The sequence below is a fragment of the Ambystoma mexicanum genome, chromosome 1q, assembly GCF_040938575.1.
Source record: "Ambystoma mexicanum isolate Mex_15411 chromosome 1q, UKY_AmexF1_1, whole genome shotgun sequence".
In the NCBI taxonomy this organism is placed as follows: domain Eukaryota; kingdom Metazoa; phylum Chordata; class Amphibia; order Caudata; family Ambystomatidae; genus Ambystoma; species Ambystoma mexicanum.
In genome coordinates this window covers 979666540-979738628 of record NC_090922.1, presented here as the reverse complement: position 1 = coordinate 979738628, position 72089 = coordinate 979666540, and positions in this window count along the sequence as shown.

The window sequence follows — 72089 nt, the reverse complement described above, 5'->3', positions numbered from 1 at the left end:
ACGCAAGCAAAAATTCACTTTTACACAAATAAGCACCAAGAACTTGTCAAGCAGTTCAAAAGATGCCGTTCTTACATGATGACCTTTCTAAAGCTAAGCATTCCTTTATGACTTTGGATGAAAGACGAAAGAAATTGGCTGCTTTGTCTCCTAGGAATGTTGACCACCTGGGGAATTATGACTCTCAAAATATAGTCACCTGTTGCAATGAGTCTCAAGTTAATGGCTCATCTCCACAATATGCTCAGAAGGGGAGACAACCTGAGCGTGCACTTGATCTGCTAAAGTGTGCTACTTCCGGTGCGATACCAAAACACAGTGAATTCATGTCAGAAAACTGCAAAAACTTCCCTAAATTTACGAAGGACAAAAAAACAAAAAGTGCTATATCAAAAATCTCACCTTTACATCAAGTGCTTTTGGAACGCATAGAATATTCAGATAATTTCATTTTAAATCGCCATAATGTTTTATGGTTATGCTATCTTGTTCCAAGTCTTCGAGCCATTGAATCTGGAGATCTGAAAATTGTGGAATTTCTCAGCGAAACCAAAAACGATGCGGTTATACTCCATCTGCAATCGAAACTTATAGTGGACATTTTATTAGAAGCAGGTCCTGTATTAATGTCTTTGGGGTTTGACATTTCTGTGGTATCTAATCGTTGAGCGTTAAATCCAATGGAATCTGGCACAGATAGAGCCTCTGATGGCGGAACGAAATGGACCGTGGCAGAAGTACCTCAACTAACTACTGCTGCTCGGCCGCAAATCACTTTACAGCCAACTGGTACACCACACCTTGAATCCTTGGCCAAAATTTCAAGGAACGATTCGATAAGGATAACAATCCGAGGATCGGATAGTGCCATGGCCAATCTTAAAAACACTGAAGCAATCACCAACCTGGCCTCTAAAGAAAATGACTGGTCTTGGATTGCTGGTCCGCTGAACAATGTATCACACAAGTAATGCCAGGCCAAAGGAAAATCTCCAACCTGTTCAGTGGGATCTTGGAACACAAGGAGCTTTACGCATTTGTTTTCAACTTTGTGGGTACATGACTTAGATCTTATTTGTCTAGAAGAAACGTGGCTCAAAGAAACTCCATTTCTTGAAGGACTTGAAATAACAATTAATCCATCTATTAAGCAGCATAAAGGCAGGCCTATGGCTGGGCTGCTGGTAGCAGATAAGAGAGAGTCTGGTTTCAATATCGTAAATTCTTTCAATCCTTCTCCCTTTATTCAGGTGGTGGTGATCGGCTCCTCAAGGCAAGATATGTCGCAGGTGCCTAAAGTGGGTATCATCAATTTATATTGGAACCACCTGGCTGTTGGACCAGATTTGTTTGTCGATCAAGTTACCTCTATAATTGATGATCTAACACAAAAGGATTGCCTGACTGACATAATCATCTGTGGTGATCTTAATATTGATTGTATTACCAACCTAAATTTACCTGGCAGTAAAAAGAAAATTAATAAACACCAAATGCGAATAATAAATCAATGGTGTACAGAAATGGATCTTCGTGGGATGATGATGTTAAATGGGCAAACAGCAGGTGACATCCCTGCTAAACCTACTTGGAGAAGATGTGATCAGAGCTCAACTCTTGACTACATATTTGTGTCAGGAAACATTCTTCTGAGGACTACCCAATTGGAGATTATGAAGATGATGCATAGCGATCATGATATGGTAACCCTACGTTTTAACAATTGTATTGATCATGACAAAGAGCAATGGTCACATGCTGTAAGAACTGGGGCATGTAGAATATGTTTATTTTTTGATACTCAGGATCTAACCAACATCACCTGTAAATTCCAAATGAAGACTGAGACACTAGAATATTCCCATCTGTTAACACAATATGAGGAGCGGAACGCTAGATTAAAACATGCTAACTTTACACCGACACACAAATTTGACCTAGAAATTCTTCAAAGGAAAAGAAACTTACGACGTGCATTACGAAAAACGATCTCTTAAGCAAGGTTATAAAAACTGGTTAAAGTCTCACAAAGCCATTATGGTACAAAATGACGCCGAGTTCATGCTGTCCAAAATGAAAAGTAAAAATTCTGCTGATTATTGGCGACTGATAAATAGCAATCTAGCTCCACAATATTCGCTCCAAGCAAACCTGGTCTCGGAAGCTGAGTGGGTGTCCTTTTACACTGATCTCTTCTGCAAAGATGTAACAATTAAAGAATTGAAACCTCCTATCTTGTCCCAGTGGGAGATTGTGTTTCACAGAGAAGACATTCTTCAAGTAATTAAGAATGTACATGATTCCAGAGCGCCAGGCCCGGATGGTCTGACCAATTTCTCTAAAAAACGTCATCCTGAGGAATGGACAGACTTTTGCTCAATTCTGTTTCACAGAATTGTTAAGAATCGTAGTGCACCAAACTCATGAAAGTCCACTGTGATTGTTCCAATCTTTAAAAAAGGAGATAGACGAAACCCAAAAAATTACAGACCAATTGCTCTGTTGGATGTATTAGGGAAAATCTATGCCACCCTCTTGCAACAGAAACTCCTAAAGTGGTCTATCGATGCAAATAGAACCGAGACAAGCAGGATTTGTCAAGGGGGTGGGGTGTGGGGTGAATCTCCTGTAAATACATTTATTGAAGATGGAAGCACATCGATCCAACTCCAAAGTCTAATTGGCCCTCATAGATCTGTCTCATGCTTTTGATAACATTAACAGAGAGCTCCTATGGGAAAAACTGAATGTGTGCAATTGTCCACCTAGCCTTTTGGCTGCAATGTAAACACCTCAATTAAGATCAGATTAGATCTTAAAGGCTCACTATCAACCCCTATTAATACACGTAGAGGTGTTAAACAAGGGTGCCCACTGGCAGAAAGTATTTTTAATCTGTTTATATAAGACATTAAGGAGATCTTCAACAACCTAGTTACTTTTCCACCTAAAATTCACGGCACACAGATTGACTATCTTGTGTACTTGGACAACCTTATTCTCATGGACTTGATGCCAATAGGGCTCCAACGCAAGCTTGCCGCTTTGGAAAAGTACTTAACAGCAAATGGTCTACTGATAAACAAACAAAAATGTGAAATCCTGGTCCTTGGAAAACTGTTGGGTAACTGTCGTCACAAGAAAAAATTGACCTGGTACCTTGACAAAGGTCCGATCAGGACAGTAAAGAATCCTATCTATTTAGGAAGGAACATCAGCGCAAGTTGTAATGATGCCCCTTGGGCCGAGATGACTAAAAATAAATTCCGCAGCTGGCTTGTCAGGCCTCTCTGATTAACATACAATTTGGTAAATTCTCTTTAAAACCAACAGTTACCTTTTTCCAACAAAAAGTGGTGCCGGCCTTGATATATGGTGGTGAAAACGCTTTCGGCTGCGGCAATGATTTGTGGAACTCCCTTGAAAACATCTTTTGGTCTAGAGTTCTACATCTGCTTAGGGGAACCCCAACAGCTTGTGTAAGATTTGAACTGGTCTATATTTCAATCCAAGCTCGTGTTGCCTGGAATCTCTTGAATCTCTTCAGAAAAACAATGCAAACGGATCCGTTACCTCAACTTTGCTTACTGCACAAACCTGATACAGAAAAATCTCGAACGATTCTATTTCAATGGAACAGGTTATGCCTTGAAGTATTAGACATGTATGACATCCCTATGCAGACCTTGATTGATAAACCAGAGTGTGCTAAGAAGAAAATGTGGAGAGCAGATTGGATAAATACATGCAATCTAACAACTAATTCAAAAACAATGAAGGATGTTCCTGGAGAAGCTAGAGCATATGGCCATCTACAAAAATATCTAAATTGTTTTCCAGACCAACATATGAGATCCTTGTACATGCATTTTAGGCTTAATGTGTTGGCAACTAAGGAACGCCTACGTTTTTGGCAGCAGTATGCTGACACAGACTTGAGGTGTCGCTTTTGCCAAACTGACAAAGAGACCTTGAAAAACCTGACTATGTCGTGCTCTGGCTTCGAACAACAAAGATTAAGGGGGTAATTCATAAAATTTAGCGCACAAGTGGCGCACGCGGCTGGCGCACAGTGTGTGCATCCCTGCGCCAGCCGCGTGCGCTAAAATCTATTTCCGCGCACAGCGTATTCATGGATTCCAGCTACCAAAACCAGCCGTGGCGCACAGTGGCGCAGCGACCCTGCAGCAGCGCCAGTTACGCCCCCAAGAACGCCTCTCGCACAGGGAAAAGCCATCAAAATCCCCAATCCAGCGCAAAGGGCTGCGCTAACCCTGTACCAGCACGGCAAGCGGGCTACGTGTATCACTGGGGTGCGCGGGAAGTACCTCACGTCATTTCAGCTGGGTATGTGTATTTCAGGGGTGCGCTGGAAGTTCCACACGTGAATTACCTGGCTACGTGTATTTCGGAGTGCGCGGGAAGTTTCACACGCAATATCAGCAGGGTACGTGTATATCAGGGGTGCGCGGGAAGTTCCACACGCGAATGTCCTGGGTACGTGTATTTCGGGGTGCGTGGGAAGTTTCACACGCGATATCAGCAGGGTACATGTATATCGGGGTGCGCTGGAAGTTCCACACGCGAATGTCCTGGCTACGTGTATCTTGGGGTGCGCGGGAAGTTTCACACGCGATATGAGCAGGGTACGTGTATTCCAGGAGTGCGCTGGAAGTTCCACACGCGAATGTCCTGGGTACGTGTATCTTGGGGTGCGTGGGAAGTTTCACATGCGATATCAGCAGGGTACGTGTATATCAGGGGTGTGCGGGAAGTTCCATACGCGAATGTCCTGGGTACGTGTATTTCAGGGTGCGCGGGAAGTTTCACACGCGATATCAGCAGGGTACGTGTATATCAGGGGTGCGTGGGAAGTTCCACATGCGAATGTCCTGGGTACGTGTATTTCGGGGTGCGCGGGAAGTTTCACACGTGAATGTCCTGGCTATGTGTATTTTGGGGTGCGCGGGAAGTTTCACACGTGAATGTCCTGGGTACGTGTACATCAGGGGTGCGTGGGAAAATCCACATGCGAATGTCCTGGGTACGTGTATTTCGGCGTGCGCGTGAAGTTTCACACGTGAATGTCCTGGGTACGTGTACATCAGGGGTGCATGGGAAGTTCCACACGTGAATGTCCTGGGTATGTGTATTAAGGGGTGTGCTGGAAGTTTCACACGCAAATGTCCTGGGTACGTGTACATCAGGGGTGCGCGGGAAGTTCCACACGCGAATGTCCTGGGTACGTGTATTTCGGGGTGCGCGGGAAGTTTCACATGCTAATGTCCTGTGTACGTGTACATCAGGGGTGCGCGGGAAGTTCCACACGCGAATGTCCTGGCTACGTGTATTTCGGGGTGCGCGGGAAGTTTCACACGCGAATGTCCTGTGTACGTGTACATCAGAGGTGCGCGGGAAGTTCCACACGCGAATGTCCTGGCTACGTGTATCTTGGGGTGCGCGGGAAGTTTCACACGCGATATGAGCAGGGTACGTGTATTCCAGGGGTGCGCTGGAAGTTCCACACGCGAATGTCCTGGGTACGTGTATCTTGGGGTGCGCGGGAAGTTTCACACGCAATATCAGCAGGGTACATGTATATCAGGGGTGCGCGGGAAGTTCCAAATGCGAATGTCCTGGGTACGTGTATTTCAGGGTGCGCGGGAAGTTTCACACGCGATATCAGCAGGGTACGTGTATATCAGGGGTGCGCGGGAAGTTCCACACGCGAATGTCCTGGGTACGTGTATTTCGGGGTGCGCGGGAAGTTTCACACGTGAATGTCCTGGCTACGTGTATTTCGGGGTGCGCGGGAAGTTTCACACGTGAATGTCCTGGGTACGTGTACATCAGGGGTGCGCGGGAAGTTCCACACGCGAATGTCCTGGGTACGTGTATTTCGGCGTGCACAGGAAGTTTCACACGCGAATGTCCTGGGATACGTGTACATCAGGGGTGCGTGGGAAGTTCCACACGTGAATGTCCTGGGTATGTGTATTTCGGGGTGCGCTGGAAGTTTCACACGCGAATGTACTGGGTACGTGTACATCAGGGGTGCGCGGGAAGTTCCACACGCGAATGTCCTGGGTACGTGTATTTCGGGGTGCACGGGAAGTTTCACACGCGAATGTCCTGGCTACGTGTATTTCGTGGTGCGCGGGAAGTTTCACACGCGAATGTCCTGTGTACATGTACATCAGGGGTGCGCGGGAAGTTCCACACGCGAATGTCCTGGGTACGTGTATTTCGGGTTGCGCAGGAAGTTTCACATGCGACATCAGCAGGGTACGTGTATATCAGGGGTGCGCGGGAAGTTCCACACGCGAATGTCCTGGGTACGGGTATTTCAGGGTGCGCAGGGGTGCGCAGGAAGTTTCACACGCGATATCAGCAGGGTACGTGTATATCAGGGGTGCGCGGGAAGTTCCACACGCGAATGTCCTGGGTACGTGTATTTCGGGGTGCGCAGGAAGTTTCACACGCGAATGTCCTGGCTACGTGTATTTCGGGGTGCACGGGAAGTTTCACACGCGAATGTCCTGGGTACGTGTACATCAGGGGTGCGCGGGAAGTTCCACACGTGAATGTCCTGGGTACGTGTATTTCGGGGTGCGCAGGAAGTTTCACACGCGATATCAGCAGGGTACGTGTATATCAGGGGTGCGCGGGAAGTTCCACACGCGAATGTCCTGGGTACGTGTATTTCGGGGTGCGTGGGAAGTTTCACACGCGAATGTCCTGGCTACGTGTATTTCAGGGTGCGCGGGAAGTTTCACACGCGAATGTCCTGGGTAAGTGTATTTCGGGGTACGCGGGAAGTTTCACACGCGACATCAGCAGAGAACGTTTATATCAGGGGTGCGCGGGAAGTTCCACACGTGAATGTCCTGGGTACGTGTATTTCGGGGTGCGTGGGAAGTTTCACACGTGATATCAGCAGGGTACGTGTATATCAGGGGTGCGCGGGAAGTTCCACACGAGAATGTCCTGGGTACGTGTACATCAGGGGTGCGCGGGACGTTCCACACGCGAATGTCCTGGGTACGTGTACATCAGGGGTGTGCGGGAAGTTCCACACGCGAATGTCCTGGGTACGTGTATTTCGGGGTGCGTGGGAAGTTTCACACGCGAATGTCCTGGCTACGTGTATTTCAGGGTGCGCGGGAAGTTTCACACGCAACATCAGCAGGGTACTTGTATTTCAGGGGTTCCGTGGAGTACTACACGTGAATTGGCCGTGTGGGTCCTCCCAGGTGTTTGCTCCACAACCTCCACGGCCCCTGCAGGCAGCCCACACCACGGGGGACTAGCCTGCACCCCCACTCGTCCCCCTGCACCCCCACCCCCCAGCAATGTGGGGCACCCTCCACCAGGCCCCAACTCATGTTCCCCTGCACCCCCACCCCCCAGCACTGTGGGGCACCCTCCACCAGGCCCCAACTCATGTTCCCCTGCACCCCCACCCCCCAGCACTGTGGGGCACCTGCCAGCAGGCCCCCACTCATGTCCAACTCATGTTCCCCTGCACCCCCACCCCCCAGAACAGTGGGGCACCCTCCACCAGGCCCCAACTCATGTTCCCCAGCCAACATGTCATCACAATCTAGATCCCTGGTCCCTATGGTCAGCCTCCAAATGCAAAACACCCACCCGAGTATTGCATCCACCCACTTAGAAATGGCAATAACATGATAGAACACCAATTGCAAGTTTGGAAACGAACACATGTCCCTCACATACACCCAATGGGTGTCAGTGAATCTCAAAACCCATATCATGATATCCATGAAACCAATGAGATGATACTACACATTGAAGTTTGATCAAAAAATATGTATTAAAGGAAACATGAATTGAATCAAAAATAAACAAACAGAAATGGGAATGTAAAAAAATAAAAAGAAGCATATCCGTGAAAAAATGCAAAACCAAAAATCATAATTCAAAAGGAATGGTGTCCAAAGTCCCAGTCCACAAAAGAAAATCCAATGGGAATTTATAATTGAAAGCCATTGCTCCATGGGTAAATTGTAAAATTAAAAGAAAATCCAACAGTGAACTATGTACAGATGAACAAGCCAGGGTCCATGATCCCAACAAAAGAAATGAAACCTATCTAACAACACTACCTAATAAAAAAACTATATACAAAAATGTGGCCCATTGTCCAAAAGGTCCAAAAAAAATGCAAAAACAAAGGAAACCTAACACTAACTACATAACTATTTACAAGGGCAGCGGGCTAGTCCAACGGCTCACTGGATGTTGTCATGGGCCAGGGCATCATCGAACTCCTGTTCAATGGCTTGGAGGTGGGCATGTTCCCTGGCCCCGAGGTCTCGCAGGGATAAAGCAGTGTCCAGCTCCAACTCCCTGCGAAGACCCTCAAGGCACTCAGCCCGCCTCAGCACCCTCCGCATGGAGTTCTCCGCCCTGACCATTGTGAGCCGTTCCTCCTCTGCCCGCTGCCGCTCCGCACCTATTTGCTGGCCCAACCACTCCCACACAGAAGCCACTCCCATTCCAGGGTTTTCCGGCCCTCCGGCCGATGCCTGCACCCCTGATGTTGATGGCCCCGAGCCATGATGCCTCCCACGTCAGCCTGCTGCTGCCTCCGACGCAACTGCCTGTGCCAGCAGGACGGCATCCAGGCTGATGGAATCCACCGACGCCGTCGTGCACGTGCCCTGCCCGATGATGCCGTCACATCCTCCATCTGCTGGGGTCCAGTTGCTGGTGTGTCCACCGCTGCTGGACCTCCGACTTCCGACTGTGGCAGGGATGGGATCCCCACCGAGCTGGCTGCATTGGTCGGGGCAGGTCCACAGGGGGCCCTGGTGGCATCTGGGCCGGAAGACGGCATGGAGAACGACTGGTGCATAGTCTCCACAGAGGAGGAGAGGGTCGCCAGATTGGCCGACACATGTAGGAAACCCCCGACCATGGCCGATCCCAACTAGGCCACGTCGGCACGGTGCTCTCCGTGATGACATGCATGCCCCTCCCGGGAAGCATGCACCTCATCACGAATTGCACCTGTGCGCAACGCGACACCAATCAGGACCTTCTCCATACGGCCAGGGGTCACCTCATCCGCAGGTGGAGGGGAGTCAGATGACATGGACATCCCCCCTACCTACGGACGGGCCTGGGATGGGGCATCCCTGCTGGTGCATGGTGGTGCAGTCACAGTGTCAGGGACAGTGACATGCACAGGCCCCTCCACGGCAACCTGTGCTGCCTCCTGCCCCTGCCCCTGGACTGCAACACTTGCACCAGCAGGGATGCCCCCACCAGGCCCCATGTGCGCCTCAGTAGCGGCCTCCTCCTCCTCTGTGGAAACCACCAACCTGGATGGCTCCACCCCGTCTTCCGCCGTTGCAAGCCCCTGTGGGGGCTCACCCACCCCTTTCGCTGCAGCCGTGGGGGCATCCCCGCCGCTTTGCTCCACAGCGCCGTCTCTGCCCTCTTCTTCACGTGGCGCTGTGTAGAGGGAGACATAGAACACAAGCATCAGGGTACTGTACAATGGTCCCCTAGACAGGAAGCAATAGCAGATGAGTGGCACTGTCAAAGATCACTTCCATCATGTCCCTCCACAACACATGGGTCAGTGCAGGTAAAACACATGCAGTAACAGGCATGGCGCATGCTATGGACATTAGCATATATGTCCAAGGGATTCTTGAAACATACAATGTTGTTTTGGAACTCACATGCATCATGGGCCATGCCTATCACATGCACACACTTCACCCTAGTTTCATCCATCTGGCCTCATACACCAGAGACACAGTGGATACAAGGATGACTAGGCTGCATCAGTGAACCTGAACATTGCGACAGACATGTGTCATGCATCCCTGGCATTCAAAAGTCACAGACAAGCAGGTCCGACACACAGACATGGACAGCATACATGTACATGGCATCAGCACCCATCCCTCACCCCCAACCATGTCCAGGAACAGAGACTGGCATGCTTTCATGTGGCCATTCCGCATAGGGCAACCCATGTTGCATTTGAACACATGCACCAACCGTGTGGTTCACACATTACTGGTCTCACATGCATGACGTCCCTGCACACACACATGCATACATGGCCTATGTCACACATATAGGCAAGTATCAGACAACCAGCACACTGTGACATGCCCTGTCTCACACAGCAATGCTTGGCCACTTACCGCTCAACTCCAGACGGGTCTGCCTCTCAAGGAACTGGGCGTGGAGCGCTGGGCCTACGCGTTCCAGGACCCTCATCTGGATGGTACTCATGCGGCCCCGGCCCCCCTCCATGAGGCGCCGGGCCTTCAAGAGGGTCCTGGACCTGTAGTCATCCCAGCGCTTCTTGACATGTTGGTAGTCGCGGACTGCCACCCCCTCCGCGTTGATGGCAGTCATGATGTCTGTCCAGATCTGAGTCCGTCCTTCCTTGTTGGCACGCTTACTTCCGAAGAGGGCATCATACTGCCCCAGGACTTGCTCCACCAGGACACCAACTTCGGTGGCAGTGAAGCTGGTGCCCCTCTGCTTCTCTGGCCGGGGGTTGCCAGTGGTGCCAGATGTTGCAGTGCCCGACATGGCAACCCCAGAGGCAGGAGTGGGTGGGCAACTGGGTCCTGGGGCTGGACTGTGGAGCGATGGTATCCCAGTCGGGAGTCTTCTGTTCCAGCAGGGGTGGACACAGCAAATGGACCCCTGCAGATGGCTGATGTGCAGGCACCAAATGGCAGGGCACAGTGGCAGCAGGCAGGCAGGCAGGCAGGCAGGCAGCAGCAGATGGCTCGTGGGAGGCTGCTCGGGGCTCTGGGGGGCAGTAATTTGGCCTTTTGGGCAAGAGCGTGGTCTTTCGTGTGCTTACACGTGGCCAGCTTGATACGGAGTGATTTGGCACGTGAAAATCTTGCACGTCTGTGTGTAATTCTAGGAAAGGCCCTTCGCGCGTAAGCGCGTCAGCACGCATACGCGATTTCATTGGACCAAAGGCCCTTAGCGTGTAAGCGCGTCTGTGACATTTCACGCACGGGCGTTTCCCTGGCAGGGCTTGTAGATCCCATGTGCCTTTACATTGCTCTGTACGTGCTTTTCGTGGGGTGCGGTGCGTGTGTTTTCCAGCCGTTGGGGTTCACACGCTATTACTTCACAGCGGGTGTTGGCTATGCATTCTTCTACACGCAAGGCAGACGGTGAGTGGTAGCCCGCTCCCCCAGGCCGATCGCGTGTGAAACTTCCCGCGAACCCCTGAAATACACGTAGCCCGCTCCCCCAGGCCCGATCGCGTAAAAACTTCACGCGAACCCCTGTAGTACACGTAGCCCGCTCCCCCAGGCCCGATCGCGTGAAAAACTTCACGCGAACCCCTGTAATACACGTAGCCCGCTCCCCCAGGCCCGATCACGTGAAAAACTTCACGCGAACCCCTGAGATACACGTAGCCCGCTCCCCCAGGCCCGATCGCGTGAAAAACTTCACGCGAACCCCTGAAATACATGTAGCCCGCTCCCCCAGGCCCGATCGCGTGAAAAACTTCATGCGAACCCCAGGCACAATAGCAGTATGGGACATTCATCATTGCTGTATTTTGGCGCTTTTGTGATCTGCAGGGACGCTACCGCCTGCCTTTGTGTGGCGGACGTGTTTAGGCATGTGCGTGTCTTTGGCCGTGTGCGGCTTTGCCCTATTCGATTCCATGAATACGTGTGGTTCGCATGCATGTGGGCGTTCCGTCTGCTTCCCAGCAGTACATCCCAGTTACGCCCTTAGTTTCGCACGTTGTTCCCCATTCCGCGCGTTACGCCCCGTGTTCCGCCCCCTTTTTGTTGTGTGAGCCGAGGTTGTGCGCTTTCACTGTGCGCGTCGCACACGCTGTTCGGGATGTTTCAGTGACGTGTGCGCCATACACGGGTTTGGCGCACATCCCGAGGAAAACACGCGCAGGGACTTCCATGAATCGCACATGTGCACGTGCCCCTGTTTTTTTGCGCTTGCGCCTGCTTGCGCCTGCTTGCGCCTGCTTGCGCATAGATTTTCTGGGCGCACGTTTGTTCCATGAATCGGCCCCTAAATATCTTTGGATCTTCAGCCAGGAAACATCAGGCACTGACTATTGATTATTGGTGGAGAGCCCTGTTTGATGGTTCAAACAGATCTGTTTTATATGCTTTAACTGCTTTTCTTAGCGTTCTAAAGGAGGGTCTAGATAAGGAAATAACAAATCTAAAGTCCAGTAAGAGCTAAAAGTTTGGCCCTGAATCTCTCTCTGTGTAACAGAAGTGAAATGTTTCTTTTTTTTTCTCCTTTTTGATGTTATGTTATGTCATAATTGCTCAGATGTCGATGAGACGGATTTCTCAATGCGCTTTTTAAAGGTTTATATAAACCAATAAAAACAAAAAAATAAAAAATAATGGAAGTTCCAACACTGATTTCCAAATGCAAACTACTGTACGTTTTAGGATGGTCTGAGGTAGGAAAATTGGCAATATGATTATTGATGATTTTCATCTGGGCCATTAAAGGTTTTAACCTTCTGTAGCATAAGTCTTAAAGATTTGAGTGTTCTTCTTTTCATGCACCATAAAGCCTAAATATTTGTGTGAAGTAACATGCTCCATTGTTTTTCCGTCCACTCTCCAGGAAAGTTTTGCATGCTTTAAATTGTTTTCAAAAAACAAAACCTTTCATTTGTTTGTGTTTATTTTCAAGTTGTTTTCTACTGCATAAGACTACAAAGCATCCAGTTTCCTCTGGAGTCTGATTTGTGTTGCGTCAAGCAGCACAATGTTGTCTGCATAAGACATAAAAGCAAATTGTGACTTCCCACATGTTATAGTGAAGGAGGATAATCATCCAACACCTCACCTAGATGGGACAAGTAAAATTTGAAAAGCATGGGAAATAGGACACATCCCTGACAGAGAGACCTAGCTTAGTGTCTATTTCCCTTGAGAAAAGCCAGAGTTTACTTAATCTAATCATAATTTTTGAGTCTGTGTTTAACAGTGTTATCATTCTGAGGAGGCCTGAGGCCATGAGCTACCTCTGCAATTTTTGGGCCTGATCCCATTATCAAATGCGGCACTAAGATCTGAACATGCCAAGTACACCGGCATGTTCTCCTCCTGTGAAGCTTGTGTGTGGAGTAATGACAACACAAGCCTATTAACTGATCTACCAAAGTCTTGCCTGAACCCTGATTGGTCCTTTCTTATTCTATTTGCTCACACTGGCCAGTCAACCAAATCTCTAAGAACTAGGGATGGCAATATTTTACTTGAGACATTGAGTAGTGCAATCAGATTTTACTTGAGACATTGAGTAGTGCAATCAGATCGTAATTGTGTGGGTCCATTCAGTTGCCCTTCTTATAAATCAGGATTACGTATGAACTGTGCGATGTCTGCAGTATTCTGTTCTTATCCTCATTATATGTATGGCAGTATGGAAATAAGGCTGCCAGCAGAAACTTACTGGCACCCTTTCTGGACCGCCAAACTACAACAATGCTGGTAGGGGCCATGGATCCCCTGGCAGGCCTGACCTGCAGGGTTTTCAGGCCCCTACCGACATGGTCGTCACTGAAGCACAGGCACTGTTATCAACAATGCCGGTGATTCAGTGAGCCCATTCACATGGAGTCCTGTGGAACTCCAGGGGAATGGGGATTTACTCTCCCCGCCACCTGCCTTAATATCCCATTGGCACCGGGAAGTCAGGTGGTGGAAACAATGTTACTGGTTTGCCAGTAACCCACCCCCTACCGTCAGGTTTTCCAGCAACCCTGTAATAGCCCCTGTGTCCCTAAAATGGTGAATAGTAAATTGGGCATTCCTTCAGGACCTGCAGCTCTTGATTTTGAGCTTATTGTATATCTGTATCAAAGGTTACATTCCATGATGGTAAATCAGCCCAGTTGTTAATAAGCATTTGAGTCGAGAAATCTTTAAATACACTTTTTTATGTACCTATTGTACCAAGCGTCTTTGGGCCTACGGTTATGGATTCTGAAATACTTCCTGCGCCCTCTTTCTTCCCCTCACTCTGGCCATCTCTTGCTTCTTCCATCATCCCACACTATCTATCTGCTATCCAGTCCTGGTACACTTCTAACGGTCTCTGCCTCAATGCCAGCAATTCTGAGATCCTTCCAATTGGGACCCCTGCTCCCTCTTTCTTCCCCTTACTCTGGCCATTCTTTATGGGCTATCCCCCTTCTCCTTTAACCTTGAAGTTATCTCTGACTCCTCTATCTCTCCTTCCTCCCTCACATCCAGGACATTGCCAAGAAGTCCAACTTTCAGCTCTTCCTTCTCAAACGAATTCTCTTTTTCTCACTTTCCCCCAGAAACTTAATGTTACCAGAGGTCCAGTTCTCTCTAGGCTTGACTACTACAACAGCCTACTCCTGAATCTATCAAAATTTAGACATAGGCGTCCCTCTGCGAGAACGAACATGGACCATTGACCTGTTCTTTGGGAAGGTACCCACTCGGGAGTCTGCAGCCACACTTTAGCTAACTGTACCATCCACAGAGGGGAAATATCCATTTGCATATCAGTCTTTGTCCCGCCCACATGGGCAGTCCAGCACCAAAATGCTATGGCAATTCCCTTCTGAGCAAGAGTACCAACAACAACCCCATACATGTTTTGGGCAACATCACTGAGGAGGAGCTGTGCCTCTCTGAGCACAGCGAGCAAAGAGTCCTCATCTGGATGACCCTTGGAATCTTAGGGACTCTGAGGGTGAATCTACCCTCTTCCTACCCTTGACACCTCCAGCTAATCCAGAATAGGGTAGTGAGACTTATCCTTGGCCTCAATCCCAGGGACCATATCTCTCCTGCCCGAAAACCTCTTCACTGGCTCCTGAATGCTGCAAGGATTACATTCAAACCCCTCTGCATCATCCACAAGGCTGTCTGGGGCCGTGAACCACACTATCTGCAACTTGCTATCACTAAATATTTTCCCTCTAGAACACTATGTACCTCTGCTACCAACTCTCTGTGTGTGAAGCATTTCGCTAAACAGAGGGCTGGCAGCTGATCTCTTTCTTCAGCAGGCTCACTCTGTGGAACAGCCTCCCCCTTTCTCATCGTATTGAGCCGGACCTTCTCAAATTCCGGAAGCTCCTCAAGACTTTCCTTTCACTTCCTACTTCCCTTCTTCCCTCCTCTGCTAACCTCACAGTCTCTAGGATTGGTGACAGGGCCCTTATATATCCTCAGGGCCCTTGCCTCCCACACCCAATTGCCTCAGCTTCTGCCTACACACATCACTTGCTTAGGCATCCACTTACTATATTTGGCACTTACATCTGCTGCTCACCCACGAGCACAGACATTCCTGCACATCAATCCACTCCCTCCTCCCCCTCTTCTCACTCTGCAGTTGCACATTTTGAATACTCACAAGGCCTAGTAGATTGGTCTTTATCCTCCAGTGTATTTATATTGTTTCATTCCCATGTTACATCCTTGTTGCCATGTGGGGGCTTTGAAGCACAATTTACACAAATGCACAATAAATAAATAAATATGTCTATGTGCCCAGTATCTTTTTTCTTGATCAGTGTCCAGAAGTCGCTTTATTTTTTTTTTTTTTTGCAAGGGTTTCCAGTATAGCCTCACTGTCTCGAGCATATGATTTGTGTGCAGTTTAGACCACTTTGCAGTCTGCTTTTTTTTATTGCCCTGGTCCATTCTATAGTACCAAGGGGAAACTCGTGTTCTAGCTATCTTGTATCATTTTGCATGTCTCTTTTTTTTGTACTACAGACCTATCAAAATAATGACCTATCAAAACGCTGCCTGAAGATGTAGCCTGCCCCCTGCCTGTGCTACCACATAAAGCGTTTTATGTAACTGCTATTTTTTCAAAACGGCTTTAGACAGTATCAGAGCAGTAACCAAGTTGGATTACGTTTTCATAACTCAGTCCTACTGTTGAGTGGCACACGACGGAGTGACGTGTCACTCCATTGCGCTCCATATAAATAAACGGGCTGTTCCCAGTGGCCTCAGAGTGACCGGGGAGCCCGCACCAACAACACTGTGTCCGTGTGTGTCTATGAGGGGTGGGGGGCTCACGGGCCGCATGGGTCGAGGCAACAGTGGCGACCAGTCAGGATTGTAACCCGGGCACAGCAGTGACATTCGGCTGTGATTTCTGTGATGTGCTTTTGATGGGCTTACGTGACTATCACTGTTCGAAACATGCCGCAGAGAGGGATACAAACATCTTACAATCTGGGCCTAGGAAGGTTGTGGCTTCCTTGTGAAGACACAGTGAGCTATCCAGGCCCAATTTTTGGAACTTTTTGTGGCAGACAGCCATATATTGCACATGATGTGCTTTTTGAAGTGAATTTTGGACATTTTCATTCAATTTCGTCGAGTGTTGAGTGTGGAGCCAGGGCAGGCCTGCTGTTGTGTGTGTACCGTGGCCCCACCCTGCTCAATATTTGGGGCCTTTGACCTGAACTGTGTCTGCAATATCTACCCCCTATTGGTTTGAAGCATTGTGCCTGTTAGGGACATCTATGGATGCCTTCTGAAGAGTGTTCAACTGGGAACAATCTGTGGCCCGAAAAAGGGGGAGGTATCGCAAAGAGCAACTCGCGATACAAACAGGGGCACAAACCATAGCAGACAGATAGCTGCCAAAACACTTTTGTCCAAACTCTTAATAACTTTAAATGGGACAGTTCAAAAAGCTTTATATAAGGTTTCAAAATAATCTGTGGCCCACCAGCATCCAAGGGAAGGGAAACAAAGGTGATCCACGCTGCAAGGTGAGGTGGTGCAAGTTGCAGCACCATTCAATACATCTGGGGTGCCTGTGCGCTCGCCACCATGAATGCCGACCAAGCTGCGGACAAGAAACAAGCCCCTCCACCGTCAGTCCAACAGGCTCCACCAGCACTACCACCAAGACCAATCTTGAAACCACTTGGGGCCCTGCAGCCAATGCCTGAGTTTGATTTTTTCAGGTGCACCTTCCAGTCTAGGGCCTAGGTGGAAAATGTGGATGGACAATTTGGAGATGTATTTCAAGGCCACCATGGAAACCAACAATGACAGCAAGGTGGCTACCCTTTTGTACTTCACTGGGCCAGCGGTACATGAGGTGTTTCTTTCTTTCTCAGGATGGCTCATATGCTGCGGCAAAGGACACTCTCAACAATAATTTTCTTCCCATGGGAAATGCTGACTATAAACGTTTTCTCATGGGCACAGCCTCCCAGAAAGACGATGAGATGCTGAACACATTCTGCGGGAGGCTGCGCAGACTCGCAGTGCCCTGTGCCTGGAATGACCCCGAAACGATGATCAGGAACCAGATAATTCAGGGGTGTGTCTCTGGTAAGCTGCACCGACAGATCTTGAGGGAACCCGGCAACACCCTCCCTCGCATCCTAGAACTGGGAAGGTGTCATGAGGTGTCTGAGCTACGGGCATCCCGCATGGAGGCTGGAGTGCGCCCCAACAAGATGGAGGACATGTGTGCTTTGGGCAGATGTAGAGGAATCAGAAGCCCGGCAGGCAGTCAACGTGACAGAGGACAGGCGCCAGTCAACTCATGCATGAAGTGCGGGTTTGACCTTCCACATCTTGTGGAATGCCCAGCCATCGCAAAGTCATGTGGCCGCTGCAGTGTCGCTGATCATTATGCCTGCATGTGCAAGGCCCAACACCGACGGTCATTCCAAGAGGTCCAGCCGGGCTGGATTCTTCCTCCAGCAGCGCTCATCGAATATGGCCGAGGTGGGCAAAGGGGACGACGGCAGTGGCCTGGAAGGTGAGAAAGAGGAGAAAGAAGAAGAAAATGTGTTCTTTGTGTCGAGTGTGGGTGTCTTGAGCTTGAAGTCCAGGCGGCAGCCCTGATAAAACATACTGGCGAACGAGGACTTTGTTCCGATGCTTGTAGACACTGGTGCCTCTGTAATCGTAATGGCCAGTGAACATTATGATGCCATGCAATCCCCGCCGGGCCTTTCACGCCCAAGGCTTGGATTTTCACCTTCGGGGGAGCACAACCAATCCCGCTTGATGGGGCATTCGTCGCAGATGTGAGGCATGGTGGGGCAAAGATTTGTGCAAGGTTTTATGTCATGCCTGTGAGCAGCAACACCCTACTGAGCTGCACGGTGGCAGAGGCCCTGGGCATCATGACCTTCGCATATTAGGTGTACATGGAGGATATCTAGATGCTGCTGGACAAACACTCATCTCTATTCGAAGGCATCGGACAAATGACAGGAGACCATGTCTGGCTACACATCGATGATTCCATCCAACCTGTGACATTGAAACATCGGCGGCTGCCGTTCCACCTAAGAGATCTGGTGGATCAGGAGTTAGACAACCTGGTCAGACTGGACATGATTGAGAAGGTGGAGGGCCCCACACCCTGGGTCTCCCAGATAGTAATCACCCGGAAGCCGAAGCAGCCTGACTCAGTTAGGATGTGCGTGGACATGCGCCTGCCCAACAAGGGGATAAAGCGGGAAAGACACCTGACGGCCACCATCAATGACATTATAACCGAGTTACAGGGTGCACAGTTCTTCTCCAAGTTAGACCTGCAAGCTTGGTACCATCAGGTGGTGCTCCATCCGGATTCTAGATACATCACATTGTTTACCACCCATCGGGGGCTGTACAGGTACAAGAGGCTCAGCTTTGGGGTGTCGTCGGCTGCCAAGGTTTTTCAAAACATCATCAGAGGGACCCTCGCAGACCTAGAAGGGGTGCTTAACTTCATTGATGACATTCTGGTGTTTGGCAGGTCCGAGATGGTGCACCTATCCCAACTAGTGAAGACCTTTGAGCGCCAACGGTCCCTGGGTCTCACCCTGAATTGTGACAAGTGAGAATTTCTCAAAACTGCTATTGAGTTTTTCGGCTTTGTTTTCAAGGAGGGTGGGGTGTCGCCTGACCCGCACAAAGTGAGGGACATCCAGGAGGCCAGACCACCAGAGAACGTGGCTGAAGTAAGGGGCTTCCTAGGCATGGTCATGTACTGTGGCCGTTTCATCAGAAACCTGGCCTTGCAGTCTGAGCCGCTGCTGACACTCACAAGAAAAGATGTTACCTGGCAGTGGGGGCCGTTGGAACAAGCAGCCTTTGATGACATCAAGGGTGCTCTCACTGCTGAGGACACCATGGCCTTCTTTGACCCGGCCCTACAGACAGAGATTGTGGTCCATGGTCTCTGGCTGGTTCTCACCCAGGTGGGGGCCAACCAGGAAGTCCGGTCGATAGCGTAAGCCAGCAAGGCACTGTCGGACACTGAACAGCGGTACTCTCAAATCGAGCGAGAGGCACTGGCGGTCTTGTGGGGCTGAAGGCACTTCGACTGAATGTGCTGGGAAGGCCGTTAATGGTGGTCACGGACCACAAGCCTCAACTGCCCATTCTAGCAGGCTCATCCTCTAAACCACCTGTGAGGATAGAACTCTGGATGCTGGTGCTCTTGGAGTACAGCGTGTCACTGGTATACCAACCGGGCAGCAACAACGCTGCAGACTACCCATCCAGGCATCCGAGGGGGGGCGACCCACAGGCCAGGTGTGCGGAGGAAGTGGACAAACTTATCTGACTGGTAGTAGAAGCAACAATGTCCAACTCAGTGCCGGTGGAAGAACTGGAGCAGGCCTTGCAGGCTGATGAGTGTTTTGGCATTCTGAAGGTGGCCATGGAGCACGGTGCATGGCGGACTGTGATGGGGGCCTGACCCGAAGAACACAAGAGGCCAAAGTGACCCTGGAGCAGCTGTGGAGGGTGCGCGAGGAGCTGGCGTTCTCAGAATTTTTCCTGCTTCTGCGAGTGGACCAGATAGTGGTTCCACAAGCCACGGTGCAGCAAATCATCGAGCTGGCACACCAGGGGCACCATGGGGCACCAAAGACAAAGGCCCGCCTCCGACAGAAAGTTTGGTCCCCGGAACTGGAAAGGAGAGTGGAGGAGTTTGTGGCTTCATGTGTGTGGTGCCAGGCGGCGTCACCTGCGCTAGAGGAGCCGACCATCGAAACCATGCACAGTGGGCAAGACTGTGGGAGGTAGTGCATGTGGACTTCGGGTCCACAACCTGGGGCACACACTTCCAGGGGGTAGTTGATGAATGGTCCCGATATCCGGAAGTGGAATTTGTGGAGTCTGTTGCATTTGAAAAGGTGGTGGTAGCAACGGAGAAGATCTTTACCACCCACGGACTACCCAAAATGTTGTGCTCGGACAACGGAGCACCCTTTCAGGGCGAGAGCTTTAAGGACTTGACAAAAGGATGTGGCATACACCACAGAAAGGTCACTCCACTGTGGTCCCGAGTAAATGGAGAGCGGAGCGAATGATGCGGACGCTGAATAAGGTGTTTTCCGCATTGCTCAGGGCAAAGACGAGTGTCTGCAGAGGGCATTTTATGTGTTCCTGCGAGGAGACTTGTTAATGACTCCAATCAAGCATTCCCACGAAGTCAGTGTCTTGTCTGGGATTGCTCAAGGGAAGCCCTTATTTATATATTTTTATGACAAGTTATAATCTGCATGATGAACCCTTGTATAACGCCCCCCTCTTAGAATCCTCCTGACCCGACTGAGCCAACAAGTAGGTTTGTTTTGCAATTTAAAAAGGTTTATTTGAAAAATTGAACAATAGATATATATCTCACTTTTATAATAAATGAATATTTGATATCACACTTAGACATATGACATTGATCAACAATGGATGATGTTATACTAGCACACTGGTTTAATTACATAGGAGTAGTATAGAGGATAAGGTAGCTGAGAATGTTTTATGGTTGTAAGGAGATGCAAAGATGAATAAAAGGCAGTACAGAAATAAACTTGATATGATATCAGCAAAAGATAATATGATCACTTTTTCTCTGACAATTCACTCCCCCCCTATGCAATGCAAGGAGATGGAAGTAACACACACAGTCTTCAGAAATACAATCACAGTACAATATGAATTCAGTTCCCCCCTAGCAAGTTTATAGCACCAGGAATGATTTTGAAACACAGGCGAAAGACTTTCAGGTGATTTGCAAGGGAGTGAAATATGCTAAAATTGATTTTAATTCCCTCTAGAGGTTCAGGGTGAGTGAGAGATACTTTAAATCAGTTCAGGTTCACACTAACATTGATTAATGAGGGATTATCAAGTTGAAAATGGATTTCAGTAATGGAAGCAAAGGACAGATCTTTCTACACGTGGTTGAAATGAAGCAAAATGTGAAATCGCAGCACTTTTTTTCGAGTGCTTCGATCACGATTACGGAGATTGTTGGAAAGCTGGGAATCTTAGCTTTACAATAAAAGTTATATTTCGTTCCTAGGATGCACGGTTCCAAAGATACAGACGATTGTGTAAAGGTAGGTTTTCAGAAATGAAATTACAGTTTCGGAATGACAGATACGCTTTGAAAGGTTTGAGTCAACAGGAGGAACACACAATTTCTTATGATGCAGTTCTAAACAGGTTCAAATGTTTTGAATCAGATTATTTTAAGCTAAGAGATGGGTTCTGCACAGTTCTAGCTGGGTACTCACACTATAAATTTGAAAGGAATGGCCTTGTCATGGATCAGGTCAACAAGTTTAGCTGCGGTTGTCTCTGCTGGGTGGGTCAATCAGGCACCGGTTCTGTTCACACAGCGGTCTGGTCTGGGTCTCTGGTTCTGCTGGTCTGGATCAAGTGGATTCTGGATACTGCACTGCTTTCTGGGTACTGGTTCTGTTCTGGATACACAGGACTCTTAGCAAGCAGCAAACCGCACAGCCCGGCGGTTGAATAGTTTGCAAAAGATTTTGAGGCCTGCTGAAGAGTTCAGCTCTTTGGAGTTTTTGTTCTGGAGTTAGTCTGGATCTCTGGAGTTCTGGGTCCTGGAGTTCTCCATCAGCGTGCTGCGCAGGAATTCAGTTGAAGTTTGGAAAATGAATGTCCCTGGCTGGCTTCCAGTGGCTCTTTTTATGTCTTTAGAAAATGGGTGTGTGTTGGCATAACCAATCCTGCCCCTCACAACTTATCATTGGCCAAGTTTTCCTCTCCCCCTTGATTGGGGAACTGAGTTGTGTGTCAGAGTGAGTCATCAGGTGTCATCTTTATGGCATACAGAAAGAACACTCCCCTTTACTTTTGCTTAGAAAATGAATTTTACCCCAAAACACATATTTCCCAGATACCCAAGTGGTTGACATTACATACACACATCATATATCACATAAGGTAGTCTCTGTTCCAACTCTGATGTTTCTAAGAGCTTGGATTAAGAAATGACAACATTTTGCGCTTTATGGTTGGTTTTCCAATATTGGATTTTTACCAACAATTACACAGATGTACAACATCTCTCTACACATATTCCAGTAATGTACTGTGTCTCTAGCATAAACACAGTGTCTGTAGTATTAATAATTAGCAGGGTTTTGCCTCAGAACATCACAGAGCGACCAGCTGAGTCTTGAACCGTGAGTAAAATTGTCATTTTAAGAATCTCAAAGTTGTACATTTCTGTCATCTGGTTACAATTAGTTATCAATATTTTTATAAAACATATATTCGCCTTCAATTCAATTCACTAAAGTGTTTGGGTCCCCCCCAGAAGCTTAGGGAGTCAGAGATCACATTTATCTCCTTTCAGGCAGAGCTCTGTTTACAGTCCACACCCAAATCAGCATACTCCATTCAATTGAAAGGGTCTATTGTGTTGGGTCGAGCAGGCTACAGGGAAGTCCCCTTCCTCTCAATCAACAGGGCCATGTGATATCCTGCCTCCTGGTGTGGGTCTCTGGGGTGTTAGGCTTCCCAGGAAAAGCACGCCTTTGAACGTTTAATTAAATAAGACTCCCTCTGATCAATGCACAGTTCTGCAAGACAGCTCTCCTGTCAGAGTTTAGACCGCTAGCACCGGTTAGTATCCAATGCCAGTACTGCACCTATTTTTTTTAGGATAGTGTATGATCCTTGCTTAACATTGTTTTGATGGGAATCCTTACAGTAGAGTGGTGATGTGGAACACCCCACAAGAAGGTTGAATCTTTAGAGTGGTCTTGTGAGCCATGATTTTAGCAAATTTTTGACATCAAGAAAATTAATTCCCAACAGCTCTGGGTTGCTTTTGGTAATCAGCATTGCCATTCCCAATGGTTTCAGGCTACTGTGTGTGTAGCCCAATGGTGGTTTTAGGCAGTGCCCTCCTGTGCTCACAACGTAGGCATAAATGAGTGCCAGCCTATTCTTCATGTTTCCCTGTGCACTTTCTGGGGAGTTCTGGCCATCATGATGTTTTCAATGCCAGTAATGCACAGTTTTGTGGTAGGGCTTGGAAGAATGGCTAAAAACATCCCACAAGCCCCCCTCTTGCGATGGCCTTTCTGATCTTTCACTGATGGAACTAGCAAGATCTGGGATGTTCGCCTCAACTTCTTCCGATTCTGCAAATGACAAAGTTCAGCATCTTTTCCTCCATCAGGGTGGATCGATCGGTTCTCCTCGCCGGTCCTGATGGGAGTATTGGGTGGTACCCCGGGCCCCTCGGATCCTTGCTCCCGGTCCCCAGATCGTCTTCCGTGGTCAGTCTCCAGGTTTTCTTTCTCCTAGGATGACAAAGCAAAGCGGCAATACCTATTCGTAGACATTTCTCCCCCACTATTCATATAGTGGGGTGGCATATACATTTTATAAATCAAGAAACATTTGCGTTCTTATTTTAAAAACAAGATATAACAGGGAACATTTGCATTATGTTGCTATATTTTTAATATGTGGAATATTTTAGAGTTGGAACTGACTTACTCTGGAGCGGCCCCCTCTGGTATTGCAGAGGACTCCTCCAATTGCTGCAGGGTGTGCCTGAGATGGCAACACTTTAACTGATTTATATGGACCCACTTGTCTTCCCATTCCGCCAAATTACCTTTGGGGATGCGGATCTTGTATGCAACTGGGGAGATCTTGTCTATTATTTCAAAGGGTCCCTTCCATGGAGGCAAAAATTTCTCTGTTTGGCCTGGTTCCTTTGGAAATTGTATAAATAGACCCAGTCTCCCACATTATATTCTTTCCGGGTGGTCTTCAGGTCGTAATGGGTTTTCATGCTATCAGCTGATCTTTCTAGATTCCACTGAGCATAGGCAAAAGCATGTTGGAGGTGTTTCCTCAAATTCTCCACATACCCATGAGTGTGGAGGCATTTATCAATGTCTGCTCTTGGGTTCTCTAGAGCAAATGCTGGGGAAGCACCATCTTGCGTCCAGTCATCAGCTCAAACGGTGACATTTTAGTTGCAGATGAAGGGGTAGATATGATGGCCATTAGGACCAGAGGTAATCGGATATCCCAACTTGGCCTAGAATATGCTACAAACTTTTTTAATATGCTCACAATGGTTCGGTTGTAGCGTTCTACTGCCCCAGAAGAAGCTGGCTGGTAAGCAATATGTAGCTTCCTTTTGACTCCCAGTATCTCCCACATCTTTGTCATTACCTCGCTGGTGAAATGGCTACCTCTGTCTGACTCAATCGTTTGAGGTAGACCAAAACGGGAAAAGATGATGTTAATCATCAGGGCAGCTGCTGTTTCTGCCTTGCAGTTTGGGGCCAGTAGACATTCCACCCACTATGGTAAACAAGCATGTGACCGTCAACATGTACTTGTTTCCCCTAGACGAGCGAATCACAGGGCCTACGCAGTCGATTTGCAAATCTGACCATGGCAGTGTCATCCCCCTCTTTTGGAGAGGTGCACGGTGTGTGAGAGATGATGGCTGAAATTGTGCACACACAAGACACCCCTTCAAGTATTGGTCGAGGTCCTGCCCCATGTGTGGCCAGTATACGACCTCTCTTAAGATTTCAAGTGTTGTATGAAACCCCTATGACCGGCAGTGGCCGCATCATGGGCATGACTTAACATCAGGCTTTGGAATGAAGTAGGAACCACCCACTGATCATGGCCAGCTTGCGATTTCCTTACCAACAAACCGTCTTGGATTCGGAACATCTTTGGGCATTTCATCAACACTCTAAGGTCCTCTTTCCCAATGTAATCCGTATCCGTCAGGGGTAAGTTCTGAGGGTCCTAAATGTGTTGGTAAAACTTACCAATTATTGGATCCCCCTTTTGAGCCGTAATCAAATCAGCATCCAGGGTCTCCTTACTCCATTGTGCAGTTGAAATATCATTGTGAGCATTGGTCTGGGACCTAGTGATAACTGTGACCTGGATTTCCCCCAACAGGGACTCAATCTCTATTAGATCCCCTTGGATGGCCCTGGTTTTGGACAGCTGATCAGATGAGTCATTTCCAGTTTTGTCTGGTCCCTCTACTTTGGAATGACCCTTGATCTTTTTCCAGTAGATGGTCATCCCATTCAATGTGACCAGATCATCAATATTTTGGATTAACTTCCCATGTTTCAGGGGTTTGTTATTAGCACATAACATGCCTCTGGTTTTCCAATTAACCAGGTGCTCCACGAACCCATTCCATACATAATCTGAATCTGTGATTATGAACAGTTTGTGGAGTTGATGTTAGACAGCAGTGAGGATGGCTTGATACACAGCCATCAATTCTGCCACCTGACTACTTCGGGGACCAATTTTGTACCCAGCGGAGGGTTCTGGGGACTCCTTCACCCATGCATTCCATATGCCGGCTACCAGTTCTTTTTCCCCGTTGTTGTCAACATGGTAAGAGCATCCATCCACATAGACAGTGGGTATTCCTTCACACTTGTCCTGTGTGGGGAATTATGGTATGCCTCCATGTTGTCCTTGATTTTTAGACTTTCGTCCTTGAGACAGTTTTCTCTGGCACAATCATGCAAGTCAGCCAGACCTTGCGCGAGGGGACTCTTCTTGTTTTGGCCATATCTGACCTCCACAGGAAAGCCTTGCATTGACAGAATCCAGGAAGTAATTCGGGAATTACTCACATTTCCGGCCCGGATTCTGTCGCTTTGGAGGTATTGCAGAGGCTGGTGTAGAGGCTCCACTATGATGTGTTCCCCCTGGATGAACGGGTGGTAATTCTTCAATGCCCACACTGTTTCCAGGAGTGCCTTCTCACAATCGTTGAAGTTTTGCTCGCATAGGAGATTACTTTATTGACCTTGTCATGCTTTTGGTATAATACTGCTGTCAGGCACATATTAGAGAACCCGCTCTCCAGGAAAAACTCCTTGTTTCTGACAGGGTAAGCTAGGCAGGGCGCTTGTGAGAGGCTTCTTTTGAGCTGTCTTACGCCTCGGATTGTTCTGGACCCCATTTCCACTTGACCCCCCCCCTTCAAGAGATGAATCAGGGGTCTGGTGATCTCTGCGTAGCCTTCAATGAACTTTCTGCTGTAATTAGTCAGTCCAAGGAGGCTCCTTAGTTCCCGCAAAGTTGTGGGATTCTTTAGTTTCTGGAGAGCTTCCACCTTCTTTTCCTGGGGACAGAGACCCTGAGGAGTAATCTCATGCCACAAGAAATTTACATGCGTTCTACACCACTGTGCTTTTTGGAAGGAAAGTTTTGCTCCGGCGGCCCTCAACTGGGTCTGGACATAACGGATCCCTGCTATGTGTTCCTCAACAGTTGAGCTTTTAATGAGGACATCATCTACATAAACCAGGTTACCACTCACACCCAGGTCGGGCATGGCCTTGTGCAGGAAAATGTTGAATTCATTGCCGGAGTTGAGGTATCCGAACGGAGTCTGTGCCCATGTGTACTGCTGGCCCCCAAAGGTAAAAGCCAGTTTGTATTGGTCCTCCCTACTGACAGGCACGTCCAGTATCCATTGGTCAGGTCTATTGCAGTGAATACCTGGCAACCCTGGATCTGGGCCAGCCCTTGGTCAATGTAGGGAAGAGGCCATCGGGAAGTATGGACACGTTTGTTTAGCACCCTAAGGTTGGCGCAGAGTCTCCACTGGCCGTTTGGCTTCAATATTCCCAGCACCAGATTATTGAAGGTGCTGTGTACTGGACGGATTATCCCCCGGGACTCAAGGTTCTTAATTATTTCAGTAAGGGACTCCATGGATGCGAGAGGCAAGCGATATTGCTTCACAAACACTGGAGTCATGCCAGGGTCCGTGGGAATTGTGGTTGTGTGGATGTCGGTGCGACCAGAGTCATATGAGTCTACTGCAAAGAGATCTTGGAAATCCAAGAAAACTTGTTTTAACTTTTGCTTCTGTTTCAGAGTCACGCAGGCATCAGCTAGGTTGACTCTCTCTTCCACCATCTGCCTGAAGCCTGGAAAGACTTCTGGTTTTGCTATCTCAGCGGCCTCCTCCAGCTGGGTGGAGAAGTCCCTGGTCAGAGTGCTGATTTGGACTGGTGGCTTCAGGTGGGAAAGGTAGCCGTCATGGACCTGGAAAATCACCTCATCCCTTCTGAAGTCACAAGTCACATCTTCCTTGCCATAAGGGCAGGAAGTGTACACCAGGAAGTTCCCCCCATGCCGGGTAAAGATCCTGTCTGGTGTTGCATTATCATCACTGTCACTGTCACAACAGTCCTTGGGGATAGGTCCTAACAGTTAATTTCCTAAATCAATGGAAACATGTTGGTCATCAACCGCCATTCCAATAATGGTGCCTGTGGCTAGAGTAATACTCTGTAAGTCGCTGTTATCCACCTCTATTGGAATGGTGTCATGTTCTATGTTGACTAATGGTGTTGGGTTTACCCCCAACCCTTGCTGTTGGAGGGAAGCATTTAGATGAATATAAGCATCAGAGTTTTTCAATTTTTGTCCTCTTTTAACTTTCAATTCCAGGGAGAATTTTCGGTTCCTTTCTGGGATGGTGACTTCCTCTTTAATCTGAATTTCAACTGAATAAGGTTGCAATTGAGCTGACCTAAATACTTTTTCTGGATCATCAAAGCCCATGGGATTATCCGCTAATCGGGACCAAGCTTTGAAGTTTATTAGGTCCAAACTAATGGCAAAGCGATTGAGAATATCACTGCCTAAGTAAAAGGTGGCAGTGACGTCTCGCACGACAAAACAATTATGGACTATGCTCTTGTTGCCAATGGAGATTTTGAGCATACACCTGCTTGGTAGGAGATGTTTGGAATTAGGTGCTTCCAGGTCCATTTCCCATTTGTCTACCAGTTTGAATGTGGGAATGGCTGGATCTTTTGCGAGTTGGCAGAACATGGCTTCGCTGATGAAGCTCTTACCCTTGTTCACACACACTCGGGCGAGAACAGAGTCCTTCCCATCATTTAACTGAACAGGGATGAACAGCTGCTCTCCAATTTGCTGAACATCAGCCAAGGCATGAGCTGATTTCTCATCTTTTTGGACTATAGGAGTGGGAGTTTCTGATTGTGGATTAGTAAAGAATTTCAGAATATTTCCTTCCAGTGTGGAGTACCACCTTAAACTGGAGGGAAGGTTGATTTTCAGAAATAGAGAGGACCCCACATCACCAGTCGGTTGTCCTACTGCTATTACTGCCATGTCTGGAATTTGGTTGTTCTGGAAGTGAAATTCTACTTGGTCAGATTTTTGTTCAACCATGTGGCAGGTGCTGTTTAAGCTAATATAGTTGACACTCTGCTTGGTCGGCTAGTCTGAGTCCAGATGACCTTGTTTACGCAATCTATTAGGGGTGACAACCAACTCAGGAGGTCATTCCCTAGTAAACAAGGGGTGCCCTCTGAAGTCACTACTATGACCGGGTGTTTCACCTTGTGTCGCCCAATTTTGATGTCCAAATCTGCAGTCCCCTCGACGGGAATTTCCTTCCTGTCAAAGTTCTGGAGTTGTCCAGGAAGGGAGTTGAGAGGAATACGCAAATTCTCCCCCCTTCCTGCATTTAGTTCATCAAAGGACCTTTTGGACAGAAGAGTAGCTTGGGATCCATCGTCCACCAGTGCCAAAATTGTACCCTGCCCCTGTACTTGTACCAGGGCATAGTATCTTCCCTCCTTCTCTGTAAGGGGGCACAGATAATGCATATTTTTGGACACCTGGTGGGCTAATTTTCTGGTTTTGGACATTGGGAGAGAAGAGTTTTGGGCAGAATTCTGTGGAGACTCGCGGGAATCTGCAAGAAAAAGTTGGCAACTGGAAAGAGGATATTTGAGTTCCCCTGGTTCCGGTCCTGGGCCGCATTCCCCTTTTTTGGAGGCAGTCACCAGAATGGGTTTGAACCCGGGGATTTTGATACTGTTGGTTCTGGGATAGGATGATGGGCAGCGACAGCTCAATCCCCACATCTACCCAGTCTATTGATGCGGTTTTGGGTTCCCCTGGTTCCGGTTCTGGGCCGCCCCCCCCTTTTTGGAGGCAGTCACCAGGATGGGTTTGAACCAGGGGTTTTCGGTCTTGTTGGTTCTGGGATAGAATGATGGGCGGCGACAGCTCAATCCCCACATCTACCCAGTCTAGGTTGGAAACTCTTGGGACCCATTTTTCCTTGGGAGTATTTCCCCCATCTCTGAAGGAGAAGATCCTTTTCCCAGGATCCTCTGAGGACCCCTCTCCGTCAAATTGGAAGACATGTACCTCCTCCACACAATGGGTCTGTTTGGGTCCTTTGTTTCTCGTACCTCCTCTCTGCTCCTTGGGTGGCAGACTTTGAGGGGTAGGAGATTTTGTTTCCGGTTCCTGGGTTGCCAGGGGCTGTTTACAAGTGGGGAAGGAAGCTTCCTCCAAGGCTTTACACCCCCTTCCCCTTGTGCCTCCTCCCTAGGAACCGGTGGGTTGTTGGGGTGCTGCCCCGTCATTTTTCTGGAGCACCAGGCCCAGAGTTTGGGGCATTCTGCGGTGGCATGCTCATCTGAGGTTTCTGTTGAGCCCTCAGTATGTGACCCAGATCCCGTGCCATATTTTGGACCTGGCGCTCAAGTTGGGAAACCCGCTCAGGCTGATCCGGGGTTCTGTTTTCTCCCCTGGGCTGATCCCGGGAAGGGTAGCTCTCCCTTCTCTGGTAGTACCCTGGGTTGGGAAGATCTGGTACCCCTCCAGCCTTGGCCTCCCCTCTCCTGGATTCGGTTATCTGGGCTCAGGGAATTGGGGAAAGAAGGATGGATGATTTTGGGGCTGGTAGTTGGGTGGATACCTGGGGAAGAAGTTCTTCCCAGGATTTGGGGAATTTCTGCCCTCCTGTGGGAAGTGCAGAGGGAAGTTCCCTGGGTTGGGCGCTTGGTTGGATCCCTCCCTTGGGTCAGAGGAGTCCACACATAACCCAGGATTGGACTGTTCCCCTTATAGCAGGGACTTACGTAGTCAGGGGAGCGAGGGACCCCATTTGTGGGACTACCTCCTCGACTCCCTGTCTGTGACTGGCCCGAGGGCCTCTGGGCTTAGAATTATTTGGTGCAGGCAGGTTTTTAGGCCCCCACCATCTCCAAATCTAAAACGGGGGCAACCTTTACCTCTGCCACCTTGGCAGCAGCAGGGGTACTGTTGGTTTTGGGGTTTTTGGGCTGATTCTTATTTTCCACCGGTTTCTGCACCTCATAGATGCGGGTGGCTTGCTCAATGACCCAGTCTAAAGATCTTTTCTCGTGAAAATATCTCACGAGCTGGGTCATTATGTATTTGGGTAAGGCATGGAAAAACGTATTAACAAATTCCTTACTGTCGGTGCGCACCCTTGTGGTAGTCTGCGCAAAGGCATGCTTTACTCCTGCACAAATTCTTGTGGGGCCTGATCCTCCCCACATTGCAAATTGTAGGCTGCCTTGCGAGCCTCTTGGGGATTTCTGTGAACAGAAAAATGTTTCAAGATGGCCGCCCTGTAGGTGGACCATCTTGAATGATTTTGGTCCTCCAGCCCCGCAAAGAAACTGGAGTATTCTGGGGAGAATGTCCATTTTACATACTGAATGCAGCTACTGCTGTCTTTCAAATGGAAAGTCTCCATCATTTGCTCATAAAGCTCCAAGTGTTCCCAAACAGAATACTTGGCGTTCTTGTGATAAGGGGTGATGACACTCCTTATTGCCTTGATCTGCTTTAAGGGGTCCTTAAGCAAGGCCCTTTTTGCCTTATTGGCCTTTTTGGTTCGGTAACCCTGGTCCACTCATCCTCTGACTCAGAAGCACTGCTCCCAGAGGTGCCCATCTGATCTTCCAGGTTTTCCCGGATTCTGCGAGCCTGGGAATGGCTGGCAGAATGTGGGGACCTAGTCTCCTGTGTCCTTGGCCGCTCAGAGGAGTCTTCAGATCCCTCCTTGCTGCCAGGACTTGATGGGTACCCCCCCACTGACCTAACTGGGCAGAGGTTTTCAGGATGCCCTTAGTGGGCCTACTCTCCTGGGGTTCCCCACTAAATTGCACTGTGCCCATACCCGGATGCCCGCCCCTCCATTCCTGGGTGGTACTGGCCTATGAGCCCCATACTTTTGGCTCGATAGTAATCTGCCATCCCTGTGGCCGTGTGCTCATGTGCACCAGGGCACATGGGGGTGGCAGAGTCCAGGGGCTGGGAGAGGTGGAGGCCTCTGCTACTAGGGCTCCTGAGGTTATGCTCAGGGGTTTCCCTTTCCCAGCGAACTTCATCTCTATCAGCCCCTGCTCCCTGTTGCAATGCAAGAGCCTGGGCTTTCAGTTCCTCAACCAAGGCCTTACTAGACTCTATCAGTCTCTCGTGCATGGCTACCTGTTGCTGGAGCCTATCATTGTGTTTACAGAGAGCCTCATTTTCCCTCTGTGCTTCCTGATTGGTCCTGGAGCACTGGGTCAGTCTTTGCTGCAGGGTGGTTACCTCCTGGGCACCGTCCCTACTGGCCTACTCTTTTCTTGTCAGAGCATCTTCCACCCTCCTGGTGTGCTCTAACAAGTTCTGATGCTCTTTTTGGAGGTCACCCAGTCCCTGGAGGGCCAAGTGATTTTCTTGAATTTTTCTTTTTAAGTGCCAGACTTCCTGGCCTAAGGTGTCCCTTTCCTGAGCAAGAGCCTGCATCTGTGCCGCCAGGTCGTCCCTCTGCCGTTGAAGGGCACCAGCTTTCAGGCGCTCTTCATCAAACTCTGCCTGGGTATCCAGATCTTTCAAAATCAATTTATTGCTTTCCTCTTTCTCTCTGTCTAGTTGGATTTGCAGGGTGGCTACCTGCTCTGTGCATGCCCTGTTGAAATTGATCTGTTGCTCCAGCTTTTTCTGGCACTGCAGTAAGGAGTTCAAACTGTCTTGGTGCTCCTTCTGCAAAGCCAGAATTCTGGTATCCTGGTCAGCCTTTTCCTGTTGCAGGATATCCATATCCTCCTTTATTTTAATGATCTACTGTCTATTATCATTTTGTGACTCCTGGCTCCTGTGCAGCCTCTGCTCAGAAGGGTCCAGATCAGATTGGGCCTTCTCTAATGCCAATAGTTGTCTACTTGCCAGATCTTGGCCTTCAGCACATTTGTCCTGAATGGCTCGCATATATAGATACAAATATGCCGCTATCCTGACAATCTTGTCGTGTTCATCTTTAGCTTTAGGAGCCATATATACTTCACTCAGGGCCACATGTAAGGGACCCTGATCTCTCCAGAATTCTGACCCAGTTGCAGTGACCTGTTGTGTGATTGCCTGCACCCATACATTTTGGTCCTGTTCAGACCATTCACCTCTCACAAACAGTTTATGTAAGAGGTGCTCTCTAGCTATTTTCATATCTACCAAGGTTGTCATTCTGGAAATTGATTTCCTTCCTGACTTACAGACGTTTGTATTTTATTTTGCAAAACAGACCGTCTCCTTAGAGCGTCCCTTTGAGGAGTGCTTTACAGCGTACCACAGCGTGGTGATCCGACCGGATGTATGTATCCCGTCAGTTAGCACACTGTATTTAAGCTGCACAAATGGTAGATATGATCCAGAATCTCCGGCTCAAGCCCCCACTCTGTTAATGACTCCAATCAAGCATTCCCACTAAGTCAGTGCCTTGTCTGGGATTGCTCAAGGGAAGCCCTTATTTATATATTTTTATGACAAGTTATAATCTGGATGATGAACCCTTGTATAACGCCACTCTTTTAGAATCCCCCTGACCCCACTGAGCCAAGAAGTAGGTTTGTTTTGCAAATTAAAAAGGTTTATTTGAAGAATTGAACAAGAGATATATATCACACTTTTATAATAAATTAATATTTGATATCACACTTAGACATATGACAGTGATCAACAATGGATGATGTTATACTAGTACACTGGTTTAATTACTTAGGAGTAGTATAGAGGATAAGGTAGCTGAGAATGCTTTATGGTTGCAAGGAGATGCAAAGATGAATAAAAGGCAATACAGAAATAAACTTGATATGATTTCAGCAAAAGATAATATGATCACTTTTTCTCTGACAATTCACTCCCCCATATGCAATGTAAGGAGATGGAAGTAACACACACAGTCTTCAGGAATACAAGCACAGTACAATACGAATTCAGTTCCCCCCTAGCAAGTTTATGGCACCAGGGATGATTTTGAAACACAGGCGAAAGACTTTCAGGTGATTTGCAAGGAAATGAAATATGCTAAAATTGATTTTAATTCCCTCTAGAGGTTCAGTGTGAGTGAGAGATACTTTAAATCAGTTCAGGTCCACACTAACATTGATTAATGAGGGATTATCAGGTTGAAAACCGATTTCAGTAATGGAAGCAAAGGACAGATCTTTCTACACGTGGTTGAAATGAAGCAAAATGTGAAATCGCGGCACTTTTTTTTGAGTGCGTCAATCACGATTACGGAGGAACTATAAGGAGTAGCAAGTCGGTTTTGAACTTGTTGGAAAGCTGGGAATCTTAGCTAGGATGCACGGTTCAAAAGATACAGACGATTTTGTAAAGGTAGTTTTTCAGAAATGAAATTACAGTTTCGGAATGACAGATATGCTTTGAAAGGTTTGAATCAACAGGAGGAACACACGATTTCTTATGATGCAGTTCTAAACAGGTTCAAATGTTTTGAATCAGATTATTTTAAGCTAAGAGATGGGTTCTGCACAGTTTTAGCTGGGTACTCACACTATAAATCTGAAAGGAATGGCCTTGTCACGGATCTGGTCAACAAGTTTAGCTGCGGTTCTCTCTGCTCGGCGGGTCAATCAGGCACCGGTTCTGTTCACAGCGGTCTGGTCTGGGTCTCTGGTTCTGCTGGTCTGGATCTTTTGGATTCTGGATACTGCACTGCTTTCTGGGTACTGGTTCTGTTCTGGATACACAGGACTCTTAACAAGCAGCAAACCACACAGCCGGGCAGTTGAATAGTTTGCAAAAGATTTTGAGGCCTGCTGAAAAGATCAGCTCTTTGGAGTTTTTGTTCTGGAGTTAGTCTGGATCTCTGGAGTTCTGGATTCTGGAGTTCTCCGTCAGCGTGCTGCGCAGGAATTCAGTTGAAGGTTGGAAAATGAATGTCCCTGTCTGGCTTCCAGTGGCTCTTTTTATGTCTTTAGAAAATCGGTGTGTGTTGGCATAACTAAGCCTGCCCCCTCACAACTTATCATTGGCCAAGTTTTCCTCTCCCCCTTGATTGGGGAACTGAGTTGTGTGTCAGAGTGAGTCATCAGGTGTCATCTTTATGGCATACAGAAAGAACACACCCCTTTACTTTTGCTTAGAAAATGAATTTTACCCCAAAACACATATTTCCCAGATACCCAAGTGGTTGACATTACATACACACATCATATATCACATAAGGTAGTCTCTGTTCCAACTCTGATGTTTCTAAGAGCTTGGATTAAGAAATGACAACATTTTGCGCTTTTTGGTTGGTTTTCCAATATTGGATGTTTACCAAAAATTACACAGATGTACACCATCTCTCTACACATATTCCAGTAATGTACTGTGTCTCTAGCATAAACACAGTGTCTGTAGTATTAATAATTAGCAGGGTTTTGCCTCAGAACATCACAGAGCGACCAGCTGAGCCTTGAACCGTGAGTAAAATTGGCATTTTAAGAATCTCAAAGTTGTACTTTTCTGTCATCTGGTTACAATTAGTTATCAGTATTTTTATAAAACATATTTTCGCCTTGAATTCAATTCACTAAAGTGTCTGGGTCCACCCCCAGAGGCTTGGGGAGTCAGAGATCACATGTCTCTGTTTTCAGGCAGAACTCTGTTTACAGTCCACACCCAAATCAGCATAGTCCAATCAATTGAAAGCGTCTATTGTGTTGGGTCCAGCAGGCTGCAGGGAAGTCCCCTCCCTCTCAATCAACAGGGCCATGTGATATCCTGCCTCCTGGTGTGGGTCTCTGGGGTGCTAGGCTTCCCAGGAAAAGCACGCCTTTGAATTTTTAATTAAATAAGGCTCCCTCTGATCAATGCACAGTTCTGCAAGACAGCTCTCCTGTCAGAGTTTAGACCGCTAGCGCCGGTTAGTACTGCACCTATTTTTTTTAGGATTTGTCTTGAATTAATTCCATTTCAAAAAGGGGATTTTACTTGATAGTATATGATCCTTGCTTCACATTGTTTTGATGGGAATCCTTACAGTAGAGTGGTGATGTGGAACACCCCACAAGAAGGTTGAATCTTTAGAGTGGTCTTGTGAGCCATGATTTTAGCAAATTTTTGACATCAAGAAAATGAATTCCCAACAGCTCTGGGTTGCTTTTGGCAATCAGCATTGCCATTCCCAATGGTTTCAGGCTACTGTGTGTGTAGCCCAATCGTGGTTTTAGGCAGTGCCCTCCTGTGCTCACAACATAGGCAAAAATGGGTGGCAGCCTATTCTTCATGTTTCCCTGTGCATTTTCTGGGGAGTTCTGGCCATCATGATGTTTTCAATGCCAGTAATGCACAGTTTTGTGGTAGGGCTTGGATGCATGGGTAAAAACATCCCACATACTGGAGCACCCCACACATGTCCACGGGGGTGTCGCTGGCAGAGTCGATGTTTCAGCACTGTCTGAGGGACATTCTGCCAGAGTTGGGGGAGCGTGAGCTGGCGGCCATTGATAATGAGCGGGTGGAGGAGGAGAGAAGGGCACAGACAGATCTGGAGAATGCCCGAAAGGGTCTAACGCCCCCAAGACTTGACCTGGGGGATGAAGTCCTGGTGAGGAATCAACATCCTCAAGGAAAAGCTCTCCCTCACCTACGAGCCAGCACCGCTAGACGTGGTGGCAGTAAAAAAGGTCAATGGTCACAGCGTCGGATGGAACGGCATCTGTCACCCGCATTGCCAGCTTCTTTAAAAAACTGGGTGAGTCCAGGGCAGAGACAATGGCAGACATGGACATGGAGGAGGTGCCTGATGAGGGTGGTGGGCCCTCGTTTCTATCAGGGTCTCTGACCCACGAGGAGCATGGCGAAGGAACACTGACCAGAGAGACTGGAAGTAGGTACCCCCTGAGGACAGGGCGAGGGAAACCTGCCCATTTTAAGGACTATATCATGGACTAGAGAAACTGTTGTTATATCCCGGATTCGACGGGGACCGCTGCTCACCTGGGATCCAGGGTGGGTGTCATTAAAAGGGTCTCCGGGGACATGTTGGTATAGTGTGCTGTGATGTGTGGTAGCTAGTGCTTCCTTTTCATATGTTTGTTATTACGGAAAAGGAGGAGTGCGACGCTGCCCCTCTAAAAGGCGCGTGCAAGCGACAGAGTGACATGTCACACTGTTGCGTGCCATATAAATAAACAGGGTGTTCCCGGCGGCCGCAGAGCGACCGGGAAGCCCGCACCAACAACACTGTGTCCGTGTGTGTCTTTGAGGGGTGGGGGACTCACGGACCGCATGGGTAGCGGCAACACTAGTAAGGCCGTCACAACAAGTGCAATTTGAGATGCCCTGTAGGTTCTGGGCACACAGACAGAGTACCAGATAGGAAAGAATAGTCTTTAATCTTTCTTCACGGGCCTTACCACCGCTATAGAATCAATGCTGCTCTGCCCAATGCATCATATTGCAGCCTTAGTTGCTCCCATTTGAAACTACGGAGTACAATTGCCTTATGTTGTGCCTGGTTACTGTTTGTGTTTTTGATTTTTAAAAGTGCCAAATACGAGTATACTCGTCCTTTTTGCATAGACTTCAATATTAGCCTGGCACTTAAGGGAAAGTTCTAGGAAAATACTTCGCTCAACTTTTGCTATAGTCTTGTTGCTCTCAGTGCTAAGTTCGCGGTACTAAGTTTTCTGTAACTGATTTTACTTGAAGCTGTTTTTTGTTATTTATTTTCATTTGTGTGTCTTCAGTCATTTGCAATTAATTTAAATAGTTTGAGTATGAGCTACAACTGATCTCCTTGCTTAAAAAGGGAGACACAAATGTAATGTCATGAACCATCAATACGTATGATACTGCGTCATGAAAAAAAGTAGAACAAAAAAGTGTAAAACGAGCTCTGCATTATAGAAATAAAGCATTTGAATCCAGGGAAACCCAGCATTGTCTGTTCATCTTTCTTTCTACTGCCCATGTGAAAAACCAGGCCTGGCTACCAGTCGCCGTTGATGGGTGGGAACGCTTTCACTCAGTGGGCTCTGCTATCTCACCACATTTCCTTGCTATGCTTGTACGAGAGGAGCAGCTCTCACAGCATCAGAAGTCTTTGCACATGCCTGTAATTGGGCAATGCTGTTTCAATAAAAGCACACCTGGCTAAGGTCCCATTCCACGGAGTTCATGGTTCTATAATGAGCCCTGAACATCAGGCTGCGAATGTGACCAGAGCAATACAATTAATCACGACCGCGCGCACTCTCAAACCAAGAAAATCGCACGCACTTAGAGATCCAACCTAAAACTAATATTTCATTCTCTGGGAAAGGTGAAGGTACAGCGCCTAACAGCGACGAGCGTCTAGGATGAAAATACTGACAGTCAGCAGGGCCGCGTGAAGGTGAATGCATAAATCAAACACTCGCTACCATCTGCTATGGAAAACTTAGTAGAAATTAGGCTCCGAGAATGCTCTAAAAATATCCGTCTTAAGTGTGTGCCGACACACATCTCGTGGCAGGAATATGCTAAAAGGAATCTCGAAATTTCACTTTAATTGGGGAAGTCTAGGTTTCGAAATCCAAAGTAAGGTGTGGAAAGTCAACCTCCCCTCAGAAGGAGCGTATTAATCAGGTGAGGGATTTAATTCATGCGGTCTGCATGCCGAATATATATCATGGACTCTTGAAAGGTTTCCAGGACACCAAGATGCATATTCTGTTTTGACAGGATTTATTGCTCATACTTTGCAAAATTGCACATTTTTATATCCTGTTTTAAGTAATTCTTATTCTGCTGCTTTCATGGTGAATGCATACAATATACTGCTATGCCACGCAAGAGGCGGCCATTTTGGAGAACCACATCTGCATAGGTGAACAGAATTGGAAGACATGTTCAGTTGTTGTCATAGAATTCTTAAAATGTTCCCTAATAAAGGATCTGCCTACTCTGTTTGTGACGTGTCTCTAAGAGTCTATAAGGGTCGGCAAATAAAAGGTGCTGTTTAAGGAACATTGCAAATTCAATAGGGGATTGGATTTCTGCACTTATAGCACACATGTTCCCAGTATCTGAGACATACTATCCTCTCCAGACTTAAGCATCAGTGAAAGAGCAGAGTACAGCAGTGAATAAATGACTTCTACCCTGCAGGTGTACAAGGATGAGTAGTGGCTAACGTACATACTCAGTCCTAAAACTGCCACTCAGCAAGAGTGATTCCCAGGCACAGTTAAGAGGTATACCTCCTTTGCCTTTTGTGATAATGTGGGTCGAAGGAAGGCTATACTCTCAAGAAGGGTTTGAGCGTGATCCATTAACAACCCAAAGGGCAAAGTATAACAGTCCAAAATAAAGTGAATGTCGAATCAAGGTTCTATACAAATATATTACAGGGCGGCGGTCGCCACCCTGCAGTTAAAATGAGTCAGAGACACATAGGAACCCCTCAAAATGTGATTGTTAATAACTTATGATTGGAGTAACAGTTGTGGTCGATTCATTTTCCCATAGACAAAGAAGGTACATGTTTTGCCAAAGTGCACAGCCCAAACTGCTGGATGGATTTGGAACCAGTCTGAAACAACTTGGGCATGAAGAATTGACTTGCGGTCCATGCGTGGTTTCGCGTTATACTGTGCAGTTGTTTTTTAAATATTTGACAGAGAATGGGGTGCCCCCTTCCCAAAAATAAATAGTGATATTTAGGGGATTTTCCAAAACCTAGTGTTTTTAGAAATTAAAGGACCACCATTGTTTTTTCTCGATGCAAGCGATATTCGTGGCAATAGCCGAGGAGATGGGAAAAGGAAATGTAGGAAGAAAGGCATTTGCAGGTCAGAAAACATGGAAATGCCATCAAGCTAGAGGTGGGGGGAGGGGGGCAAAAGGACACCAAGTGACATTTTGGAGTTGGAAGGGGTCTAGGGCCTGCGTTTGATGCACAAAGCTTTCCATAGCCTCAGCTATATCCGTGAATAGCCGACATCTGAAAGCAAAATGCGTCACAGACACAGTGTGTGTTGTTGGGGGAAAGGGAGAGGGCAGAGGAGGCAAGGAGGCCATCTGGGTAGTGGGGGAAGCTGGCACAGATGACGGGGGCACTTGGTGAGGGTCTGGGGCAGGAAAGCATATTTTTTTATTCCACCATTTTGCTGATTTTCACGGCCATCTCCTAGGCTACAAAGGACTACAGATACCCGCGTGTATGAATAGGTCTGTTCCTGTAGCTATGGGATGTCAGTGTTCCATTTCTATAGGTGGAGTGACGCCAGGGTTGAAACATCACTGGCCATGGCCAGAGGCCATGGTCAGTGACCTGGTCAGAATTTGGAACTCTTTTTTTTAATGTGTCTGTGTTTGTTTTCAGGCTTTTGTATATGTCAGACTTTGGAGAAAAAGAGAAGAAATTAGTTTAACAAAATTAATATTAAAAGGATCATTAATATTACATTTTTAATTGCCATGCAAATGTATTTTAAGTTGTGTGTTCTTACTTATGGTATTACGTTGTGTGGCTGTGGAATGTTGTTTACCCAGTTAACTGCTGTGTATTATTCTCTGTTTGCTTTACTTTCATCACCTTTATATAAATACATGAGTAGTGTTGTACTGTATTGATATTTAAGTTGTATTGTAGTATAAAGCCTGAAGTGAGGCCCCTTTTTATACAATTTGTGTAACCACGGTCATGATAAAAGTCAATAAACTTTAAGCGCAGGTATAATAAAAACACATTTTCATTATTTATTGTATTTGTAGATTTGTATGTGTTAGGTAAAAATTGATGCAGTCACACTGTGTTAAACTGCACAACACTTATCTGCTTGGTATTAGGTAACCCACCTTTTGCTACAGGTGTGTACTAGACAAGTTGGTAGTGTGACTGAGTAGCCAGGCCGATCTCAAGAGGGGTAAATGTGAGCTGTAGAGGTGTACAAATGAAATGCGTATAAACAAGTATTGTATTTATTTATTTATTTTATTTATTTATTGCATTTGATTGTATGGCCAAACCCATGGGTATCACAGCATATGTTTACAAGACTTAATGGTTACACACACAATTACAAGCTTCTTGGTTACATGGTAGAAGTGAATGGAGATAATTAAAGGCGTAGTTGCATAGTTTCTTAGTCCAGATGTATGGATTACATGGTATACAGGCGTAGAGCATTACGTATGGTGAAGCGTTAGAAGATACAGGGAGTGTTTCATACAGTTTTAGACGTGAGGTTAGTATTTGTTAAACAGCCAGGTTTTTAGTAATTTCTCAAATTGTGGGTGGGAGGGCTCGTTACAAATGTTGACTGGGAGTGAGTTACAGATGCTGGGGCCAGCTACAGTGAAGCTTACACTTAAGGTTACTTAGCCAAGTAACACTTACAGTTAAGGTTTCAATTCTATTTATTTATTTAACGTCAGTTTTAAATAAGCATTATTTAAAAAGGCAATTTGTTGTAATAAATTCAAATATATTTTAAAATTACTTTTCAGAATCAAAACAAGTTAGTTGATAATCTTTGAATATGCTTCATACACAATTCCTACACCTTGTGGTGACGTCAATCACAAGCACAGTAATGGCATTTATATATCACACTTGTATACTTTGCGAGGTGAAAAAGAAGGTCAGCACAGCAGCAGGGCTTCACCTGGCAATTCAAAGGTCCAGGTGGTTGCAGAAAGCTTTGTTCACGGTTTCTTTGTCAGGTGTTTCTCCCAGTAGTCGACTAGGCCTGTAGTCCCAAAACCCTTGCCTTTTAAGAAGGTTTTTTCCCATTAATTTACAGCCTAGACTGTCAATCACACAGCAGAGTGGCTGTCATAAAAGGACAGCCAGCCAGCCAGTCAGGACTAGTTGCTTTCAGGCACTCCTAAAAACAAAGGACAGGGGAGTTTCAGGAATCCCCCTCACATCATATCCTTCCAGACACACTGGAACAGGAGAGGGCTTCATGGCAGAATCCCACCAAAGGCAAGACAAACAAAGGGCTCAAACCTGTCTTAAGGCACAGAGTAAAATTCACGAAATACCTCACAAAAAGAAAATGGCAAAAAAAGATGACAGGGCCAACTTTGACAAAATGGTCACCCATGGGTGCTATACTGCAGGTGATGGTTCAGCCTGTGGCAGAAAATCACAATTGACAGAAACATTAAACCACTGCCACCAGCCATTTAAAGCAATGAGGGTAAAATCAATATGGTACATGGGTTTGCAGTCAAAATATCGAATCAATAATGTCGAAAGTCATAATCTCGAAAACAATGTCGAAAAAAAAAGTCACATTTTTTATTTTGTATTTATATATTTTTTTTGCGGTCCGGGAATAAAAAAATGGGTAAATAAAAAAAAAGGGGGCTTGGGCTGGAACCACCCCCCATTTCGAATAAAAAATGTAATAACAAAAATTTGAATTTTTTGTTTTCGACATTTTTTTTCTCGAGATTATGATTTTCTACATTTTGACATTCGATTATATGACTATAAACCTGGTACATGAGAATGTAGGAAAAGGGGCTACTAGGAAACCCCCCAGCACTTCACATACGATGATGTGGTCTGGACCTATAAAGAGAAAAGTTTAGTAAAGTCAATATCACTGTACTCTTCCTGGGAACTGTAGTTCACCCAAGAAAAGGTATTTAAACCTTATGAAAAATCTAAAGGATTTTTCAGTGACACTGCACTGAAGGTGCTGTGTGACACGATACAAAAAGCAGATGCCTATGGAGTTTGTCACAAACAGTGAAAACACAAAATCCAAATCAGGTAAAAACACATGAGAGAATGCTTTTTATTTATTTATTTTTATTGTTTTAGCTTAAAAAAAGAAACAAATCTCTTTACAGCCTTTCAACAATTTAGTTATCAAAAGTCAAGTTACATATCAAAACAGGGTAAAACATCATATAACTATTCATTTATCAGGTGGAAATGGAGCTAGTTTATCATTAAAAATGCAAGATTATAAAAATGTGAGTCATTATTCAGTAATTTCAGTAACACCAAAACTGCATTGTTCATAGTCTTGTAGCATTAAAAGATTCAAAAAGTTAATGGTTGCATAATAGAGTGATTTTTGGTTTGTATAAAATAGAGCATGCCATAGTTGATCATGAGTAACATTCACATGACCCTCGAAAAAGGGTTTGAAGTAATTACATCTTAAAGATAACAATTTAACACAGACAACCAGTAGATGTCTTAAAGACTCTTTTGCTATGTGACAAAACGGAAAAGTATTCTGGTCTTAGATAATAAATCGTATCTACACAGGACTTCAGCTGTCAAGTAATTGTGAAGTCTAAAACGCAGAAAAGCCAATCGATAAGGCGGACTTGGTGATATTATTAAGTATTGTGCTGTCTTTCCATGCCTCTTTAACTCAGATGGGTTTTCCTAAAACTTTCTATACCGTGAACACTGAAGGCGCGTGATATTCCAATCATGGTCCCACATTTTTTGCTTGGCCTTCTCAGGATTCTCCATTAGCAATTTTAGTGATATGTCAGCATCGTATAGTAATTTCTGCGCTCTCAGTCTCCATGATTTAATAAAGTTATCATTCAAATTTTGACACATATGTAAAGACAATAAGCGTAACAGGCCATTCTTGTTATCACCAATCATCAATTTTCGATAGAGTGCACACCATTTCCATTTGTACATCCCATGCATAGAAATAAACCCCAGTTCATAACGAATCATGGGCAAGGGCTCTGATGTAGATAATTGTAACATTTTCCTCCATTACGTGCCTTCTATCTTAGATCACTATGTGTATGGGTGCCATCTTTTGGTCTCAGTACCACACAACAAAATTGGCATCAATTTTTGCTTATAGAATATTATCAAAGGTTGGATTGAAAATTTACAGAATCTGGCTTTGATAATCCTAGCTTGAGAGATAAGCATGTGTTGTTTAGTTTGCTTGTTCTCTTCTAAAGGAGCATCCATAGGGTGATTACTTATTATCACACCCAGATAGACATAACTTGTAACTATGCTCAGATTACTGTTCTGTAAAACCCAAGAGTGTGTACGGCATCTTTGCTTGGGGAGGCCAAATTGCATGGTGTCTAGTCAAAGGATTGAATCTAAAGGGTCGACAGGTCAAAGGATCGACACCAAAGGGTCGACATGTCAAAGGATCGCATTTTTTTTTAAATTATATATATTTTGTTCGGTTTTCGTTTAGGGAAAAAAGTGTTTTTTAGCAAAAAAAGGGGGTTGGGGGGAACCCCCCCCAAAAAAAAATATGTAAAAAAATATAAATGTGATCCTTTGACCTGTTGACCCTTTGGTGTTGATCCTTTGTCCTGTCGACCCTTTAGATTCGATCCTTTGACTGGCAACCAAATTGCACAATCTGTGTCTTCTGTGTCTTATTCACATGTATTGAAATGCAGTTCTTACTCGCATATTCATCTAGGGCCTTTAGCATGATTCTGAGACCTTGAGGTGTTTTTGATAGGAGGACTATGTCATCTGCATATAATAGCCACTTGATGGGAACACCCATGAGTCTTGGTGCATCCGTAGTTAGACCCTTAAAACCACCTCCAAAATCTGAAATGAAAAAGTTAAAGACGGCTGAGGCTAGCAGACAGCCCGGTTTTAAACCACGCTCTGTCTTTATGTCAGTTGATAATAACCCATCTCTTCCTAATCAAATCTGGATGGTGGTATTTGAGTGAAACTGTATTATCCATTTTAGAATTGGCCAGGGGCAACCTTGCTTCAAAAGTTTCAAGTATAATAACTCACGGGGCACAGCATCAAATGCTGTGCGAAAGTCCACAAAGGCCACATAAATTGCTTGTTTCTTTTGTTTGCTCGCTTGAATGACAGCATTAAGTACGAGTAAATTAATTAGAGTGCCAATGCCCTGGATAAATCATGCCTGGAACTCATCCCTTAGGTTCTTTTCCGATAGCCAGGTGTTAAAGGCCATTAATTACCCTTGCGAAGATTTTTCCCGGGCAGTCTAAAAGGGCAATGGGCCTGTAAGATTTGGTGTTAGTCCTATCTCCTTTTTTTATAGATTGGGACTAGTATAGATTTTGTCCAGGATTTAGGAATCATGCCTATGTGAATTGAATGATTGAAGATTTTAAAAAGAATGGCTGCCCAAGCTGGAGGATTCTCTTTGAACGTAAAACTGCAAAGACCGTCCAGACCACACGCCCTAGATCGACTGAGTTTCGATATACAAAACTCCATATCCTCTTTATCAAAGGCAATGTCATGCTTCATTTTCAACAATGACCAATCAAATTTTATTCCTGGAAAGGGGGATGAGTAAACACCGGCGTAATAATCAATCCATTTTTCTTGTGAGATTGGATTAGTTTGTAAGCCTGTTTGACTCAATGAGTTATTTTCATTTAGCAAAGACCAAATGCCACCTGATGATTTTGCTATTAATTGATTGATCATTCTTTCTCCATCAAGTTGGTATTGTATGGATTTGTGACCTCTTTGCCAATTCTTGTACGTCATTTTCAGATGTTTTATTTATGCAATGTTATTAGGACTTGGATTTTTGGCTCAGAGGCGAATGTCTTTTCTCTATTGTACTTTTCTAAGTTTTAGGTCCAACGCATGGGTATGTTTGATTTTATGCCGGTGATTACTTCTCCCGCTCTCTTTGAAAACTTGCATTGATTGCACATAACATGCTCCTTCCTTGAGCCTAGATCCACCCAAATCAAGATCCAGGACATGTTCAAAACGCATTAGCTTTTGCTTACTCCATCTAATGTGGTTTCCTGCTTGGTTTATTTCAATTTAGGCCAATTCTTTCTGCATAGGTAAAATCCCAGAGTTACTCAGCCATTTCCACAGCATGCATAATTGGTCATGGTCACTCATGGTCGTGTATTTCACCACCAATGAAACAATCATATTTAGGAGGGACCTATCAACATAAATATAGTCTAAGTAACCATATAAAATATCACTATGCCAAGTTGTTTTCAGAGGAATATCGCCCTCTACGGAACCGTTTAACATAACAACATTTCTCTCTCTCATCATCTCACACCACCGAAGTTCATCAGGCGAAAATTCCATAGTCTTACGCAGTATCATATGCAGATTTAAATCACCCATAACAAGGGTGTGATCAACTGTTTTATCTAGAACCAATGAATTCAGGACCTCATTCATTTGCACAAATTTCTTTTTAGATGTTAGCTGCTGTCTGGCCCAATATATATTAATAATAGCAATTGAAATGGAGGCTCTAGAAATTTTCACTACTTGAATGTATGGTGAGGGAGAAAAGATTGAAGTTATTTTACAGTTCATAGATTTTCTCACTGCTATGAGTAGACCTGCCATCGGCCGACCAAACAAATTCTTAATTGCTGGAACAGCCAAAATGTAATGTGTGTCCCAAGTTGGTTCATTTATAAGCCACGTTTCCTGGAGTACAATTATGTCATAGGCGAATAACCTATCATTCAATGCATTTATAAAGTTCCTCTGACCTCGAGTATTCCATGAAAGAAGCCTCACGTTGTCCTCGCTCTCGAGTTGATATGAATTATTCGATTTTGGCTGCCAGTTCAGTTGCAGATCTTTAGATGGCTGAGTATCATATTGGGCATCTCTCATGTTTTGATAGATTCGAGGCTGGTTCTGTGCAGGGGCGAAGTTCTCACTCAAGATTAAGTCTTGTGTAATTAGAAAACCCAAATCAAAAAATTCAGACCTTGCCTGCCATAGCGCATTCAGAGTGATACCTGATCTCATGAACAATTTTACTTGGGATAGATCATTATGATCTATAAATTCAACCAGATCAATATCATCAGAACTAGATAGGTCTTGTAAGATTGAAATGTCGCCACATATGTTTAAGATGCTCATGCGATTCAGATCGTACTTTGGAAATGGATGCTTGTGGCATGTCATTAATAGACAATGGCATTGTCTGAATTCTCTATCTGTACGAGCTTGTCCCTCCAGACCCGAAATGTCTTTAGGACTTATTGTGTTTGTCGCATAGGGGATCAAGGATGATTGGGAGTGACTATTAGTGATTCCCATTGGGCCCTTCAATAATGAAGCTATGTTTGGAATTGACAAGGGAATGGCCTGAGACATTCCCACATCTTTGCTTTGTTCTTTGAATTGACCCATGTATTGAGCGATAGACTCCCTGATCTCATGACGAAGTTCCTGCACAGTCGGGCATAATTGATTCACCATCTGGAGTTGTGTATTCCTTATCAGTGGCCACTGAGGCTCTTTTTCCTCTGAGGTGATTGATGTTTGCACCAAGGCAAAGCTGGGGGCAATTGAGCCCCTGATTTCATTTCGTATTTCACTTATAACAGGATGAGTTAATTTCTCGTGTTGAATCTGAACAGATGTTAATTGGTTGGTCTGCAACCCTTTTTCTGGCACCTCTGTAGAGGTATTCGGTGATGAGATTATAGCTATCAAGCTATTCAAGGGTTCGAGGTCCTGTGGGGGGCTGATTTCCCGGACCTGAGTTTTATTTTCTTGTTTCAATTGGACTTTATCCTTTCCTTGCTTCCTCGCCCTAGATGCAGGAGGGTTAGAAGTTGTTGCTTTTCTAACCGCTAATTTTTTTGTCCGTGTAATTTCCATATTCTTCAGCTTTGGGGCACCAGTCTGCTTATTGCTAGAAGGCGATTTGTCTGTTATCACTTTCCCCATGAATGAAAAAGGATTTGTTTTGGAAAATTGAAAGGATAGAGCAGGCCCAGCATCTTTATTGGTTCCAGCAGATTGACTCACTACATTTTTTGTGGCAGGGACCATTTCACAGGCTATTTCTACATTAGGCCCTTTGCCCATGCCGCCATTAGCCTCCTTTTCAACAGTTTTTGTGCAAGCTTCATTGAGAGTTGGCAGATGTGTTAATTCTGTATTAACCCCACACTCAACCACAATAAGGACCTCATTTGCGCTAATACTAGAGGTGAGGCAAGAGTCCAGCTCCTGCGGCATCTCAACAACAGGTACTTGGGGAGAAGTTAGGGGTGACAAAGCCTTTTTATCTTAATGTTGATTATTTTTTATTAGTTGTATCAACATTTCAGATTGAGCATTCATCTTGCAATCAAGCACTTCATATAATTTAGCTATTGACATTAGTGCGGTGTTCATAGCACTCAAAGTATTGTTTAAAGCCGGGGCTTCGGGGAAGGATGGTCGACCGGACCATCAGCCATTTATAAAAAACATATTGTGCTCTTGTACCAATTCACCCAAACAACTGCCCCTAGGAGTAGGGGCTATGAAGGAGACAGATTTGTTTAATAAATGCTCCTGAGATTTACCAAACAATATGGGGGATTTGGACAGATCATGGCCAGCAGTGATCTCCTCGTTATCTACCATTTGATGCCTAGCTTGAATTGTCTTTTCCATTGGAGAGGTTACACTTTCACACATGGATTGGTTTAGGTCCCCAGTATTTGAGCATATGTACATCACTTCTCCATTATCAGTTTCCGTATTATTGCTTGTATTCATAAAACCTATCATGTCTTGATCAATCTCCCCTGTGACCACTAAAAGATCATGAGCAGCTCTGAGTTTCTGTTGAGCCAATACTGAACAAGGGGGAGGAGAAACCTCTAATAAAGGGGACATTCGGCTTCTAGAGGAATCAATCAGGATTGGAACTGATTGAGTTCCCTGTAATTCGCCGCTATTCAATGCACCTAAAATTGTCAAATCTGAAGCTTCCAGCACCTGCATCATCACCGCATTCACTTCAGAAAGCATTTCCTCAACCAGACTCAGGCCAACTGCCGCCACACTTAAGGTAACCTTTCTCGGTGATGACTCCAGGTGTCTACCGGATGAAACCCCCTGAGTTTGCTCCACATCAGACGGCATTTCTTTTGATGACTCTGTCTCTTTGGTAGACAATGCCTCGCTACTGACCGAGGTAATGAGGCTTTGAATCACCTGGGGAGCGCACTCAGATCCATTGTCTTTCATTATAGTTGGTTCACACACTGTCCCCCCCGACACATCATGTACCTCAATGACTTCCTTACATGGTTCTACCAAATTCGCATCATGAGTGCAAAATTGGCATATATCAGAGGTTGAATTATTTTTTTGTTGAATGGAGGACCCAGTCTTACTCATTTTTGGAGTTGCTGGTTTCTTGGTTAAGATAGCGGGCATCGGATTAGACTCCAATGTTGCTATATTACCAGGCATTCCTGTTTTCAATGAATGCAAGGACATAGAAAAGCCCACAAACAATTATAGCCAATTAAATAAAAGAAAATCAAACTTTTGGCAAACCACCGCCTGCAGCTTGCTGCACAGCTAGACCACAAAACTTCCCACTCAAAGACCAGTCTCTTAAGGCAGCACCCTAGTGGTACTAGCCTGGGGACACCGTATAGATAGAATATATCAGCTTATAATGTATGACTAAAAAGGCGACTGGGATCAAAGGGACTAGCCCAGCAGTCTCCCGCCGCTCGTTATTGGTAGATACAACACAGACTCCAGAGAAATATTTAAAATTGCAGAGATGCTCAAATTGTATGTCCTCGTTGACAGTTACTATCTTTGCTAATTCGGGAAATGATGTTATTGTACCAAATTAGAGGATTTCCGCAATTGGTACTTACGGGGATCACGTCACCTCTCGTGTTCTACTGCCTTCAATGTGCGCTCCACCAGCGCCGAACAGCCGATAAAAACAGTCAGCGCCCTTTACCCCGACGGGCTTAACACCGCAAGGGTGCTACACGGCTGTTTAAAAAAGATCTGATGATGTCACGTGATAAGTCACGTGTCGTAGGTTCCCACTGCCTCCTCTAGGAAGCAACGTGGACACAGCAAGAGCTATAGAAAGCTTGCAATGCTGAAGCAGGCAAGTAAGCGTTCCTTGATGAAACTCAACTTCAAAATCCACAAAAACACCCCGCTCGGGCACTTCACGGCTGTTTAAAAAGGATCTGATGATGTCACGTGATAAGTCACGTGTCGTAGGTTCGCACCGCCTCCTCCAGGAAGCAACATGGACACAGCAAGAGCTATAGAAAGCTTGCAATGCTGAGGCAGGCAAGTAAGCGTTCCTTGATGAAATGCAACTTCAAAATCCACAAAAACACCCCACTCGAGCACTTCATGGCTGTTTAAAAAGGATCCGATGATGTCACGTGATAAGTCACGTGTCATAGGTTTGCACCGCTTCCCCCAGGAAGCAACGTGGACACAGCAAGAGCAATAGAAAACTCGCAATGCTGAGGCAGGCAGGTAAGTGTTCCTTGATGAAACGCAACTTCAAATCCACAAAAATACCCTGCTCGGGCGCTTCACGGCTGTTTAAAAAGGATCCGATGGTGTCACGTGATAAGTCACGTGTCGTAGGTCCGCACCGCCTCCTCCAGGAAGCAACGTGGACACAGCAGGAGCTATAGAAAGCTCGCAATGCTGAGGCAGGCAGGTAAGCGTTCCTTGATGAAACGCAACTTCAAAATCCACAAAAACACCCCGCTCGGGCGCTTCACGGCTATTTAAAAAGGATCCGATGATGTCACGTGATAAGTCACATGTCATAGGTTCGCACCGCCTCCTCCAGGAAGCAACGTGGACACAGCAAGAGCTATAGAAAGCTCGCAATGCTGAGGCAGTCAGGTAAGCGTTCCTTGATGAAACGCAACTTCAAAATCCACAAAAACACACCGCTCGGGTGCTTCACGGCTGTTTAAAAAGGATCTGATGATGTCACGTGATAAGTCACGTGTCGTAGGTTCGCATCGCCTCCTCCAGGAAGCAACGTGGACGCAGCAAGAGCTATAGAAAGCTCACAATGCTGAGGCAGGCAGTTAAGCGTTCCTTGATGAAACGCAACTTCAAAATCCACAAAAACACCCCGCTCGGGCGCTTCACGGCTGTTTAAAAAGGATCCGATGATGTCACGTGATAAGTCACGTGTCATAGATTCGCACCGCCTCCCCCAGGAAGCAATGTGGACACAGCAAGAGCTATAGAAATCTTGCAATGCTGAGGCAGGCAGGTAAGAGTTCCTTGATGAAACGCAACTTCAAACTCCACAAAAACACCCTGCTCGGGCGCTTCATGGCTGTTTAAAAAGGATCCGATGATGTCACGTGATAAGTCACTTGTCTTAGGTTCGCACCGCCTTCTCCAGCAAGCAACGTGGACACAGCAAGAGCTATAGAAAGCTCGCAATGCTGAGGCAGGCAGGTATGCGTTCCTTGATGAAACGCAACTTCAAAATCCACATGAGAGAATGAGAAAAAGGTCTCACTCAATCCATGGTTAAAATTAAAAAAAAGTCCTATGTCCAGCAAAAGAGCTGGGTGTCTCTAAGGTGGGAGGAATTTAGCACTAAAATGAAAAGTCTTCCTAACAATATGTCATACGTCATTAGGGTACACTGAGTGTAGTATGTTAGCACATCTGAACTGCTGTTTTTATGTTTTGAAGGAACGCAGCATTTCCTTCATCAGTTAGGTGTGCTCCCTCATGGTCCTGCAGTACTACTGTATGTTGTTCGAAATCCATAATTGGTTGTTGCCTCTCATGAATGCTGAAACTGCTTTATTAACATTTCTCCGGGATTTCTCAATTTTACCATTAAATCTGGTAGTCCATCTCTATTTTTGCCCTGAGTCAAATTGGAAAATGTAAAGCTGCTGTGAGGAAATAGCTCCATTAGTTTTGCCATGTCTTGTTTTATCATTAATGTAAGGGACACACCTCGTACATTCCCCAAATCATGACCTCCACAATGAATTAATATGAAGTCTGGGTGCCCTGCACTATTCCTCACAATCCAAACCATTTAATTTCTCACAAAAGCCATTAACCAAACAGCCACCTGTCTCTGATCAGCCACACAGTTTCAAACCCACCATGATATCTGCAGTCTTTCTCTGATTCCAGGAAATTGTTCCTTGTTTGAATTTCTAGTAGTTTGTCTGAGCATGGTCTGTATGACGTGTGTGTTTTGTAGTTTCAAATTGGTTGACAGTGCTGTTGTATTTATTTGTGGCTCTCCAGGAGCCACCCAGAGTGCAGGGTTGCTATTCGGCGGTAGATAGCTGGTCCTTCTGCAGCCGCGGCTACATGAGGACACATGGCATGTCGTGTGTTTGTGGACATGTGGTAGCAGCAGTGATCCAAAATTTTAGGGGGGTGGCATCTTAGATGATTGATTGTTCTGGGGGATTGTAAGAGACTAGGGGAGTGAAGGAGGACCGTGAGACATGAAGGGGAAGGGCTGGTAGGCATATTGGGGATACTTTTTTGGAGTTTGGTGGAGTGCAGATACAATTTTAAATCCATAGTTTTTGCGAATAGCTGCGACTTTCAGCAAACGGCCATAAAGGGCTGTTGTATAATCGCAACTATAAATAGCATGTGCATGGGCAAATTCATACTTTCTGCCATTTGATTGGTTTTACTCGTAGACACAGTTATACCTGTAGCAGAGTCTATCAACATACATTTTCAGTGCAATAATCATATTTCTATGTGGATGATACAGTACAGAATTTGATTTGTGTTTGTTATTTCTTATACTTGTCAGATCTGCAGTTGCGTCTAATAGCCACAGCTATCAAAGATGCTGGTAGAGAAAAATGTATTTCCCAGAGTTTTATTGTTTGTTTTTGGTTGTTGGTACTTTTCGAATTGTGAAGCTTTGTGCGGAGGAGTGTAGCTGTGTTTTCTTTGAAAATTTAATTCATTGCATATCAAGGCAGAAGTCTTTCTACAGTCTCCAGCAGTGGTGGGACGGCATTAGCTAATAAAAGCAGCACAAGGAGCGGATGTGCAGCAGTGTGAAGCTCTTTGTTCACATGTTGATGGGCTTCTGGGCAAAAGGACAAATGACTCCATCCTTCACGAGTGGGACTAGCTGCTCTTTGTCACACACGTGTGATGTGACTCGGCCCCACAGGTACACAGTTGAAACTCCAAACTAACAGTGGGGGTTAACGCACATTGTTATTGCAGTGAACTGAGTGTGTTTCTGATTGTTATACTGGCTGGGAGTGAGACGGGATCATAGCCTCAAGGTTTCCTCCTCTCAACACAGGCTCTGGAGTGTGACGCTGTGCTCTGGCATCATAGCCCACAGTCAGCAATTTGAACTTCAGTGCATAGCTACTACTGCATATTGTCCTTATTGTCTCTGGACCACTCCTGCGTAAGGCGATGCCTGCTTGTATCAAACCTCAAAGGTCCCTTACAATTTGAGAAAGGGTGGGAAGGGAGAACATGAATCTTCCCCGTAGGCACAGAATGATAAGCGGTTCAAATCACCTCCACAAATTAAGTGGATTTCACCAGTGCAAAGAGGTACCATCCCTGTTTTTTTCTCCTGTGAGAAAGCAGCAACAAAAATCTTACCCTTGCAGGAAGAACAGAATGCTCGCCTCAGGGGGGTGCAGCAGTGTACCGTTCTTCAAATTTTGAAGATATAGACAACAATTTGCAGCTTGACCTTTGCCTTTCCATACAAAAAACGATGGTCTCTACAATTGAAAATGTACCCATACATAGAGGAGACCCTCAGACGGTGGATGCACAAGTGATACACGCTGAGGAAAGTTTGGCAATCACGCTGCCCGCCACTCAACTATCAGCATCACCAAATCTAGTAATAGATTCTGAAGGGGCAGTCCAGATCGAGGAATCGGCATCTTTTGAAACCTCACGCAGTAGCCGGCAGTAATGGCTGAAATACAGTCATTCATGACATCGATACAATTTGCAATGAAAATGTGACTTAAACTGTGTGGGAGAATTCCCTATCACCCATTAATACAGCGAAGAGATTACCTGCTGGTACATTAGTCATTACAGAGAATTTGCCATCCCCTGTGAATCAGAGTTCAATACATGCTCCCCCACCCTCGGCAGTGGAGGAAGAAGTAATGGAAACCTTGGCAGTCTTCTTTTCTGGAAAGCAACACCAATTGACAAGACGAGCAGCAGCTCATAATATTCCTTGTGAAGTGGCAGCTACACTTCCTAATACCATCCCTCCTTGTAAGAAGTCGAAAAGAGCACGTACAAAAGTTACTCACAGCAAAAAACAGCAGAGTAAAGGTTTGGGAAATCTCACGAGCTGGATAATTCCAGAAAAACAAGATGAGACCTCTAATTCCACTCTCGATCATCAACATACCAATGTTTCCCAGGATCATCGGGACTCATATTTATTACTGACTTTGGGACAACCCTTGGCGACGTATTCTACTCCGAATAGGCCCAGCGAATGAACTCTATTGGGTGTACCCAAACATAAAGAGGTACAAATAGAAGCAGTATGCCCTGTCACCACTAATCCCGAAAGTAAAGTCTGCATTATCAATAACATGAACCAGAAGACGTGGAGCAAATGGTTGGCAAGATCAGTGTTTCTAGCACGTGTCCATTTAGTTCCACAATTACGTGTACTGCTTTCTAAGGATTTCGAGTTCTTTGAACCATTGAAGGGAAACAATCCTAATGTCTCCACCATCCATTGCAATTATATAACTACAGTGCAATTACTTTGTAAACATCAGGAACTGTTACTGGCAGTTGGGGTTGAGTTAGATGTTGACCCCGAGCAAATGGACTTACTGATAACTATTAATGATGGTGAACATATCTGTGGTACATGTACGATGCCTCTACTGCCTGTCAAAGATAAAGTACAGTTATCAGATATCCAGTTTATGTTAAAATGGATGACCGATTCATTGCCTGTAGCTATGGGTAAAAATGAGATTGGACAATAATGACCATCAACACTCATGGTTTTAATCATTTGTTGTCCCCTATTGCCTCCTTACCTTATGTGTGCAACATACATGGTTTCTTTTGAAGGAGACTTGGTTTACCACCCCGGTTATCATAGATGGCTATACCATCCACCAATCATTTGCCTGGAAAGGAGCTAAAGGTAGACCTTAGATTATGTGTACACAGCATGATTATTTGTTAGCAGTAGAGCTAACATTTCCTGCTAAGGACTGCCCCTGCAAGCTTTAGTTGGTCAATGTATACAATCTGCCGGGGGCAGTGTTGAGAGAACAGCTGCAGGAGGAATTGTAAGAGTTGTTTGCCAGCTGGGCTGATGACCAGGCTAACAAATATATTATTTTAGGCAGATACCTCAAATGCCACTGCGCTGGTTGTGAGGGACCTCTGAAAACCCTGAACTATTAGCCAAAAGTGTCATGAAGCAAAACAAATCAGGAGGGTGCCTGCTGGTTACATTGTTTTGATTGGTGGGAAATTGGAGATACTGAATGGCCACTCCAAAAGTGACAGCCCAGGGGATTATACTTGGAGAAGGGTAGGGCGCCTGCCACCCCGGACTATGTTTTTACCAGCTATGAGATGGCCCTGAGGGTGGCAGACCTCCAAGTTAGTCATAACACCTGGAGTGATCACAAGGCTCTAATTCTCAGTTTTAGTGGTCTAGCTACTAGCAGTCCATTGAATTCGGTGGGAGAGCAGTTGACTAACCATTCCATTACTCGGATCGTATGGTCAGAGCATAACATTAATAATGCTATAATATCTTTGTCCCACCTGACCACACCCAAATTTCAAAACATGTCTCTGAATGACATTGAATTTTACAGGTGGTCACACGTCATCTAAAATCAGAATGACAGCAAGAGATCATAAGCCATATACATCATAAGCCGGTAAGATAGCTCAGTGGCTTGAGCCCTCACTGCTGCGATCTGAGTGTGATCTGCAGGTCACAGGTTCGAATCCCGGCAAGGCCAACTCAGCCTTTCATCCTTCCGAGGTCGATAAATGAGTAACAATTTTGGTTGGGTGATATTGTATGTAAATACATGCTCTGTAAAGCGCTTTGGATTAAGGCTCTATATAAATAACACATCATTATCATTATGACAAAACTATAGGAGGTGTGAAACATACACTTCGCGGTGATCTAGGGAGAATAAGACCTGTAAATCTTCCACCGGCCAAGTATTTACAGGGATTAAGGAGAGTAGAAATCCCTTATCATAATTGGCTTAAGCAATGGAGGTTCTGTGGCAGAGATTCCACTTGGTAACAGAACAAAGAAGGTAGCAGGCGCTCCTCTCCAGAAAGAACATGGCATGATAACCTGTTCTGAGATGAGAGTTTGCAGCACATGCTTTTTGCTCACTGTACCTTTCACAGATGGGAAATATTCATTTGCATATCAGTATTTGTCCCGCCCACATGGGCAGTCCAGCACCGAAATGCTATGGCAATTCCTCTCTGAACAAGAGTACCAAAAGCAACCCGATACACGTGTTTCAGCCTTGTTGGGCCTCATCAGTGAGGTGAAGCTTTGTCTCTCTGAGCACAGTGAGCAGGGAGTCCACGTCTGGTTTCCCCCAGGTAACTCAGGGTGCAAACATTTCAAAGAAGGTAGCAGGCGCTCCTCTCCAGAAAGAAATATTTGCGTTTTATTTTTTTCTGTCGTGATGAAATGGATGCTAAGAAATTACTCTTTTATATTGTTTTGTTTTTTTAATCCAAGTTTATTCCAAGTTGGATTTTTTTCCCAATGACTCAATGATTACTATTGCAAAGAGAACAACAGTCTTTATGCATGTATTTTATTTTTATTTATTTACACATTTAGCAGCAAGCGTTGTGTATACAACAATCACGACAAAAAAAATGTTAAAATTCCATTACAATTCATAAATACATGTTATACTTCATCATATAAAATTCTGCAATGATACCAACAATGTTTAAAATATTATTAGCTCAGTAAAATATACATAATAATGATGTGTTGTTTTTCAGTGCACTTCCAATAAAACTGTACTATTTAAAATATCATGTTAAGATCACATCCTTCTAAAAATACAGGCCATATCATAGTAAAATCATCTATACCAATATTATCAGCATACTGTTTTAAATAATTCCAGCGCAGATCAACTTGGCTTTCACAGTCTAGCAACAGATGTTCCAAACTCTCAAGGGTTTCAGTTTCACACACCCTACAGTACTGGCTGCTACGCGCTATCCCAAGCTGGGCTCCCTGGGTCAATAAAGCAATGCTCACATTCAATGTAAGCCCTAAATATTGCCTCGCAATGGCACTATTTGGATCTGCTCTTATATATTGAGGTTGAGGGGCCGATTCATGTAACAAATGTGCACCGAAATTCACAGCGCAAGCTGGCGCAAGCTGGCGCAAGCATGAAAAAGCAAGCGCACATGCACGTGTGCGATTCAAGGAAGGGCCTGCACGTGTTTTCCACAGGATGTGCACCAAATCCGTGCGTGGTGCACACAGGCGCACACGTCATTGCAACTTCCCGAACGCCGTGCGCGACGCGCACAGAGAAAGCGCACAACGTCGGCTCACACACCAAAAAGGGGGCAGGACACGGGGCGTAACACGCGGAATAGGGAACAACGCGTGAATAGAAGGCGTAACTGGGGAAGTACTGCAGGGAAATACACGGAACACCCATACATATGCAAACAACACGTATTCATAGAATTGAATACGGGAAACCTGCGCACGCCAAAAGATGCGCATAGGCATCAACACGTCCGTCAAACGAAGGCGGCGGAAGCGTCCCCGCGCACAGTATAAAAGTGCACGCAAACAACAAACACGTATATTCAGCTACGATGAATGCCCCAGTGGTCGCAGCACTGATCGTGGGACACCACAGGAGGAGGAGAATAGCCAGGGCCCACATTTCTTTTCCCCGGACTAGCCTTTTTGGGATGCCTGATGACCAGGTCTATGACAGGTATAGCTTTCCACCCCGTATCATCCTAGACCTGGTCAGAGAGTGGGAAGATGACCTTTCATCTCCCACCCTGTGCTCCCAAGCATTGAGCCCCTTGGAGAAGGTGCTCAATGTCCTGCATTTTTTGGCCACTGGGTCATTTCAGCGACAACTGCCATAGTGGAGGGGGGTCTCACAGGCCACGCAGTCACGCTGCCTACACTAGGTGTTGGCAATCATCACTGCGCGCCCCTCAGTCTGCAGGCACATATACATGCCCAGAATACCTGCAGAAAGGCAGGCCGTGGTCCAAGACTTTTACAGGGTGGCACACTTCCCCAAAGTGCTCGGTGCCATAGATTGCACCCATGTGTCCCTACGTCCACCTAGGGCCACTGAGCACATCTATCGAAACCGCAAGCACTGGCATTCCATCAACGTGCAGGTTGTATGCAATGCAAAGGGAATCATCACCTCTGTCTATGCAAACTACCCTGGCTCTACCCATGACAGGTTCATATACAGAATGTCCGCCCTGAGCCAGGCCCTGGAAGCTGGGCAGCATGGTGACACATGGCTCCTAGGTGAGTACAAATGCCTGTGCACATGTATGCATGTCACACACAGCCAAATACACAAACCCTAATAATCACAACCATTATCACCTCCCCAGGGGACAGTGCCTACCCTCTGAGCAAACTCATAATGACGCCAATCCGGAACCCCACCACACCACCCCAGGTAAGATACACCGTTGCTCATATTGCAACCAGGGGCATAGTGGAGCGCACATTCGGAGTGCTCCGATCACACTTCCGCTCCCTTGACCGCTCTGGCGGCCAGCTACTATGTAGTGTGCAGGATCATTGTGGCAGCATGTGCCCTGCCCCGCAACACGGTGGGATGTACCGGTGGAGATGGTGGTACCCCGCATCCCCAACCATAGGCACAGGCGCTGCCCATGGGAACTCTATTGGGTGTACCCAAACATAAAGAGGTACAAATAGAAGCAGTATGCCCTGTCACCACTAATCCCGAAAGTAAAGTCTGCATTATCAATAACATGAACCAGAAGACGTGGAGCAAATGGTTGGCAAGATCAGTGTTTCTAGCACGTGTCCATTTAGTTCCACAATTACGTGTACTGCTTTCTAAGGATTTCGAGTTCTTTGAACCATTGAAGGGAAACAATCCTAATGTCTCCACCATCCATTGCAATTATATAACTACAGTGCAATTACTTTGTAAACATCAGGAACTGTTACTGGCAGTTGGGGTTGAGTTAGATGTTGACCCCGAGCAAATGGACTTACTGATAACTATTAATGATGGTGAACATATCTGTGGTACATGTACGATGCCTCTACTGCCTGTCAAAGATAAAGTACAGTTATCAGATATCCAGTTTATGTTAAAATGGATGACCGATTCATTGCCTGTAGCTATGGGTAAAAATGAGATTGGACAATAATGACCATCAACACTCATGGTTTTAATCATTTGTTGTCCCCTATTGCCTCCTTACCTTATGTGTGCAACATACATGGTTTCTTTTGAAGGAGACTTGGTTTACCACCCCGGTTATCATAGATGGCTATACCATCCACCAATCATTTGCCTGGAAAGGAGCTAAAGGTAGACCTTAGATTATGTGTACACAGCATGATTATTTGTTAGCAGTAGAGCTAACATTTCCTGCTAAGGACTGCCCCTGCAAGCTTTAGTTGGTCAATGTATACAATCTGCCGGGGGCAGTGTTGAGAGAACAGCTGCAGGAGGAATTGTAAGAGTTGTTTGCCAGCTGGGCTGATGACCAGGCTAACAAATATATTATTTTAGGCAGATACCTCAAATGCCACTGCGCTGGTTGTGAGGGACCTCTGAAAACCCTGAACTATTAGCCAAAAGTGTCATGAAGCAAAACAAATCAGGAGGGTGCCTGCTGGTTACATTGTTTTGATTGGTGGGAAATTGGAGATACTGAATGGCCACTCCAAAAGTGACAGCCCAGGGGATTATACTTGGAGAAGGGTAGGGCGCCTGCCACCCCGGACTATGTTTTTACCAGCTATGAGATGGCCCTGAGGGTGGCAGACCTCCAAGTTAGTCATAACACCTGGAGTGATCACAAGGCTCTAATTCTCAGTTTTAGTGGTCTAGCTACTAGCAGTCCATTGAATTCGTTGGGAGAGCAGTTGACTAACCATTCCATTACTCGGATCGTATGGTCAGAGCATAACATTAATAATGCTATAATATCTTTGTCCCACCTGACCACACCCAAATTTCAAAACATGTCTCTGAATGACATTGAATTTTACAGGTGGTCACACATCATCTAAAATCAGAATGACAGCAAGAGATCATAAGCCATATACATCATAAGCCGGTAAGATAGCTCAGTGGCTTGAGCCCTCACTGCTGCGATCTGAGTGTGATCTGCAGGTCACAGGTTCGAATCCCGGCAAGGCCAACTCAGCCTTTCATCCTTCCGAGGTCGATAAATGAGTAACAATTTTGGTTGGGTGATATTGTATGTAAATACATGCTCTGTAAAGCGCTTTGGATTAAGGCTCTATATAAATAACACATCATTATCATTATGACAAAACTATAGGAGGTGTGAAACATACACTTCGCGGTGATCTAGGGAGAATAAGACCTGTAAATCTTCCACCGGCCAAGTATTTACAGGGATTAAGGAGAGTAGAAATCCCTTATCATAATTGGCTTAAGCAATGGAGGTTCTGTGGCAGAGATTCCACTTGGTAACAGAACAAAGAAGGTAGCAGGCGCTCCTCTCCAGAAAGAACATGGCATGATAACCTGTTCTGAGATGAGAGTTTGCAGCACATGCTTTTTGCTCACTGTACCTTTCACAGATGGGAAATATTCATTTGCATATCAGTATTTGTCCCGCCCACATGGGCAGTCCAGCACCGAAATGCTATGGCAATTCCTCTCTGAACAAGAGTACCAAAAGCAACCCGATACACGTGTTTCAGCCTTGTTGGGCCTCATCAGTGAGGTGAAGCTTTGTCTCTCTGAGCACAGTGAGCAGGGAGTCCACGTCTGGTTTCCCCCAGGTAACTCAGGGTGCAAACATTTCAAAGAAGGTAGCAGGCGCTCCTCTCCAGAAAGAAATATTTGCGTTTTATTTTTTTCTGTCGTGATGAAATGGATGCTAAGAAATTACTCTTTTATATTGTTTTGTTTTTTTAATCCAAGTTTATTCCAAGTTGGATTTTTTTCCCAATGACTCAATGATTACTATTGCAAAGAGAACAACAGTCTTTATGCATGTATTTTATTTTTATTTATTTACACATTTAGCAGCAAGCGTTGTGTATACAACAATCACGACAAAAAAAATGTTAAAATTCCATTACAATTCATAAATACATGTTATACTTCATCATATAAAATTCTGCAATGATACCAACAATGTTTAAAATATTATTAGCTCAGTAAAATATACATAATAATGATGTGTTGTTTTTCAGTGCACTTCCAATAAAACTGTACTATTTAAAATATCATGTTAAGATCACATCCTTCTAAAAATACAGGCCATATCATAGTAAAATCATCTATACCAATACTATCAGCATACTGTTTTAAATAATTCCAGCGCAGATCAACTTGGCTTTCACAGTCTAGCAACAGATGTTCCAAACTCTCAAGGGTTTCAGTTTCACACACCCTACAGTACTGGCTGCTACGCGCTATCCCAAGCTGGGCTCCCTGGGTCAATAAAGCAATGCTCACATTCAATGTAAGCCCTAAATATTGCCTCGCAATGGCACTATTTGGATCTGCTCTTATATATTGAGGTTGAGGGGCCGATTCATGTAACAAATGTGCACCGAAATTCACAGCGCAAGCTGGCGCAAGCTGGCGCAAGCATGAAAAAGCAAGCGCACATGCACGTGTGCGATTCAAGGAAGGGCCTGCACGTGTTTTCCCCAGGATGTGCACCAAATCCGTGCGTGGTGCACACAGGCGCACACGTCATTGCAACTTCCCGAACGCCGTGCGCGACGCGCACAGAGAAAGCGCACAACGTCGGCTCACACACCAAAAAGGGGGCAGGACACGGGGCGTAACACGCGGAATAGGGAACAACGCGTGAAAAGAAGGCGTAACTGGGGAAGTACTGCAGGGAAATACACGGAACACCCAAACATTTGCAAACAACACGTATTCATAGAATTGAATATGGGAAACCTGCGCACGCCAAAAGATGCGCATAGGCATCAACACGTCCGTCAAACGAAGGCGGCGGAAGCGTCCCCGCGCACAGTATAAAAGTGCACGCAAACAACAAACACGTATATTCAGCTACGATGAATGCCCCAGTGGTCGCAGCACTGATCGTGGGACACCACAGGAGGAGGAGAATAGCCAGGGCCCACATTTCTTTTCCCCGGACTAGCCTTTTTGGGATGCCTGATGACCAGGTCTATGACAGGTATAGCTTTCCACCCCGTATCATCCTAGACCTGGTCAGAGAGTGGGAAGATGACCTTTCATCTCCCACCCTGTGCTCCCAAGCATTGAGCCCCTTGGAGAAGGTGCTCAATGTCCTGCATTTTTTTGGCCACTGGGTCATTTCAGCGACAACTGCCATAGTGGAGGGGGGTCTCACAGGCCACGCAGTCACGCTGCCTACACTAGGTGTTGGCAATCATCACTGCGCGCCCCTCAGTCTGCAGGCACATATACATGCCCAGAATACCTGCAGAAAGGCAGGCCGTGGTCCAAGACTTTTACAGGGTGGCACACTTCCCCAAAGTGCTCGGTGCCATAGATTGCACCCATGTGTCCCTACGTCCACCTAGGGCCACTGAGCACATCTATCGAAACCGCAAGCACTGGCATTCCATCAACGTGCAGGTTGTATGCAATGCAAAGGGAATCATCACCTCTGTCTATGCAAACTACCCTGGCTCTACCCATGACAGTTTCATATACAGAATGTCCGCCCTGAGCCAGGCCCTGGAAGCTGGGCAGCATGGTGACACATGGCTCCTAGGTGAGTACAAATGCCTGTGCACATGTATGCATGTCACACACAGCCAAATACACAAACCCCAATAATCACAACCATTATCACCTCCCCAGGGGACAGTGCCTACCCTCTGAGCAAACTCATAATGACGCCAATCCGGAACCCCACCACACCACCCCAGGTAAGATACACCGTTGCTCATATTGCAACCAGGGGCATAGTGGAGTGCACATTCGGAGTGCTCCGATCACACTTCCGCTCCCTTGACCGCTCTGGCGGCCAGCTACTATGTAGTGTGCAGGATCATTGTGGCAGCATGTGCCCTGCCCCGCAACACGGTGGGATGTACCGGTGGAGATGGTGGTACCCCGCATCCCCAACCATAGGCACAGGCGCTGCCCATGGGAGGGGAAATGGCACGTGGTGAGGCAGCCTGGACCCAGCTTGTGGGCACATTTTTCACCTAGAATCCCACCCCTGCGGAGTGCACACAGGCCTGGCACATACCAGGTGACAATCGATGATGACAAAGAGACAGTCAACTGTCACAACCTTACCATCCTGAGAATGTTGCCACGGAAGTGCTACATTGTGTGCATCCCTAGCTACTTAAACATAACCAATCCTGTGTGACCAAAAGGAACACATGCAAGGTGTGTATCACCCCCCCCATCACAATCCCTGGTATGTCACCCAAACCCTCCCAACCCACATCACCCTTGTCTGCCACACAATGACATGGCATGCAATAGCAAAAGGCCAACACATGACCAATAGGATACGAAGTGACATGTCATAAATGAAAACTGGCATGAGACAATGATGCCTGACATGGAATCAAATGAAACGACTGACCAACAACCTCCCACACAAGTCAGACACAAATGCTTTCCACCACCAGTCATAGCATGAACACAACACCGAATGCCTGTTCACATGCACATTGGCCATGGCAAAATCCCTACTCCCGAACCCGTGTGCTGTGTGTGTGTCTCCTGCAACACACTACTCAGCACACAGCACATTGAGCAGCCATTGTGTTGCAGATACACCTTGAGCATCACATGAAAAGGACAAATCAAATAAATAACCAAATGACTCATGTACAGGATACCCAAATGGTAATAGATCATGTGCTGCAGGGACACAGCAGGCCCGAGAATGCAATCTGTGTGCACCTGTGGCCATGGAAGGTTGGGTGTACATGTGGTGGATCATTGTGCAACTGTGTGTGTCATTAGGGACATGCACTCAATATATGCATGTGAAATAAAGTGACCCTCAGTATCCTGTACATATCACATGTGAACATTGCCCATGTGAACATCCCAGCATGTCAAACCACACCAATACCCTGACAACTGAAAAGTAAAGACAACACAGGAACAGGCATTGACCAGCACAACACATCATGTACATAGTCCCACAATTACAATGGCAGAGGGCCCAAAACACTGGAGCCCAAGCCAACTGTCCAACCACAAAAGGCCCTCCATCATTTACACATCACCGTGACCTTCTGAACAACTGTGTCTGGGGTATGTAGACTTCTTCCTTCAAGAGTACCTGGCTACAGGATCACTCTAACCCTTGATCTCCTTGTTCCAGCTTGTGTGTAAATAGGGTCCAGCCCCTCAGAGGCCACTTTGACTGGTAAAAATACCAAATCGCAGAGAACTCCAAGGAGCCAATCCCACAAACCAGGGAAGAAGCCTGTATGCACCAAAAAAACCAGGAAGAGTCTCCAGTAGATGACTTGAAGTAGCAGGAAATGTCAAAGCACATGTACAAGCACAATGATAAAACAACCAATGTAGCACAGTTGAACAATGGTCCTACAGGATGGGTACCATTTATGGTACATATCATACAATGAGGATACAACAACTGATGGGTAGTGTCACAGTTCCGGTGTCCAGGCGTAGGAGTGGCACGAGCCAACCACCCCTCCGTGGTCTGGGCGCCTGCAAGGTCAAACTTACACAGGCCTCTGAAACCCCGGTGGTGAAGCTGGGTCAGGGATATGTTGTTTGGAAAGGCATTGGTATGCAGGATAACCGGAAAGAGGGGCAGGAGAGGGGAGTCGGATTGGCAAGGGAAAATAGTAAAAATACAAAAAAGTAATATTCACAATAACACATACTCAATCTGAGAAAACATGTTCATCATGCACATTGAACCAAATGAGTCAATTGCAAGCCAAAGAGAGACTTATCTCTGGGGTGAGTGCTTGCCTCCTGCCTACGCACTCTCAGGTGTGGTAACAGGAGCAGTTCAATGCTGCAAAGAGAGTGTGAGTTACTAATCTGAATGTGTGTTAACAACACACACACACAACACCATCCATGCCCCAAAGTAAGTGACTCCTCCACGAACAAACACTCCTGTCTGCTGCTTTGTACCCATACGTTAGCTTAGCCCCCTCATGGTTCATACACTGTCAATGCAGTAAGGCAGGCGCATGTTGGCACATGGGAAAAGTAAGACCAATGTGTCAAGAATCACACATGATACAATGGTCCCTGGTTGAGTTGCTACACGCGTATAGCAAGGTGCAACTTCAGTACAAGTTGTGTTCTGGCAGCCGTGGATTTCAATAGGTAGTGCAGGTGGCAATTTGCACATGCAAATGATATGCACTGAACACAAGTCTGTGACTCGCAGGGTGTCCGTGTGCGCTGTATCAGTTTCTGGCTAGGAACGCTACTGCCCTAATAACTCTGCTTCAATGGAGCAGGGGATACTCGAGGATATGTTCGATGGCCCCTGCGTGTGCCCCTGACAACATGTAAAGCCACTTTGCATTTGGCACTCAACGCATGTCAGCTGTACTGTGCGCTTCTCCAACAATGCCTGGCAAAGCTCCCCTTAATAAGGCTTGAAAGTTCCCTGTGTGTGTGTCTTCATGCTGGTTGTCACTGGGCCAGGTTACAGACCTACATCCAAACTCCTCCCACCATCAGTGTGACTTTGACAGGCCAAGGGTGCAGGCTACTGTCTACAGCATGAAGGGCATCAAGCACATATACAGGCAAGAAAATAACATACATCACAATCCACATCAATTAATGGAGACATCAATCACGTACTCACCCAAATTCATTACAGACATGGGGTGGATAAAACGCTACAAATCCCCACTAGGGGTTTTAACACAAGTAGTACAGCAGCAGACAGGCCACAGTTATGACGAAAGTCCAAAGCCCTTGTGTAAATGTTTGTTACACCGAACCATCCTAACAAGCTCATGGATAAAGGAAGCAGGAGTGGCCTATGTGAGTCAGGACCCCAAGCTGAAACACATATACGAGACAAGCTTGAAGGGCCCAGCTGGAACTGACAGTGGATGCTTTCAAAAGCCACAAAGCACCACACCGTCACATGAATGCACAATAGACAAACAATATTAAACTATATTAACTAATTAAACTAACAATGAACAACCTACATAACCTAATTAAAATAACTATCAAATATTCAATGTTAACTAACTAAACTAAAATCAAAAATAAAAAATGGCCACATATGACCCGGGGGGGGGCACCCAGGAGGGGGAAGGTACAGGGTGCACCTCAGCACCCACATGAGATGATGTTGAGACAAAACAAAAACCTCCATGGGCTCAATGCCTACACAGCCTCTTCCTGAAAAGGTTGACATGGCACAGGAGCTGTGCCACACCTAGGCGCAGCTTGCCCCTCGTCTGCAGCAAGTCTGCCGGACGGGTGAGCCTGGTTCTGTTTGGCGATTACACATAGGTCAGCATGCAGAACCTCCCGTGATACACATGCTTCCTCTTGCAAGGTAACACATGTAACACAGAGTTCTTCCTGCGTGGCCTGGCTGGACAACTGATGCACCTCCCGGCAAGCACGCAGCTCAGCCGAGATGGTATGCTCAAGCTGCTCAAACCTCTCCTCTGACCGCACCCTTTGGGACATCAAGAGGACACCCAGAGTGGATCTGAGGGACTCATACTCAGCCCTCAGGGCCTCCATGTGAGCCTCTGCGCGAGCAGCAATTGCTTGACGCAAAGACAACATTTCAGCCCCGCGTGCCCTATCTGAGGCCGTCATGCCCAGCCTGAGCAAGTGGGCCATGGACTGTGACGCCCGCTGCTAGAGAAGCACCTGCCTAGCAGTGGGGAGCACGGATTGGGCCACACGCTCCATGCTCACAGCGATGTTTTCCATTGCTGCCCCCTGGCGTTCTGAATTGGCAGTCATGTCTTGCTCCCACTCAGTATACCTCTGTGGCGCGCAGCCACCGCGTTGCTGGGCTTGACACCTGCGGGTCCCAAAGACCGGCCGTCCTTGTCGGGTCGGCACCGCCCGCGGCTGCAGGACTACATTCCCCCTTCAACGTGATGTCCCAGGCACATCAGTGACTGGTGGGGAGGGTGACCCTGTGTCCCGATCCACCACAGGCGGAGGTCCCACCACCATCTGGCCCCTCAGTGCAGGTGTCGCGGACAGAGGAGCGTCCACATCAGAATCACTCACCCCTGACAAATGGACCTGATGTACATCCAACTCGACATGGACGTCAGAGTGGTCATCTGGGCTGGACTCATTACCAGCCATAGAGAAGATGGTCTGTAACACATATGGGTTCTTGTGGTCTACCACCCCACCACCCCCACTGTGTTGGGTTGCTGTTTTGATAACAACCCTGTGCTTGGCATGACAACGCCATCCTCTGGCTCCATTGCGTCATCATCTGAAAAATGGAGAAAAATAACATCAGTACACATGTCAGAAGCAAATAACACACACACACATAGGCATCACACAGACTGCCAACACATCAAGAGACATGTCAGACACAACTGAGAACAAGCCATGCATGCAAGGTCACTTTGACATGGCATCAGTGAGTAGGCATGTAAAACGGTGTAACACGGTTCAGAAGTGGGTTGATGCAGTGCAGTACATGTGTACGTTACCCCCTATCTACATGAACAAGTGCATCATGATGAGCATCAATATATGTGAAGGCAGTGCAAGGGAAAGTTCAGGCATCATGTGCAATGTGCATGCAATGGGTTGCATGGCTACAAGTAAACTACCCATCCCCCTAAGTGGAAATGCAGGGATGGCGTGCATGGTATCAAAAGGATGACCATAGACCTGTGTATTGGCAGACAGTGTTGACTAGCATCAATTGCATCATGTGAGTCATCTGGCAACACAGCAGATGATGATGGGACAGTAAGCAGGACACATGATGACCCCTCAGTAGTACACCCATGTGTGCAGAAGACACTACACCAGTTGGACAGAGTCAGTGGGCCCGAAACAGGGTGAGGCCTGTGCCCCACACAGACTGTCACACCCTAAACATGTGTGGGATGCAGGACTGAGCCAGAGTGGGCATGGGAAGGCTGAATAAATGCCATGAAATGTAGGTCACCCTAGACACGTACTACAATGATCATCCAGTCAAGGACACATAGGGGAATGCATGCAATGCACATGGAGCAAGAATGGGCACTCATGTCCCTGTGGAGCATTTGCCATCTGCACAGACCAAGTGAGACAGCCTGCATGAAGGACAGAGGATGTACCCCACTGCATGTGTCTGGCCGGTTGGCTGGTGACAGTTTGCATCTACACAGGAGGCTTGAACAGGGCATTGCATCACAGCAAAATGATGCACACCAGTGCAATGGTGAAATTGGGGTGCAGGGGGGGTGGAGGGGCAAGGAAGCATGCCTACGTGGAGTACCGCATGAAGGCAGAGGACACATGCACGTCAGTCATGCAATGACATAGACCCAGTGCTGAGAGGAAGGACACCCCAGGCTACATGCGGAAGGGCCAGTGAGCTGGAACATGGACTGGAGGGGCATCCGGGGGACTGGCATGTGAATAGGGTGCAAGTGTGGTGATGAGGACAGTCCCCATCTGCTCTACATGTCCACCATCCTGCAAAGCAGGCATGCATCAGTGAAGCATTGCATGACTTGCACATGAGAACCATGTACACATGACATGTAGTGCCAGTCATCCACAACACATCACACAAGTAAAACACACATGGCCTCGACAAACATGCAACAACACTCACTGGACTGGGCATCAAAGTCCTGCATCTCTCCCACTCCTTCGACCAATTCTGGTGGTATGAACTCCGCAACAAGTGACTCGTGCGGAGTGAGATTTTCCTCCTCAGGTCCTGGCCCACCGCCAGTCACGAGTGTCATGTTGTAATTTGAGGCATGCTTTGCCTTAGTGCTACGTTTGAGGTCATTCCAATGCTTTTTGCACTCTTGCGCCATACACACCTCATGGCCGAATGCACTCACATGTTCCACAACTTGCTTCCAGTGGGTATCACGATGGGCAGCCGTAATTTGACAATTCGTCCCCACTAGAATGTCACGGTTGTGGTCCCGTACGTAGCCCATGAGGAAGTCCAGTTCCTGCTTGCAGAAAGGCTTCTTCCACAATGTGCCGGAGGCCATAGCTCTGTCTGGGGTCCCAGCCTGTACTGCAGATGCAACCTTCCTCCTCTTGGACGCTGGTCCAGACCATGGCTGGCAAATGCCGCCCTGATCAGTATGGGCAGTGGCGCTGGTGGAATGAGCTGAGGGAGTGGCAGGTGGAACATGGAGTGAGGCCCTGACTTGTGTCAGTGGCTGCTTGGTGCCCTGGAATGGACCTTGCGCAGCAACATCCGCTGTGCCAGGGTCATTGACCGGGACTGTCCTGATTGGTAGACTCACAACTGGGGTGTTGTCGGCTGCATCTGCCCTTGCACTTGCCAACACCCGGCTGGCCGGGGCAGCAGATGACCTTGCTGCCCCAGGGACACATGCCTTGGGCAGGGCAGCCCTGTGTGCACCTGCAGTGTGCCTCCTGACCACCTGGCATTCTGCCATGGTCTCTTCAAGTGCCAACACAGCCTGCGCTGGCAGGCCCTGAGCCTGGATGGTGGTGTGCACAGCTGCACCTGTAGCTACCACTACCCTTGGGCCTGTTGCAGTCGATGAAATGGACTGCCGGGTCACATGGGCGCCAGTGTCAGATGCATGAACAGCATCTCCTGGAGCCGCAGGGGGTGGTGGCATGACTGCTCCAACACGTGGCACAACATCGTGGTGAGCTGCTGCACCCCTACCTCTTCCCCCTCTGCAGCCACCCTGGACACCCTGGAGTCCCCCTACTCCCTGGTTACCCCAGCCAAGTCCCTGACCACGCCCGCCACGTGGAGTACACCCAGCTGAGGCGCCCCTCACCTTTCGTGGCCTCCCAGCCATGGCACAGATGGAGTAGTGCCGGCACAGATGGAGTAGTGCCAATGGGAGGTGTACAAGACAATAGTCCTGGGCAATTGGGGTGAAGGGGATGGGATACAAGATGTTAACAGCACCCCTGCACCTGCAAGGCTGTATGTGACCCCTGTGATTAAGTGATGGGTCACGCAATACTCAGGCACCCCAAAACTGCAGTAAAACCATGCACGCAAACCCCGGTAGCCCACGTGTGTGGAATTAACCTCCCACAGTATGCGGTGGCACCCAGGGACAGGAAAAACACAGGCTACTATGACCTCAAAAATGGGTACACGATACACAGGGGCACCCGCAGTGGGAAAAATAGCGTGCGCGACTCACCGTCAGACTAGCGTGATAATGAAAAACATGCGTAGCCAATGCCCCCGCCAAAAGAAGAGATACGTCCTTGATAGCTGTGACGTTGTTATGGCACGCAAAACAACACGAAGTAGCAACACACACGTCGGTCTCCACGAAAGGCACGTACACCGAACTGCAGGCCCCGCTCACCTTTAACCCGTGCTGAGGGAAACGCCTGCATGTGTCACGTCACTTACACGCTTAGGCCTTTTCCTCAGATTACACGCATTAACACGTGGACGTGCTGTTTTTTTCACGTGCTGAATCACTATGCACCCGTCACGAGGGAAATGCCCGTGCACGTAACGTCACAGATGCGCTTACGCGCTAAGGGCCTTTCCTCGAATTACACGCTGATGTGCAGTTTTTTCATGTGCCAAATCACTCCGTATCAAGCTGGCCACGTGACAACACACGGAAAACCATGCTACTGCCCTAAAGGCCATTTTCCTGCCCCCCAGAGCCCTGAGCATGCTCCCACCTGCCATCTGCTGCGGCCTGCCTACCTGCTGCCCACGTGCCCTGCTATTTGTTGCCTGCACATCAGCCATCTGCAGGGGTCCAGTTGTTGTGTCCACCCCTGCTAGAACAGAAGACTCCCGACTGGTATACCATCGCTCCACAGCCCAGCCGCAGGACCCAGTTGCCCGCCCACACCTGCCTCGGGGGTCACCATGTTTGGCAAACACCATCTGAGACCACTGGCGACCCCCAGCCAGAGAGGCAGAGGGCTACCAGCTTCAGCGATAAGGAAGTTGGTATCCTGGTGGAGCAAGTTCTGGGGCATTATGATGCCCTCTTCACACCATCGCAAGCTGAAAAGCAAGGACAGGAAAGGATCTGGGAGGATGCAGTGGTTGCCATCAGTGCGAAGGGGGTGGCAACCCGGGACATCAAACACGTCCGGAAGCGCTGGGAGGACTTCAGGTCCAGGACCCTCAGCAAGGCCCGGCGCATCTTGAAGGCAGAGGATGCAGAGGGGTGCCGGGTCAGCCTGACCAACATCCAGACGAGGGTCCTGGAACGCATAAGCCAGCGCTCCACGTCCAGATCTTTCAGAGGCAGACCCGTCTGGAGTTGAGCGGTAAGTGGCCATGCATTGCTGTGTGAAACAGGGCAGGTTGCAGTATGATGGCAGTCAGCTACTTGCCTGTATGTGTGACATATACCATGTATGGATGTGTGTGTGCAGGGACATCATGGTGCTGCATGTGAGACCAGTCATGCATGAACCACATGGATGGTGCATGTATTACAATGCAACATGGGGAGCAGCATGCGGAATGCACACATGAATGCATGCCTGTCTCAGTTTTTGGACATGGATGGGGTGTGATAGATGGGTGCTGCTGGTATGGACATGTATGGTGTACATGTCTGTGTGTCTGGGTAGCGTGTATGTGACTTTTAAACACCATGGATGCCTGACACATGTCCGTGATGATGTGTTGATTCACTGATGCAGACTAGTCATCCTTGTACCCACTGTGTCTGTGGTGTACGAGGCCAGATGCATGAGCCTCCGGTGATGTGTGTGCATGGGATCAGTATGACCCATGATGCATGTGAGTTTGAAGACAACATGTATGTCAATAGAGGCCCTTGGTACATGGATCCTAATGTTGATTGCATGCGCTGTGCCTGTTTCTGCATGTGTGTTGCCTGCATTGCCCCATGTGTTGTGGAGGGACAGGATGGAAGTGATGTGTGACAGTGCCACTCATGTGCTATTGCTTCTTGTCTAGGGGACTATTGTACAGTACCCTGATGCTTGTGTTCTATGTCTCCCTCTACACAGCGTAGAGTGAAGAAGAGGGCGGAGATGGCACTGTGGAGCAAAGCGGCGGGGATGCCTACACCGGCGGCGACACAAGGCCCAGCCACCCTCCCAGGAATTACCATCATCTGGGAGCGAGGGGATTGGTGCTGCATCTGCCACTACGTCTGCAGCAGAAGGGCCGGGTGAGCCCCCACAGCGGCTTGCAATGGTGGAAGATGGTGCAGAGCTATCCAGGTTGGTGGTTTACACAGAGGAGGAGGAGGAGGCCACTACTGAGCCACACATGGGGCCTGGTGGGGGTAAGGGCCAGGGGCAGGAGGCAGCAAAGATCGCCGCGGAGGTCATGTTACTGTCCCTGACCCTGTGACTGCACCACCATGCACCAGCAGGATGCCCCGTCTCAGGACCGTCCGCAGGTAGGGGGGAGGCCCACGTCATCTGGCACTCCACTACCTGCATACGAGGAGAGCCGTGACCGTA